Source organism: Dioscorea cayenensis, chromosome 3 (genome assembly GCF_009730915.1).
Source record: "Dioscorea cayenensis subsp. rotundata cultivar TDr96_F1 chromosome 3, TDr96_F1_v2_PseudoChromosome.rev07_lg8_w22 25.fasta, whole genome shotgun sequence".
Taxonomy (NCBI): domain Eukaryota; kingdom Viridiplantae; phylum Streptophyta; class Magnoliopsida; order Dioscoreales; family Dioscoreaceae; genus Dioscorea; species Dioscorea cayenensis.
Genome location: NC_052473.1, coordinates 11,981,403 through 12,053,491, shown reverse-complemented (window position 1 = coordinate 12,053,491; position 72,089 = coordinate 11,981,403). Strand labels below are relative to the sequence as shown.

At 35.9% G+C, this 72,089-nt stretch overlaps 1 protein-coding gene across 1 annotated transcript; it reads left to right on the top strand.

Moving 5' to 3' along the window:
- The first annotated feature begins 42,856 nt into the window (after window positions 1–42,856).
- Window positions 42,857–67,208, top strand: LOC120250347 (probable cadmium/zinc-transporting ATPase HMA1, chloroplastic). Its single transcript, XM_039259152.1, is given in 15 exon segments — window positions 42,857–42,955; window positions 43,038–43,144; window positions 43,146–43,223; window positions 44,525–44,538; window positions 44,540–44,666; window positions 44,769–44,794; window positions 48,007–48,062; window positions 50,856–50,917; window positions 55,516–55,757; window positions 62,158–62,263; window positions 62,946–63,110; window positions 65,181–65,397; window positions 65,606–65,793; window positions 65,880–65,966; window positions 66,911–67,208. Coding segments are annotated over 15 exon segments (1,743 nt in total). The 5' UTR covers window positions 42,857–42,867; the 3' UTR covers window positions 67,091–67,208.
- The last annotated feature ends 4,881 nt before the right edge of the window (window positions 67,209–72,089 follow it).

Below are 72,089 nucleotides of genomic sequence, written 5' to 3'. Positions count from 1 at the left end.
TTCTCTCTATTTCTCTAAATCATGACCTGAGAATTCTGTAGCCAGTTTCTCACATTACTGATATAAAGTTTTAAAAAAAACTTCCACTCTTGGAACTGGATGGCAAAGCTCTGTAAATTTGCAAGAACTACATATCGATAGTATTAACCAGATGACTGGAAAATTTACAAAATGACATAGTTCTAAAATTGGAACTGAATGACAAAGCTCTGTAAATGACAATCAAGACAATAAAGACAAGTTCTAAAATTTGCAAGAACTGCATATTCATAGTATTAAGCAGATGTCTACAAAATTTACAAAATGACATAGTTTGTTTGTTTCCTCCTTTTGAAACACCACAAAAAAGAAATAGTTTCCAAAATTTACATATCATAGATAGTTTGTTAAACACTAATTTTTTAAAAACTACTTAGCCCACTACATAATGCTTCAACTATCGTGCATCACCAGAAGTAGTAGATCCTTTTGAACCAAGTGGCACCCAAATCTTTTTCTTTTTGTTAGCAGCCCCATCTTTGTCATTGGCACGAGCCCGCATTGTAGGAATTCTTAGGACCGTTGGAGTTTTTTTCTGCCGAGCTTTATCTGTTTGAACCACATGCTCCTTTTCCTTTACAACATCCTTTGGTGGGCATTCTGTATTGGCAATATTTCTTCCACTTCTAGTTGGTAATTTAGTCATATTTAGCCTTCTCTCTCTGCCATAGTTGTTCTTTCAGTAGGAGGCTGCTCACAATTACAAATAACATAATATAAGATGGCATACTCAAATTTTACTCCAAAAGACAATCCAAATAAAAATACTAAAAGTTTTACACCATATTAATGCTCACATCTGATCCTATTGTGCATTGAACCTATTGTGAGAGTTGGCCAATATCAATTTGTTGTGAAAGTTGCCCAAGTTCACTAGTTCTGTTGATGAGGTGTTGTGAGAGCTTCCGAGATTCAGCATTTCTGTTGATGAGGAGATCAACCTGTTCATCAACCGCCTTAGGTTTAGCTCAAACAAACGGATCCAAAGGAGAGACATTAATTCAGAATACTTTAATTCCAAATCTAGACAAAATGCTCTTCAAGGACATGGGGATCAGTACCAGCCATAGGATCTATGCTATCATCCTATAAAGCATGAAAAATTTAATTAAAATGGACAAAGTCAGATGAAACTAAGTTGTTGAAACACTAAAAAAAACCCACATTACCCACATTCTCTGTTGCAGATGACTGACAACCTTCCCTGTCTCTCTCCCCCTACAACAAAGATATATTTATTTATGTCACATAAATGAAAAACCCAAGTAAATCTTAAATGAATGTAAATTAAACATACCTGCACACCATGAAATCTTTTATTGTGCCGTTTTCTGCAAATACTGCACTTCAGTGTGATGCCTTTCTTCCATACCTTCCCTTTATTGAAGCCCACATTTTGTTCATCTGTTTCCCTCCTTCGAAGTAAAGGTTTCTTGCCTCTCTTCTTATTTAATTGCTGAGGTGGACAAATGGTATCTGATCACTTTTGGGCCAACATTCTCTACCTTGTGTTGGGTATAAAATATGGGAATAGGTTTTAAGGTAAGTTGCAACTGTGTAACACTCATCCAAGTGATTTTAGGGTCTATCCTTATTATAGTATATGGCTGAGATTGCATGACTACAGGGTATTGATGTAAGTTGCCATCTTCTACAAGTGCAACCCCTTTCTTTCATGTCTACAACAAATTGGCCATATGGTCCCAAAACTTGATACTTAACTCCTCCAGACCAGGTTGACATGTATTTATTACTTATCTCCTTCAATTTCTTTAATTTTTTGAGAATTCTAGGGCAGTGAGTTGTGTTGCATTTCTCCATAGCATCTCTTCCTTTTTGTATTCTAACCATTAGTCTGGTTATAATCATTTCATTCATGGTGATGATGCCCTTTGTCCTAGCTGTCAATATCTGACTATTAAACCACTCACATAAGTTGTTTAGGAGCATGTCGCATTTGAATTGGATTTGGAAATGACTTCTAGACCAATGTTTTGCGTTTATATTTTTCAAATATTAATATGCACCTTTAGACATAACTTTTAAATCATCCGTTGCATTCTGAAATGCTGGAACATAGCTAGCCTTGGCACAATTCCATAATTGGTCCTTGAGGGCCTTACCCCTATAATTTTTTTTAAAGTTTGTATGTATGTGCCTCACACAAAATCTGTGTTCTGAGTATGGGAATAATTCTTCAATAGCGGGTATAAGGCCCTATATAATTATTCATGTCCACAAATCACAGCCAATAAACATAAGGGTCCAATAAAATAATGGAACAAAGAATGGCAAACACAAGAATTTCAACCAATGAGATCTTCAATTTAATTTATCTTAAAAAAAAACCATACAAGAAACAAATTACAATGATCTTACCTTCTGCCTATCTATCATGAATGCGAAGTGGTGGCTATTGTTTACGTCCAAATCCTCAGCCATCAAGCTCAAGAACCACTGCCAATTCTCATTGTTCTCCTTCTCAAAAACAGCCCATGTGAAAAGGGTATGTGCTATCATTGGCATCTATTCCCACAGCCGACAGCAACTGGCCACCATACAAGCCCTTGAGGAAGCACCCATCTAAAGAAATTATATGCCTGCAACCTTTTTAAAAAAATCTATTCCCCGAGTTGACCCAAACATACATACATACATCCCTGCAAAAACACCTTCAGAACACTTGAACTTCACTCTTGAATTGGCATGAGTTCATAATAATTCAAGCCTATAATCATAAAGGCTCCTTATCTGTGACTCCTCATCACCATCTAGCATCCTGTCAAATAAGGAAACAAATTACAAATTATATTAGGGTATCATAGTTTAGACTGAACATAATTAAACAGAACAAAATATAACAAAACAAAAATTAATCAGAGTTACTTGAGAGCAATACATTTGGCTCTCCATGCATTAAGTCTGCTTATATCAGCTTGATGGTTCAGCTTGACTGCTTGGATGATCCCTGCAATTTTCCAGGAAGGATCAACTCTAAACTGCTCTAGGTAGTTATTTGCTATCCAAGTTGCATTCACGTGTCTAATATTGTGATCTCTTGTGCACTCATGCTTTAGGTTCCCAGATTTAATTTGGATAGTTGCTTTGTCTTTGTACATCGGTGAAGCCCACAAATACTAAGGGCGACCAAAGACGTCTGCAGAAAGCCTTGCATCTTTTCTTGTTATTTGGCTTGAAATTTATGACGCATCTATTTCATATACCATAATTCCTAACAGCTTCTCTAAACTGCTGAAAACTTTTGAATTTCATGCCAATTTTGAATTTTGGTTCCCTCATATCAGTATCTTCATTGAAATCAGTATATTTGGGCCTTGCAGGGGCTGAGTTTTCTTCATCTATGCTAAAAACAAGATTGCATGTCGATAGAGTCGAGAATATCGAGTCTTCATTATCATTATCAAACTCTGCCTCAATAATTGGTTGCTGGTCTCATTTTTGAACACCTTCTTCCTCATGATCTTTCTCAACATGTTCTTCTGGATGTTCCTCAAGATCTTCCTCAAAATCTTCCTCAGGATCTTTCTCCTCTGGTTCTTCAAATTGATCTCTATTGAAGCTATAATCTGAGTCATGCAGGTCACTAGCATTTGACTTATTTTCATCCTCATCATCTCTCCCTGTGTCCCTAGATGCAGTTGCATCTTCACCCAATTGTACCCTTGTTGCATCAGCATCAACATCAGCATCATCCTTTCTATTATCTTCAGTGACACCAACAACAGACTTGCTACATCCTATAGTGCATAATTTAGCATAAACACTGATAGCTTTTCTCCTTTGGTCAATATTCCTTGCCATTGAGAGAGCATTCAAATCATTTCTTATCTGAACTAATGATTTCTATCCATTCTTCACTTCCATCCACCAGAAAGTAGTACCTTCCACTTCAGAGATCAAAAAAATAAATGCATAGAAAAGGAGGGATTGTTCGGGATATTCAAATGTCAGAAGGATTATCCCGTAAGTTTTGAAACTTATGGAGAACTATAATTAATTTTTCGTTATAATAATCATACAATAATTACGTATTAAATAAATATTTATTTCAAATAGAAGTTATCAATTTAATTATTAAATTATAATGATTACAATGATTAATAATTAACATAAATTACTTTATTTAGATATTTAATTATAATAGTTAAAGTGAAATGACATTTTTTACCCCTAGTGATATTTAACTAAATGAAAATAAGTAATTTAAATAATTAATTTTAATAATTAATATCAATAATGATATTTAAAGTATTTTATAAACAAATAAATTAATTCTTTATATTAAGAATATAGAAATAATTTTACCACGTATTCTTCCATTACATTTCTCATTTCCAATAAATTACCCTTCCAACCAAACAAAATTTTCATTCCCATTACCCTCATTTCTATTATCCTTTTCATTCACATTCCTGTTTTGTGAACTAAATGCACTATAAAGATGCCCTGAGTTTCCTTGGAAAGGTGAAGATGGAAAACGTAATTATCGATTTAGATAATAATACTTTTATTAATATATCTATATATACATATTTTTTATATCACCACCTTTATTAGACAGGAAATCAAGGTGAATGGATTAAAGAACCAATTCAACTTAAGTCTCTTTTTATTCCTAATATAAAAGACAGAAATAGAAAAATAAAGAAGGATGTTTGACTGATTGGATTAAAAAAAAATCTATTTTTATGTTGACATTTCTATCATTTATTAGGCATAAATCCAAAAATATTTATAATTAATATTTTTATTATCATTAATATAATTAAAGATTATTTATGTAATTATATATTAAGATTTTCAAGTAATTATGGATTCATGACTTCAAATAAAGGCAAGCCCTTAATGTTAATTGCACTCGACAACGTCACAAAAACCTTGATTAAAAAAATAAGTGTGAATGAGATGAAACATTGGAATGAAATAATTTATTTTATTGATTTCATGGAACACATATGATTTATTTATAAACACATATGCTTGATTATTTTCTTAAGATTTAAAAAATATTTAAAAGATAAGAAAATTTTCTTAGATGTCTTTGAATCTTGTTTAACTTTCCTCGACAAGGGGTAGGGGAGAAATGCTTTATTGATATGGTAACTTATTGCCTTTCTTAAAATCTTTTCCCGATGCTTTTTCTAAGAGTGTGTTGAATTTTTATGAAAGGTGAACTCTATCGGTTGATCTTAAAACTAAGTGTTTTGGTAGTATGATGGTCTGAAAGGAGATTCTAGTTTAAACATTTAGTGATGGAATGAAGACCTTTATTTGGGTGTGCATCAATAGGAATGGGAGGGGCATGGGCTAGAAACAGTATTCCCTAGAAGGGAAGAATGCCATTTCGGTGAAATATGCGTGAAATCCCACTCCTTGAAGATAAATGGCAGTTTTGTCCTTGTTATAAAACTCCTTTCACTCTTGTCTTCTCTCAATTTTACTCTTGCCTTGCATTCTTCGAACCTCAAGTGTGCTTAATGGATCTCTTCACTGTTTTGACTATCGTATAGGAGAAGAAGGATTATGTGTGCTCAATTGATGTTTTGCCCTATATATTGTTACCCTTGAGGAAAAAAGATGAAGAAGCGTGTCCCTCCCTCCCTCTCTCTCTCTCTCTCTCTCTCTCTCTCTCCCTCTCCCTCTCTCTTGATATTTTTGTACTCTTGATTTTTTTGTTGGTAATTTAATCTTGGCTTCTTTTATTCATTAGTATATGGCACTTTTTCCCTTTGATCTTCTAGTGTGCTTATTAATATATTTCTCATTCCTCTTATTAATTCACCCTGTTAACTGAGTTGTGTATGTTCTTTCTAGATTTGCATGGAAGTTTGGTTTTTATTTTTGTTTTGATTGTATTACTTTTATTCATTAGTTTGATATATGTCTCTTGTTCTTCGTGTGAAAGCATCCTCCTTGTATATAGTTCCATTAATTTGATAAAATCTATGTATTCCTCCACTTGGTTAAGAAATTATAGTTTCATTCATCTTGGTGTTCATCTTACAAGACATGATCTTATCTTTCATTCTCAAGAAGATAATGCCATGTCTCAATGAAAAGCCAGAAAATGATCAAATACAATATTGTACTATATTGTTTGAGCATTCAATCAAAGTTTTATTTAGGGTTAATTCATCATCAAATGCTTTCTTTGATTTAGTTTTATGGTTTCAATATATCATGCTTGGAGATTTATGCATATGGTTGTACGTGTCTTGAGCTACTATCATATTTAATTCATACCTTCATGATATATCGTTCAACATTTAAACCTATACAATAAATTTAATCTTTGTACATAATAACTGAATTTATAGGTTGATTTAGCATTCTCCATTTCTTTGTTGGTGGTCTAATCACTGTCATGTAGTTTTGCTTTATGTCAAATTTGAAATTAGAGCATTAATTCTGCAAACATTTTTTTATAGTTAATTTTTTGAAATTGACATGTCTAATTGCCATTTTAGATACTAATAACATGACCAAGTTTAAAAAAAAATTAGTTATTTCGCACAATGGTCATATGCTACTTTTACGTACTAAGTGTTATAATTACTACATGCTCAATGAAGTAACATAATAATAATGGAGTGACTCAACAAGAAATTGAGTCAAAGTTAGCTAGACAGCGTAAACAACATGAGTGCCTCCATTGCATAATTTATGAAAGTGAAATTAAATGCATTGATATTCTACACAAGGATTGACATTGTTTTCGTAACTTGTGCTAATTGTTGACTACCACTAGGAAAAATGCTAGGGTCAAGGAAATGACAACAATTTTTTTTTTAACATTATAGCATACCATGTCAAGAATAGGATGTGATTAAATTTGACTCTATTAGATTTGGCACGATAATTAGCCGATATTTCTATATTGTTTTGAAGTTAGTTATTTTGTATTATGGCATTTTACTGAGAAAACTAGAACTTGTTCCCAAAAATTCAAATGACACTAGGTGGAAGTGGTTTAAGGTAATAACTTATGTCTCTACACTTTTTCAAAATCCAAGATATTCTGTATGTAACAATTCATTTCTTACTCAATGTATAATTGTCTTAGGGTATTAGATGGGACACATATTCATGTGAATGTACCTAAAGATGTTCGACCAAGATATAAATCAGAAAAATCTAAAATAACTACTAATGTTCTCGATGTTTGTAGTCAAGATATACAATTTATATGTGCCTTGTTTGGCCGTGAAGATTTAGCTCATGATGGCAAGTGTCACAAGGCTAATCCACCTAGATCGACACCGTGCGGTGATTGGCTTCACCCGTTGACACCAACCTAGACTACACTCGAAATATCTCGAGAATCTGGTTATGGAAGAGACAAAAAGAAAAGGACACTAAGTATAAAGAGAGAAAATACTAACTCTCTTGAAGTGGAGAATGTTTACCCTGTCACGCCATATCTCTTAGTAAGTGTGCCATGACCAACCTTAGTAATGGATATATATTCTTGTCCCATGCCTTAGAATATATTTGGCCTTTCCCAGTCATTACGCGTGACTCTACCTACGTGCCTCGGTCAAGCCTCAAGCTAGGTTGTGCGGGAAGTCATACCTGCTTATGACCCAGTGTGGTGTTTGACCGTATGGTCCATGCTACCGATGATCTACCCTCGACCATCCTTTAGGCCAAGTAGACCGGTCACACTTGTGCCAAGGGCGGACGCTGCAAAGCCCCACAACAAACCATCCCCTACCTGAAGAGCCTAACACCCACATCGGTTGAGCTTGAAGGAACCCCTAAATCAACTCCTCAAACTGCCAAAGAATTGTGTCTTTCTCCCAGCTCTCCTTTGACTCAGTGAGATCTTTCCATTGGACTAGAAAATAAGTCCACCGGTTCTTCTTGCTCTATCCTTCTACCTTCAAATCAAGAATCTTCTCAGTCATCCGAGTAATTTCCTTTCGTACCGTCGGAGGTGCCCATCCTGACCTATTATGTTATTAGTGCTGTTGATCATCATAACAGGGCTTCAAGAAGCTCACATGAAAGGTTGGGTGTAATTTCAACCTTTTGGGTAGGTTTAGCCTGTAGGCTACAATCCCTACCTTCTGCACAATCTCGAATAGTCCATCATACCATGAGATTAATCTCTTGTGGACATTCTTTTGATGCAATTTCTTCCACACCTGCGGCGTCAACTTCAGCAATACCCGATCTCCTATCTTGAACTCCAAGGGCCTCCTCCCTTAGTCTGTACACATCTTTATTCACCTAACAGCTTTTGCCAAGCTATCTCTCACCTTCTCCATCATCTACTGTCACTTAATTATATAGTGAGAGGCTAAAATCCATATGCTAGCTCAAAGGGACTTTGACCGGTTACTAAGGACTGATGTAGGTTGTAAGCAAATTGTGCCATGTCCAATAGGTCCGGCCAATTCTTCTACGAAGCCGACATATAACTCCCTCCTCAACTTCTCATAATAGCTTCAGGTACTGAGCGTCTGTCTTCGTCGCCTCTCTGACCTGCTCCATCAGATCAGAGTCCACTTAAGCTAACGCAGCTACATACTCAGCCACTTGCTTCCTGCTAAGAGCATCCACAACCTGGTTATGCCTGTCGGGCTTATGTTGCCACTCAAAGTGGTACTCTTGAAGAACTCCTGTCATTGAGCCTGTCTTGGGGATAGATTATTATGGGTCATGAAGCAGGTGTTGGCGATATTGTCTGTTGACACACCCCTTGCGTGTGTGTACCACAAGTGCATGGGTTGTCGAAGAAATAAAGTACCCTAGTGAGTGGGTAGTCATATCCACAGGGAATAGTACTCAAAAATACAAGAATTGCTATTTAACTATAGTGAAGATAATTCAAGAGTGGTGTGAGTAATATCGATGTAAGTAAAAATAAAGAAAAGAAGAAGGAGACGCAATAGAATATAAGGAGAGACAATCGATAGAAGATGGGGCACCCGGACATTGCTCATCCTAGGACTATTGTTTCAAGTGCAAGACTAATCATTATGTCTCCAAATTGATGTTTAATGAGTCATGGAAATCTAAAAACACACTGTCCCAAACCTAAGGTCAACCGTGACTAACCCTACACTATGCCCCGGTGGAAAGGAGTACTCTCAACGCCTCACACTTTGTACGGTTGCTTAAAGCTCTAGGGACTCCAAGTGATAAACCCTATTTCCTAATATAGATCTAAATCTTTGGTCCAGGTGATAGACCCTTAGTCACAACTAAGCCCCAGCACTAAGGATTACTTCAACACTTCGCTTTGTTGCTCGTGCAACTAAGCCCCAGTGGAGTTTGTCTCTTAGCATTTCACTCTATTGTGACTACAAAGAACTCTTGGAATGTGGAGGTAGGATAAATCACACCTGAAGGGAAAGGGGACATTCCGCTACCTCTCAACTCACCCTCTCGACCCTCTCCAACCTGGCTTTATCTAATCCTAATGAAGTGTCACTCATTCACAATGATTACCTATATAGATTCTTGATAAGTGCTTGTGTATTAGTAATACGAAGTATTTTTTTCTTGTATTAATATACATTGGCTTCTTTCTTTCATATTTGGCTCCACAACCCTACATGCACAAAAATATATAAATACATATGTAGGGTTGTGGAGCCAAATATGAAAGAAAGAAGCCAATGTAGATCGTGAATGCACTATTTGATGAAATCTTAGAAGGAACAAATGTGAAGACACAAGTTGGGTTTAAAGATACGTGAATGTGTGCCAACCTCCATGTATTCAACCAATCAAATGGTTTGGAGGAGCGCAAAGTCAGTCACATTTGCGTATTCCAACTCGTGCAATGATAGCCAGATCTTCACCAATGAGTTTGTTTATTGAAGAAGCGACGGGATCTACGGCATAAACGTGTGCCCATTTATGTTGCCTCGATGAAAAACGTCAAATCGGGAGCATTTTGGCGGGATACTATAGCAAGTTACTGCTACAATTCATTGTAGCAGTTACTGTTCGCAACCCGCAGAAAATCAGAATTCCAAAGAATCCACACGCCAATGTTGAATTTCCACAGGGGCGTGTGGAACATCCACAGGACCGTGTGGATTCTCGATTCTAGCTTATATAAAGACGTGAACGGCCCTGATTTCAGCATCCTTTTCCCCATCTTTTCTCCAACTTTTGAGAGGCTGGAGGCTAGGGTTTAGAGAGGGATTGGCAAGGCTTTTGGAGTGTTTCTACGGCTTTGACACTGTATTTCTCTTGGAAGATAGCTATTGGGGGAGCTTTCGTTGGCACCGATCCGACGAGGTGTGTCCTAGGCTTGACGAGGAGACCTTTGGAGAGGATGAGGCTACTCCACAAGACTATCGACACGACTACCGAGGAGGTTTTCCTATGGATTACTTGTTTTCATTTTTGATTTTACTATTGATTGTATCTTGCTCCATGGGGAGCTAAACCCCTAGTGGGTACTTGGATTTGTGAACCTTATGATGCATTTGTTTCATTAACCTTTTATTATGCTTTCCTTAATTGATGTTTTAATTGAGTTCCAATCTTAAATGCTTGTTGAATGATTTCTCCCTTAGAGTGACACTAGGGTTGAGAGTTCATATTGGTAATCATTGTGAGTGAGTGACACACCATGAGGGTTAGATAAAACTAGATTGGAGAGGGTCGAGAGGTAGTGGAGCATCCCCTTTCCCTTCCAATGTGATTTATCCTACCTCCATTTCCTAGAGTTCTTTGCAGTCACAATAGAGTGAAGTGCTAAAGGATGAACTCCGCTGGGGCTTAGTTGCGCGAGCGACAGAGCAAAACATTGTAGTGAACTTTAGTTTTTGGGGCTTAATTGTGACTAGGGGCCTTTCGCATGAACCAAAGGGTTAGGTCTACAAATAGGAATAGGGTTTATCACTTGGAATCTCTAGAGCGTCTTGCAACTTTGCACAGTGTAAGGTGTTGAGACTGATAGATTTCTCCACCAGGGTATAGTGTAGAGTTAGTCATAGTTAACCTTAGGTTTGGGACTATGTATCTTAGGATGTCCATAACTCATTGAGCATTAGTTAGGAAGCATAATAGCTGGTTTTGCACTTGAAGCAATAATCCTAGGCGGAACAATATCCGAGTACCTCACTTCTTATCGATTGTCTTTCCTCTCACTTATTTGTGCCTCTCTTTCTTATTTATTTTATTTTGTCTATATTACATCTTATTAACACAATCATTGTTTCATTTTCGCTTGGTTAAGTAGTAATCTTGGTGTTTTTATTCCCTACTCCCTGTGGCTATGATACCTACTCACCTGGGATTTATTACTTCGATAAATCTGTGCACTTGCAGGTCACATGCAAGGGGTGTGTCAATTCTCAACCCTAGTGTCACTCTAAGGGAAAATTAATTCAACATGCATTCAAGGTTGGAACTCAATTAAAACATCAATTAAAAAACATAATAAAAGGTCAATAAAACAAAATCATCCTACGGTTTATAAGTCCAAGCACCCACTAGGGGTTTAGCTCTCCATGGAGCAATATATAATCAATAATGAAATTGAATGTAAAAGCATGCAATCCATAAGTAAGACCTCCTTGTAGTCCGTATCGATGGTCTTGTGGAGTCGCCTCGTCTTCTCCAAGGTTTCCCTCATCAAGCCTAGGACACACCTCGCCGAATCGATGCCGATGAAAGCTTCCCCAATAACTCTCTTCCGAAGGAACGTGATGTCAAAGGCCATAGAACCACTCCAAAGACCTAGCCAAAGCCTCTCCAAACCCTAACCGTGAGCACCTCCAAAGATGGGGAAAAGATGAGAAAAGGATAGGGGAAAGATTCTTCAAAATGTCTCAAGTCGCGGTATTTATAGGGTATGGAATCGGGCATCCACACGGGCGTGTGAAATTTCAACACGGCCGTGTGGAATTCCAGATTTTGGTTTTTTACAAACTGTGAACAGTAACTATTACAGTGCTTTTTCTACATTGATTTGCTATAGTAAACTACTACAGTACTTCACCAAAATGTTCCTGAATCCACTCTTATCATCGAGGCTGCATGAATAGGCACACACCCATGAGGTAGATCGTGTGGCGTCTTTAATGAAATCACATTAACGAAGATCTTGCTAGCATTGCACAAGTCGGAACACATAAGTGTGACTGCCTTTGTGCTCCTCCACTTTGTGTATTCGCTTGAGCACAATGGAGGTCGGCACATGCCCACATGTATTTGAGCATGACTCGTGTCTTCGTGTTTGTCCAATCCAAGAACTTCATCAACAATTACATCCATGATCTACTTTTGCTTTCTTTCATCCAACTTTGTCTCCACAATCCTACATGCACAAAAGAACACATATACACATAAATAAGCGATAAAATCTGAGAAAATTAATGCTCAATCTAAGAAAAGAGTACTTCATATTACTTATACACAAGCACTTATCATCCATCTTGATCACAAAATATGTTCCCAAAAGATAAACTCGTCACACCTGGGGATAGTGGATCACCGCTAACATCTTCTTCTCATGCGCTAAATATTTTAGCTCCGCATCCTTGAGGTTCTAGCTCTCAAAGGCCACCGGATATCCCTTCTATACTAGCACTCCGCCTACAGCCTTATAAGATGCATCCATGTGTACCTTAAAGGGCACCTCAAAGTCGGGAAGCTTCAATACGGGTTCGCTGGAAATGGATGCCTTTAATTTCTCAAAAATTCACTTATGATCTTCATCCTCGCCCCATGGCCGGTCCTTCTTTAGGAATCAGTCAAGGGTGTCGCCATCTTGGAGTATCCCTTGATGAACTTCTGGTAGTAATTGGCCAACCAAAGGAATGAGCGCAACTCTGAGACTTTGCCAGGCACTATTCGGCAAGGATTGCCTCCACTTTCCTCCTGTCCATGCGAACTTCTCCTTACGAGATCAAGTGCCCCAGGAACTTGATACTGTACTGAGCGAACTCGTATTTCTCTAACTTGATGTAGAGTTAGTATTCTCGCAACCTGTAAAACACCTTCCTCAAGTGACGTATATGGTTCTCCATAGACTTACTATACACAACTACATTATCAAGATACACAATCTCTTGGAAAAAGAGATAGTGATTTAAACTTGATTTACATAGTTGTTACAAACCAAAAAGTACACCCATAGGTACAAAAGAGAGAGTATAAACAAAAGTTAGGGAACTCACCCTCTCTCGGACAGCACACTTGTTCCCCTCGACTACACCAGGTCGCCTCCCTTAAGCTATGGGGCCCTCAGTACCTCCGTCCCCCTGTACATCATACAGGGACAAGTCCTCTAGCTTAGGATACTCCAGCACCTCGTGTGGTCCATCTCAATACTCACAAATGACACCATTGAGAGCCGCCTCCACCTCTGCAGGCGTGTCCCAGATCACAACTCCAGTAGGCCGGTGAGATACCACCACATCTCGCGCCTATAACTCTTGCCTTGGAAAACCTCTGATTCATGGGTTCGCATTTGGATTCTGCTGAGTTAATCGTGTCGAAGTGTTGGAACCGACCACATCCCGGATATGATGAGGCGGGGATGCCTATATCGCCTCGTCTGACAACTGCGGCAGAAAGTTAGGGGAACATCTTCCTTAAGGATAGTATCCAACATACCTTGAAGTCATTCCACACTGCTCTCTAGTCGGTCTAACCTTGTGTCGAACTAGTCCATCTGCCCAATATCGTAGTGTACTCTGAGTAGATCACCAAAAAGGCTTTTATGCCTCTGACAAAGGGACATAATGTATCCCCAATTTTTCGAAGGGAAACCCATTATCATATCCAGCCTATTGACCACAGTTTAGATAAGTCCCACCAAGTCTTCAAGGTGTTGGAGTCGCACTTGGTTCCTTCAGCCATCTCCGCCACTTCTTAACCGTCAGCTCTGATATCACTTGTCACGGGGATGATCCACCTAGATTGATACCGTGGGGCGATGGGCTATGCCTGTTCGCACCAACCTAGTCTACACTCGAAATATCTAGAGAATCTATTTAAGGAAAAGACAAAGAGCAAAGGACACCAAGTATAAAGAGAGAAATAACTAACTCTCTTGAAGTGGAGAATGCTTACAACCCACACATGAGGAAAAAAACTCACTTGCCCTCATCAAGGCCCTCTTTACCTTTATTTATAGGCAAATAACCCAAGGGAGAACCTCTCTTGGGTATGAACAGCCACACTTGACCATTCGTGGTGATTTCAGCCATCTCAGCCCCTTGGCGTCAGCTTGGGCATATAACTTGCATCACTCAGCCATGCAGCGGCAAGCTGCACCATGCCTTGGTGTCATGCCTTGCCAATCGGCTAGTCTGGCCATAACATGTGCCCTTGACAACACCCCTTGAGTGTGACTTACAAGTGCACGGATTTGTCAAAGTAATAAATTCCAGGTGAGTGGGGTATCGTATCCACAGGGAATAAGGAATAGAAACAACAAGATTGCTATTTAACTAAGTGGAGATGAAATAATGATGGTGTGGATAAAGATCGATGCAAACAAACTAAAGTAAATAAGAAAGAGAGGCACAATAAAATGAGAAGAAAGGCAATCGATAAAAGTGGGGTACTCGGATATTATTCCTCCTAGGATTATTGCTTCAAGTGCAAAACCAACTATTATGCTTCCTAACTAATGCTTAATGAGTTGTGGACATCCTTAAATATAAGGTCCCAAACCCAAGGTCAACAATGACTAAGTCTACACTATGCCCCGGTGGAGAAATCAACTAGTCTCAACACTTCACACTGTGTAAAGTTGTAAGAAGCTCTAGGGATTCCAAGTGATAAATCCTATTCCTATATGTAGATCTAACCATTTGGTCCAAGCAAAAGACCCCTAGTCACAATTAAGCCCCAGAAGTTAAAGTCACTTCAATTCTTCACTCTATTGCTCACGCAACTAAGCCCCAATGGAGTTCATCCCTTAACCCTTCACTCTATTGTGACCGCAAAGAACTCTTGGAATATGGAGGTAGGATAAATCACACCGGAGGGGAAAAGGGACGCTCCACTACCTCTCGACTCACTCTCTCGACCCTCTCCAATCTTGCTTTGTCTAACCCTCATGGTGTGTCACTTACTCACAAAGATTACCAAGATGGACTAGTGTCACTCTAAGGGAGAAATCATTCAACAAGAATTCAAGGTTGGAACTCAATTAAAGACATCAATTAAGGAAAACATAATAAAAGGTTAATGAATCAAATACATCCTAGGGTTCACAAATCCAAGTATCCACTAGAGGGTTTTAGCTCTCCATGGAGCAAGATACAATCAATAATGAAATTGAAAGTAAAAACATATAATCCATAGGAAAACCCCCTCGGTATTTGTGTCGATGGTCTTGTGGAGTAGTCTCGTCCTCTCCAAAGGTCCCCTTGTCAAGCCTAGGGCACACCTCGCCGGATCGGTGCCGACGAAAGCTCTGCCAATAACTATCTTTCAAGAGAAACGCGGTGTTGAAGTCGTAGAACCACTACAAAAGACTTGACAAAGCCTCTCTAAACCCTAGCCGCCGGCCTCCCAAAAGTTTGAGAAAAGACAGAAGAAAGAATGAAAGATGGATCCCCAAATCTGTAAAAGTCGCGTCTTTATAAAGGGCTGGAATCGGGCATCCACACAGGCGTGTGGAATTTCCCCACGCCTGTGTGGATTTTTGGAAATCTGCTTTTCTGCGGGCTGTGAACAATAACTGCTACAGTAAATTGTTGCTGTGATTTGCTAGAGTAACCTGTAACAGTACTCCACCAAAATACTCCAGAATCCACACTTTTTATCGAGGCAACATAAACAGGTACATGTTTATGACGTAGATCGCGTCGCTTCTTCAATAAAAGGTCTCATTGGTAAAGATCTTACTATCATTGTACAAGTCAGGATACGTAAATATGACTACCTTTGTGCCCTTCCAAACCATTATAATTGCTTGAGCGCATGGAGGTTGGCACATATTCACGTATCTTCAATCACAACTTGTGTCTTCATATTTGTTCTCTCCAAGACTTCATCAATAAAGTACAATCGTAATCCACTTTGGCTTCTTTCTTTCATATTTAGCTTCACAACCCTTCATGCACGAAAGTTCACAAATACACATGCATTAGCGCTAAAACTTGATAAAAGAAAGGCTCATCGTAAAAAAAGAATACTTCGTATTACTAATATACAAGCACTTATAAGCCCTACACCTGGCTAGACTGTGCCAATCACAGCACCATACCCTGCCAGCCTGCGTCAGCCAAGCCATGTCACCTGTGTCAGCCGACCTTACCAAGAATGGTTTGCCCTATCGCACCATATCTCTAGGTAAGTGTGCCATGACCAACCTTAGTCATGGGTATATATTCTTGGCCCATGACTTAGGATATATTTGGCCTCTCTGTCCTAGTATTGTCCTGTACTACCACGTCCGCTCGGTCATTGCGTGCGGCCCTACCTATGCACCTCAGTCACGCCTCAAGCCAGGTTGTATGGGAAGTCATACCTGCTTATGACCTAGTGTGGTGTCCAACCATACCGTCCATGCTACCGATGATCTGCCCTCGACCATCCGCTTGGCTAAGCGGCCCCATCATGCCCGTGCCAAGGACGAACGCCGCAAAGCCCCACTACGGCAAGTCCTTAGGAATACCCTAATGAAGCCCAATTGATTGAGGGTTGATAAATGCTTGATTGCAAATATTTTTGTATTAATGTTCTTTGCATTTTACTTATTTAATTCTTTTGATCAAAATTATAGATTATAGTACTTAGATTATTTAAATTTCATAACCAAGTCTAAAATCGTGCTCAAAGAGCAAAAGGAAGCATTCGGAGTTATTTCAGAGCAATTTGAAGGATAAATTGGTATTTTGAAGTTATCATGCCCATGACCACAATAGTGGTCTAAACACTACTGCTGCATCTAAAGAGTTGATCAAATCTGATGTTCATCATGGCCTAAAATAGGGCATGATTGGGGGGTAACCACTGCCGTGGTTACTTGGGTTGAGGCTGTGGTTACTAGTATAGGGACCATGGTCAGCTCTTTGAAGGAAATCTTGAGATATTTTTACATAGAAAACCACAATCATAACCATGGCTTTTGGCTTATACCTCAAACCTATTTTTTCATTCATTTAAACAATGCACTTAACAAACATGTTATATGCTAATTAATCATAAGAAATGAAGAATGAGTTAGAAATGAAGTTGAAGATCATAAATTACCTTTATTAAAATTGAACTAACAAAAACTAAGGTTGCCTCGTAAGAAGGGTTTGTTTTATATCACTAGCTTGATATACATATCGCAAACCTTAAGGAGGCTTGAAGAGTTTCAAGTGCTCCCTCTCATTACTACAACTTGCAAAGTCCCTTCTTAAAATTGATTCATAATTAACCTTACCTAGAATTGAGTTGAGAAGGGGTCATTCAAAGTTATAATAGGAGGTGCCTCTTTATTAGGTAGTCTTGTCTCTGTTTTTTTTCAATTGACCTCCTTCCAAGCTTTCTTTCACATGGGTGTCCCTTTTGCTCTAAGGTATGACACTCTCTCCACTTGTAGGGGGTTAAGTATAGCATCTTCCTCACCTAAGTATTCCTTTAACAGTTCCTTATATACCCAGTCCTTCACAAAGTTATCAACACAATGATCAGTGGCATAAATAAAATAACAAAAATCATTGTGATCTAATGCTACAAGAAAAATGTCAAATAGGCACGGTTAAATTGGCATGGAAATGAAATTGTGCTACTTTGTCACGGCATTTGACATGGAAATAGTAAATCGTGCCAATTATCATGACAAAATTCAATAAGAAACTTTCCATGCCTAAATGTAGTGCCAAATGTTGTGATAAATAATAAAATTTAATAATTTAATAATACGTGCCAAATGTCGTGCAATTTAGTATTACCGTGCCAAATACAATGCCAAATATGCAAATATAATAATTTAGTAATACCGTGGCAAATGCCGCACCAAAAATAAAAAAATAACTATTTATTTATACTGTGCTAAATATACAATTTTAATAATTAATTTATACCATGCCAAATATAGTGCCAAATATGCAAGTATAATAATTTAGTATGACCATGCCAATTGCGGTGTAAAAAATGCAAAGATAATGATTTATTAACATTATGCCAAATATGGTGCCAAAAATATAAAAATATTAATTTTCTAGTTTACTGATAAGTGCTTGAGTAAACATATTCTTCTATATGTTTTACATGTATTGAGCATCATTTTCATGATGGTTTATGTCTCATAAAGTGTATTTGGTGTTTTTTTGTGCAACTAGGTTGTGAATGTCTTGAAGGAAGAAAAAAAGCAAAGATAGGTTATAAAGACACATTTTGGGGAGTTTTTGTGCAACATAAGGATCAAGATACAAGAGAAGCTCATGTACATAGGGGTGTGTCCCAAGTTCCAAGAGAATTCAAGCCAATTTGTGAGTTGGAAGGGCATAAAGGCAGTCACACCCTCATGTCCCTACTTGTGTGAAGAATTCAAGAGCTGCCCAATAATGATTTGATGATGAAAAGTCTTATAACTTACCACGTTCACATGTGCCCGACCATGTGGGCTCAAGAGAAGAGTGTGTGAGCCACATTTATGAAAAGCACTGTAGAAAACATTGCAACAATTCACTGTAGCAGTATTATAGCAAAAACACCGTTCACGTAACCGCGTCTAAATTCTACGCGGTCGCATGGGAATTTTAGCAACTCACATGGGCACGTGAAATCTCACACGGTCGCGTGGAAACACGTTACAGACACAGTTTATGACTATAAATAGCACTTTTGCCCTATTCTTTGGAGACTTTTTGCTAGCGTTTGTAGGGCGAAGCGTCTAGGGTTTGAAGAGGAGGTCTTTGGCAAATTTGGATGGCGTTCTTCACCAAATTTGATAGATCTTTTCTCCGGCATAGCATCAAGGGAGCCTTCGGTGACCTAGCTTCGGAGAGGGATCCTTCAGACGTTAAGCGACCCATCAAGGGCATCATCACGAATTTAAGGGGGTTTATATTATGGTTTTCATTGCTTTTCATTGCATTATTCTTTGCTTTGTAATTTGCCCCATGGAGGGTTAAACCCTAGTAGGTATTTGGGTATGTGAACCCTAGGATCATGTCTTTATATTGATTTACTTTATGTTTTCTATTAAATCCGAGTTTAATTGAGTTTCAATCTTATTTTCTCATTGCATGCATGTCATATTAATCCTTGTGATTGATTTGCATTGGATGATTTATTGCCTTGGTGAGAGAGAGATCTCCATTAGGGTTAGAACTCCAAGATTGAAGAGAGTTGAGAGGGTGAGTCATGAGATAGTGGAGTGTACCCTTTCTCCTCCAATGAGTGCTTCCTATCTCCATATTTCATAGACTTTATGCAACCATATTTGGTGTGAGGCATGAGATTGAGAGATTTCTCCGCCGGGACCTTGTAGGGGGTTAGGGATCTTTCATCTAGAAGTAGGGTTAGATCTATCTTTAGAAATTGGTTGTACTCTTACGTATCCCCATTGTTTATTGCGGTCATATGTGGTGTGAGGAATTGAGATTGAGCAATTTTTCCACCGGGACCTCGTAGGGGACTAGTATCGGTGGCCTGGAGACAGGAACCAATTGTTCTTGTATTACCTCGACTCATTTAACTCTGTTTAGAAACATTTAGTAAATTTTGTGCTTCATGTTAGATCCTAGGGGGAGCATTGCCCGGGTACCTCATCTTTATTGATTGAGACTTTCCTTATCTTACTTTCCCTTTGCTTGCTTGCGATTTTCATATTCATGCGATTGAGTTCATTTCATCACAATCTTGATTCCGACTAGATAACTGAGAAGTGGTTACTACTAATACTTTCGTTCCCTGTGGATTCGACTACCCGACTCACCGGGTAATTTATTACTTTAACACCCGTGCATTTATGGTACACGCACGCAAATTGGTGTGTCATTTACTTATTGTATATCTTTTAATTCTACATAAAAAAAATCTAAAAATTATAATACTATTTTTCTTACATTATCTTATCCTAAATTTTTCATTAATGGAAATGATTTACTTTAAAAAACCATTATTATTTGCTAATTTACTTTAACTAATGATTTACTATAAAAAAGCTAACATATAGCCTCATCCTAAAGCCTCGTCCCAAAGCAACGGTCCCTTTTGTCAATGGAAATGATTTCATCGTCATCCCTTGCCCTACCCAAATGCCTTATTCTCCTGCTCACAAACCCTAATCCCCAGCCTCCATTAAAGCACGGCTTGGGTTTCATCGTTACCGAAAAGCACGGATTGGGTTGCTTTCCTCACCGTCACCACCGTCTCCAAGCTTCCAATTATAGATTTGGTTGCTTTCTTGACCTACGCCATCCTCCAAGATTCCAAGCACGATTGGGTTGCTTTCCTTGCCATCGGTGTCGTCTCTAAGCTTCCAAGCACAAATTGGGTTTCTTTTTTAATTTGTTTCCTACCTCATTTCAGAATCATTATTAGCACAGCTTTAATTTGTTCTTCATTGTTGATCTTGCTGAAATGGATTTCAAGTATATCTTGATTTATCCATAGTGTTGTGAAGTCTGCAACCATCTCTCTTTGTTACTTTGTATTGCTAATCATGACAAGCTTCTTCCAAGTTTGTGTTGTCCGTGTCTGTTTGTTATCATACTTTTGAGGTTTGAATTTAATATAGTCGGCATGATTTTCTCTCTTTTCAAATTTTATCAAATTGGAGTCATTTTGTACAATATACAATAGCTATGGTGAATCAAGAACCAAAGAAATCCAAATACTCTAGTAAGTTAAATTTAGCAAGTGTCATGTTGCTTGCTCTTACTATGACTTTAGTATTTCTTTTCTTGTAACTAGAAATAGAAACTAAGCCTTTATTGGATGCAAACAGATACCATGCATCAGTTTTGAGCATGACTCAGGATGGAAAAAGTTCATGGTATTGTCAAAGATGTCGGAGGGCTTAATTGCTGACGATACTCTAATGATCAACGCTTAAGTTCAAGTTATTAGGCATCTCCACACGACACCGTAACGGAGTTTTGGCGATGTTTTTCAAAAACACCACTAACTGTAGGATTTTAACGCCATTTTTTGCCAAAACGGCAATAAATTTGAACTTTAAGGGTGTTTTTGCTTCATTATTGGTCTTTAGCGGCATTTTCTAAAAAACGCCGCTATATTTTTAAATGAAAATTCAAAAATTATAAATTAGCGGTGTTTTTAGATAAAATGCCACCAAAATTTTCCCTTTGCAGAGTTTTTCAATATAAACAACACTAAATTATTATTATTTATGTAGAATTTGTAAAATTAAATTTTTGTAGTGTGTTTCCAAAAAACACAGCTAAATTATAGATTTTTTTAATTTCAAATTTATAAAATTAAAAAGTTAGTGCCGTTTATTAAAAAAAAGCCGCCAAATTATAAATTTTTTAATTAAAAGTTTATAAAATAAAAAAATGCCGCTATGTTATAGATTTTTTTTTAATTTAGAATTTATAAAATTAAAATTTTAGTGCCATTTATTCAAAAAAGCCGCCAAATTATATTTTTTTAATTTAAAATTTATAAAATTGAAAATTTCGTGACGTTTTGTTCCTCTAAATTATAGAATTTATAAATTTTAAATTGATATAATTAAAATTTTAGTGGCGCTTTTTCAGAAAAATGCCGCGAATTATGAAAATTCAAAATTAGGGCCATGTATTTGATAAAATTTAAATTTGACAACATTTATTTGAAAATTTTAAATCTGCTAAATGTTTAAATTTTTATTTTATATAAATACTCTATTCAATTGAAATTAGTTGGATGAAAAGTTAAGAGGAGGAAGAGGCGAGAAGAAAAGGAAGGGAAGAGTAGGGATGGCAACGGGTAGGGTATGGGTAGGGTATGCCAAAACCCTTACCCGTACCCGTAACCCCTACCCCATACCCGTACCCTTACCCGTACCCTTCAGGGTAAAAAAAATCATACCCTTACCCTTACCCGCAGGGTACGGGTATGCCCGCAGGGTACCCGCTTACCCGTTCAAATTATCGAATTAAATTTAAATAAAAATAAAAATAAATTAATTATACATTATATTACAATCTTTAAATACATGTCCATAAATTCAAAATTACAAGTTGATATATATTTGTTTATCTTAAATTATATAATCACATAAAAATAACGTCTATTTAGGACTCAATGGTAACTCTACCTTTTGTTTTGTTCATGTTTAACCATCTTGGTGTTTGTTTAAAATTTTTTCATATATCTATTATTTATATTTTATATAGCTTCATTTTTTATAAATATTTAGTAAGATTTTGAATATAAAAAACATTATAAGTAATTCTCATAAGTTATATCCAATTGATTTTTTATTAGTATCTTATTTTTCAGGATGTTCTTATAATTTATAGAATAAATTATTATAACATTATTTTTTATATTTTTTTGTTTTTTAATTTAATTATGATTCTTAATATATAATATTATCAAATATAAATATAGAAATTAAATAAAATTTAAAATAATATATTATGAGAAATTTTGAAGTATTATTTTCAAATTAATCACCATGAAAATAGATATTGAGTAAATTGTGGATAAATGTTTAGTTTAATAAAAAAATTATATATATATATATATATATATGAGAGGGTAAGGAATGCGAATGCGAGTGCAGGGTGAAAACCCATGCACCTCTTCAACAGGTAAGGGGTAAGGGGTAAGGGATGCGGGTGAGGCGGGGGCATACCCTTACCCGACCCGTATCCGCTCAAAAACTAACGGGTAATACCCTTACCGTACCCGGTCAAAGAGGGTAATACCCTCTTTGACCCAGGGTCAGTCTGAGTATCTCGTCGGAGTAAAGATCAAATTGTCATCTCTAGGGAAGAGAAGAAGAAGAAGAAAAAGAAAAAGATAAAGTAAGATGGTGATGGTGATGATGAAGCTAGAAGAAGAAAAGAAAAAAAATAAAAAAAAATAAAAATCTTAAAAGTGAACAAGAAAAAGAGAAAATTAATAACAATATAAATTGGAGGAGCTAATTTAGTTTTTTTAAAAGAAATCCGGTTAAATTATAGGTATTTTTTGAAAAAATTAATATATATATATATATTAAAAATAATATTTTAAAAAAAGGCTCTAAAAGTCATAAAAAAGCCGCTAAATTTATTATGTTTTTAAACAACAAATGTCGCTAAAAGTCATAAAAACACAGTTAAAATTGCAGCTTTTGTAGACACCGAGTTAGAGGAGTTTTTCAAAAAATGCTACGAATGGCTGGAACATTACTGATATGATCTTCGCCGTCATTTATGCTGGGATTTTTTTAAAACGTCATTTCCATATTTGGCGGCATTTTATAACCGCTAAAGACCAAAATAAAAGCAGCTATAGATCAATTTTTGTGTTGTGCCAATTTGCTATCTCAAACATGCTGTTTGTTTATACCATCATAATCATCAATTTGCGAATTTCATTTGTTAGCATATGTTATAATTTTTGCTGAAGAGCTTGGCAAGCATGTACCTAAAGTCTAGTGTTCCATTGTTGTACATGTTGGTGTCAATAAATCTGTAAATGAAAAGCAGTGCAGCTGGTTTTCATAAGAGATGCACTTATTTGAAATCTATGGGTTTAACCATGGGTGTTTAATCTTATGTGATTCCCTGAAGAGATTGATGTTCAAACATTTTTTTTGGACCAGACTGAGGCTAGTTATTCCTGTTGGTTGAAATTATGAGAGCTTGATAGGCCTTTTCTTTTTCAAGTGTTAAAACTACTGGTGTTGTCTTTTAGAAAAAATTATTTAGCTATTTAATTAATATATTGTGAGTTAAGTGATTATACCGTTTGTATATGTTACTATATATTTGTGTGTGTGTGTGTGCATGTTATTTTAACTAGTTTTGTTTTTTTGCTTTTGCTGTGTTCTTGTTCATGCATCCATTTATATTCTTTCAGATCTCTTCCAGCTCATTTCCAAACATATATATATATATATATATGTATGATGCTCTATCTCATAACAACACACAAATTAAAATTTAAAACTCAATGAAAAATGTGGTTATTTTGTACATTAGTGTATGCATTATGTATTTCCCGGGTTTTAAATCTATACTTATAGATGACAACAGACGCATGATATTAATATAAGGTATAATACATGATATCTTTTTAAAATCAATAAAAATTGTCACAAAAAATTGGAAATATAATTCTAATACGTGAGATTTACATGCACAAAAAAAATGTAGGAATATACTAGTAGAACTTGAACTTCATTATCTTATGTTCTTGTTTATGCATCCATTGCTACTCCAATCTAGGGATGGCAACGGGTCGGGTCGGGTGCGGGTATTACCATACCCGTACCGATCTGCACTCTACTAATATCTCTGAACCCGAACCCGACGGGTTTTAAAAGCCCAAACCCACACCCTTTGACCCGGCAGTGATCAGATGACCCGTGAGTATCCCGCCCGCCCTCAATATTAAAAAAATTAATAAAAATATATTATTTTTATATATAACTTAAAAAGTAATTATAATTTTTTTATAAAAATAAAATAAAAATAAAAATTATTATATAATTACAAGACCAAACAAAGAGGAAAAAAATAAAAAAACCCTAAATTGTGAAGTTGTAGAACATATTAGTATATATATATATATGTGTATATACGTATATATATATATCTATATATACATATATATGTATATATACATATATATATATATATATATATATATATTATATAAATATTTTAGTAATTTTAATTTCAGGGTCAGTGCGGGTTCGGGATGCGGGTCGGGGTATTAGAATTCTCATACCACTCTTTGCACCCGTTTCATCAAGTCGGGTTTTACCCGAACCCGACCAAACCCGGTCAGTCGGGTTTTACCCGTCAAACTCGGGTCGGGTCGGGTCGGGTCGGGTTGGGTCGGGTATGGGTATTATTGCCATCCCTACTTCAATCTCTTCCAGCTCATTTCCAAATAATGCTATCTGTATAGAATAATGGTACACAATTGTGAATAATGGTAGTATTATGAAAACTCGGCATACTTATTATTATTTTTGACCTATCCTCAGCTAATTTACCACAAGCTGGTTTTTTATTTGGGATGTTGACAGACTTCCTTTACTTCCTATCATTCTGGAACTTGTTGGAATTGGCTACACTGGGGTAAGTTCTAAAGCATATTACTTAAATATGTTAAAATTTATGTATTTATTTATTTTTACAAAAGAAGAGGTACAAACTCTCTTTTTCTACCACTTAATTCTTAGGTACTACCTCTTTCATATATTTAATGCCAAGAAGATCTGACGTAGAAGAAGAGTTTATGGGCAATTAGTCTACAAGACTTAGGCGAAAGGGAAGAGAATTGTAATTGGAAACAAGACAGATAACATAGTATTTTTAAGAAAACTTTTGTAACATTATGGAATAGAAAGATACAATGCCTATTTTTCTAACAAGAAGGCTATTAATAGTAGCCATTAGCCTTTTGCATAATATTAGACTTAATCAACAAATAACCTAAAAGAAACTTAAAAGACAAGTATCATATAATAGGTTAATACCTTATGAAACTTAAAGTAAAATGAAGGCAAAGAGAAATTGTAACGGATGTAACTAATGCTCCTGCATCATTCTTCCTAGGTCAGAAAAGAACTCGTCTCTAGCAAGTAAGCTTTGACATACTCCTTATAGATGTTAGGATCAATGCATTTCAGATCCTCTTTAGCTATCCATGTGCTCTCAGTTGGTGGTTTACCAAGCCACTTCACTAAAAATTTTCTCTAAGAATTACCTCGCCTAGATCTAGCCTCTTTCACATCTAACACATCTTCAATGACATTTGCCTTTGCAATTGGTAACTGCTAAACTTGAGCATCAATGGGGAATATAATGCCATCATATCCATCAAATAGATATAAGTGAGAAACATTGAATATTGTACTAATTTGCAACTCTGGTGGCAATTCAATTAAGTAAGCATTAGAACTAATTTTCTTCAACACTTTACATGCCCCAAACTTCTTAGACTTGAGCTTATGGTAAGTACCCTTTTGAAATCTTTCTCGCCTCAAGTGTGTTAGAAGAAGAGAGAGAAAGAGTGGAACAAGTCCTTGAACCTTGTACAAGTTACATGAGTGACCCTTTGGGCCTACATATAGAACATGATAAGTATACATATATGTCTATACATACATATACATGTATACATATAGATACAAGACAATAATACATCTAACACCATCCCTCAAACTCAAGGCGGATCGTGCGTCTTGAGTTTGGATAACATGAATAGATGCTGATCACGTGTCTACGCCTTGGTGAAAAAATCAACCACCTGGACCTCTATAGAAAGATAATGAAGTGACATAGCCTGAGCACGTACATGGCATCGTGTGAAGTGTGCATCCACACCAATGTGTTTGGTCAGCTCACGCTTGACCGGATCTGCAGCAATTTGAAGAGCTCCAGTACTGTCATAGTGAATAGGAATAGGAGAGATGATCGGTACACCAAAGTCTTGTAGAATTGAACGTAGCCAGAGCACCTCCTGGATGGTAGAAGCAAACACATGAACCTCAGCCTTAGCACTATACTTGGTAACGTTAGGTTGTTCTTGGTCTTCCAAACAACAAGAGAAGATCCAAGAAAGATACAGTAACCAATGACAGAAAACCGATCATCAGGAGAATTAGCCCAGGTAGCATCGGAATAGACCTGTAGCAAGAGAGTAGACTGGCATGGATAGAACAGACCACGAGATACAGTTCCATGAAAATATCATAGTACCCGAATAAGATGAGCATAATGAACAGAAGTGGGTGCCGCAATGAACTAACTGAGAATGTGAACTATATGTGATATGTTAGGACGGGTGACGGCTAAGTAGACCAAACTACCAACCAGATGTCGATAGCAAGAAAGATCAGATAAGGGAATCCCGTCGCGATTTCAGCCGTTTTGAGGGACCTTTGGCCTATCTTTTTCTCATTTTTGGAAGCGCTCGCGGCTATGGTTTGGAGAGGCTTTGGCAAGGTTTTTGGAGTGGTTCTACGACCTTTAACATCGCATTCCTTCGGAAGATAGTTATTGGGGGAGCTTTCGTCGGCGTCGATTCGAGGAAGTGTGCCCTAAGCTTGATGAGGGAACCTTTGGAGAAGATGAGGCTACTCCGCAAGACTATCGATACGGACTACAAGGGGGTTTTACTTATGGAATGCATGTTTTCACTTTCGATTTGATTATTGATTGTATCTTGCTCCATGGAGAGCTAAACCCCTAGTGGGTAATTAGACTTGTAAACCCTAGGATGATTTTATTTTATTGACCTTTTATTATATTTTTTTTAATTGATGTTTCAATTGAGTTCCAATCCTAAATGCTTGTTTAATTAATTTTCCTTTAGAGTGACACTAGGGTTGAGAATCCATCTTGGTAATCTTGTGGATGAGTGATACACCATGAGGGTTAGACAAAGTTAGATTGGAGAGGGTTACGAGGGTGAGTCGAGAGGTAGTGGTACGTCCCCTTTCTCTTTCGATGTGATTTATCCTACCTCCGTGTTCCAAAAGTTCTTTGCAGTCACAATAGAGTGAAGTGCTAAGAAAGGAACTCCGCTGGGGCTTAGTTGCGTAAGCGACAAAGTGAAGCATTGCAGCAATCCTTAGTATTGGAGCTTAATTGAGACTAGGGTCTTTCACTTGGACCAAAGAGTTAGATCTAGATTAGGGAATAAGGTTTACACTTGGAGTCCCTAGAGCTTTATGCAGTTTTGCACAGTGTGAGGTGTTGAGATTGAGCGATTTCTCCACCGGGGCATAGTATAGGGTTAGTCATGGTTGACCTTAGATTTGGAATCGTGTGTTTAAGGATTTCCACGACTCATTAGACATTAGTTGGGAGACATAATGATTGGTCTTGCACTTGAAGCAATAGTCCTAGGGTGAGCAATGTCCGAGTGCCCGACTTTCTATCGATTGCTTTTTCTCTCATTTTATTGCGTCTCTCTTTCTTGTTTTCTTTATTTCTTTTTCACATTGATATTGTTCACACCACCTTGGAATCATCGTCATTCTAGTTAAATAGCAATTATAGTATTTCTGATCACTATTCCCTGTGGATACAACTACTTACTCACCAGGGTAATTATTACTTTGACAACCCGTGCACTTGTGGTACACACGCAAGGGGTGTGTTATCTCCCAAGATATTCACCTCCAAGCCAAGACTCCTTATCATGTCACCATGCCTTGTCATGTCATCAATTATGCCACATCACACAGGTTGCCACGTCACCTTAACTATGTGTTAAATCATGCCAATTATAGTGCGGTTGCATAACAATCTCCCTTTTTGGCATAATTTGACACACCTGATTCCGTACCCAGACTGACTCCTATTACAACATCCAATTACAACACTGATTGGGACACAAACTAGACTGACATTGTTACAACTTCCAGTTACAACATCAACTAAAGAATAGAAACCAGAATAGAAACCAGAACTGACACAAGATTTCATCTCGTTGCTTACAAAGTACTGAGAGAATATTGCAAAGTGCAACTAGTGAGACAAAATACGATTAAACATAAAGAACTAACAAACATAAAAATGTTCAAAAATAATAAGACCAAAATGTCTAAATGCCCAAGAAATAATAAAAATCTAGTTAGTCTAGTGCTAGCAAACTTCTCCCCCTTTGTGACACAATTGATGTCGAAGTCTTCACAAGATGTTGCAAAGCTTGGTACAACTTTTGCTGCAACTTCCCCTATTATCAGGTCTCCTGGTCATCATCTCCCCCTCTCTCATTGGCATCAGTATCTTTCTTCTTCTCTTTCTCAAGGATTTCGAGGCGAGATAGAATCTTCTGCTTTTGTCGGGCTATGATAAATAACTCTGTAGAAAGTGACCGATGCCTCCTCTCCACATCTTCTAGCTGTTTCTTCAAAAGCTTTTCATACTCTTCTTCAATAAACAGATTTGCCTCTTCTGTATCTTCAGGCATTGGTGGTGGAGACACCCTTCCTATAGGTAAATCAATCTTCTTACCTGGGTAAACAGTTTCTGAGAGATCTTCAGCTTCTTTACTGCTGTGACTACTTCTCCCTTCCTGAGTTGTACTCTATGTTGCAAAAAATACTACGACAGCAATGCAGGATACTCAAGAGATGTTAAGGAGCTTGTACAATCTGCTTCTTTCACAATGTTCTGGAAGATCAGCCTTCCAAGATTAAACTTTTTCCCAGTTCCAACAACAAACAGTAACAGTGCGAGCTCCTTCACTATGCTTGAATTATGTGGGACAAGTAGCCAATTCAGCTCTAGCCCTTCTTCATAGTTTTCTTTCACTTCTAATTTGAAATCCAAAAATCTATTCAGACTAGTTGGGGTAAACAGAATCCATTTTCCTCGGATGAAGGCTCTAGAGATGCCTTTGTCGGATGATAACAGATTGTTGTAGAATTCTTGTACTAGAGAAAAGCTATAGCTTTTAGCAAATATTGCAGACTTGTAAAGACACCTTTCTTTGAGTAGCTCAGTTAGCCTGTACTTTTCAAAAGCTACTTCATCAATCACCCTTTTAGCAACAACTCCTCTCTCTGCTATTATCTTGAATTTCTTCTTTGAAGTTTTATCCAAAAACTTATCTTCATCATTGTCTTCAAGACGCTAAGTTGCCTTCTTCTTCTTTTCCTTTTTAGAGCTTGATGATGGTTTCTCCCCTGTTTTCCAGCTTTAATACACTTTCTCTTGGGCCTCGGGGAGACTTCTTCTTCTGGATCTAAGAAAGACTTTCTTTTGGACTTCTTTGCATCCTCTTTCTTCTATGACTTCTTTACTAACATTACCTTCTTTTCTTTAGCAATCTTGGAAACACAATCTTTGAGAGGAATATTTTCAAAACTATGTGAACTGTTAGATGTTGCAGGAGATATTGTAACTTGTTCTGCGATATGTTCAGTATTTGTAGGTACATTAGTATGTTGGTGGATGTTACTCAAGACTTCACTTAGAATAGCAGCAGCCTCTTCTTCAGCCCCAATGGGAGCATCTGTACTTCCTTCTCTGATAGCCTCTTTTGCTTGTGTTAGGGTTACTTCTTTTTGTGCAGTATCTTCTACATCAACCTGTTGTTCTTCTTATCCTTCTCTATATGAAATTGTAGTTGATCCTCCTGTTCATCTTCCTTGGTTCTCTGGACGTATGCTCCTGGAAAAGACTCACGCACCCATCTTAGGAGATTATCTCTGTCTTTGACACCTATGGGCACATCCTGTGAGTGAAGTTCCCAGCTTCCACAACATCACGAGAAGAAACAAAGGGGACGATCGCTTTCCTGGATCTTCCGATTCTTCTCCTCTTGCTGGGTTTCCCCCAGAATTAGTCCCTCTCAACCTTACTTCTTTAATTTAGGCAGCAATTTTTTGTGGGGTCACAAGAGCACGGCGGACCATCCTCTTCGTCCTCATCTTTTCTCAAACACTGTCTTCTTCTTCTTCTTCTTCTTCTTCTTCTTCTCCTGATTTCAAAAACACTTTGGAAATAAATTGGGATTTCAAAAACAATATCTCTTTTCAAAAATAATATCCCTCTTTTTTTGAATTTTTTTTAAAATTTCCCCTTATTTTAATCATTTCTTTTTTTTTGAATTGCTTTTTAAATTTTTGAGAGACATCAAGATATTTTTAGTTGTTGGAGTGTTTTGCTTGTTAACTTTATAGGTCCTCGATTAACACATTGCTGGTTGTAACATGATGTTGTACCTGTCTAATTTTTCACCATTTTCTAATCAGAACTGGAGACCTCTACATCTTCTCTTGGCTTTTTATCTTTTTAGATCCATAACTTCTTGATTACAATAGTCTTTTCTCCGATTTTCCTTTTAATGACTGCCTGCTCATGTCCAACTACTCTTCCACTTTTGAAGTCTTCTTTTAATTTGATGCACTTAGGTCTTATGTGGCCAGTCTCTCCACAATGAAAGCATGTTGGCACTTCTCTTTTTGGTTCTTCCCTTACTTTTGTGACTTGCTTCTCTTTATTGTTTTATTGAGTAGTTTACTTGACAAACACAAATCGTGAACCTCTTGTCCTAACACTTGAACTTTTCCCAATATACCCAATAGCATGTCAGGCTTTACTCATTCTTCCAACTAATAGAATCTCATCAACCTTGGCTTTACCCTTGTTTATGGAGTTCAAGGTCTTCTCAGCATGGCACAACTTTTGTTTGTATACACTCAACTCTTCCTCTAAACATTAGTTTTGCAACATCATCTCATTAAATTTGTTCATCATAACTTTATAACCTTTAAGAAGATCATTTTCTGTTACCTCATTATACTCATTGTCAATTTCAGTGGATGTTGTAACTGATGTTGCAACATATTTTGCAACAAGTTTGGATCCATTCATCACAGCAGGAAAGGATGTATGATGGTTGCTCAGACTTCCTTCATCGTCTTCTTCCATGTTACCATCTAAATCATCACTCCATCTAGCATTGAGTGACTTTCCTTTTTTCTTGAGAGTATTAGCACACTCGGCTTAGTAATGTCCAAATCCTCCACATTTTCTACACTTGACTTTCTTTTGATGATCTTCAACTTCTTCCTTTTCTTCACTAGGGGGATCTTTTCTCTGGAATTTCTTGCCTTCTGTCTTATATTTTCTGATTATATTGTGCAACTTTCTTGACAGATAAACAAATTCACTATCTTCTTCGTCTTCATCTTATGTTACAACAGCCTGTTGTAGCTCCTTCTGTTTTGTTACTTCTACCTTCAAAGCTATATCTTCTATTTTTCTTTCAGGATTTAGATTTATCTCATATGCTTGCAAAGATCCCATCAACTCGTCAAGTCTCATAGTTGTGATGTCTTTGGCCTTTTCTATTACAGAGACTTTACCATCAAATCTTTCTTGGTAGAGATCTCAGAGTCTTTCAGACTAGCTCTTTATTCGAGTACTTCTTGCCGAGCTGGAAGGCTTGATTTACAATATCCATTAACTTGGCATTGAATATGGCTATCGTCTCATCTTCTCCCATACTGAGATTCTCAAACATAGTTGTTAGAATTTGGAGTTTAGATGTTCTTACCAAGTTTATGCCTTCATGGATAGTTTGAAGAATCGTCCAAGTTTTTTTGGCGCACTCGCATGTTGCAACATATTTGAACTGGTTCTCATCAACTCCTCTAAAATATTGCATTGAGAGCCTTCCCATTGCCATTAGCTTTGCGCATGTCTTCAATACTCCAGTTACTTTTCTTCTTTATGATCTTGTTCTTATCTTCATCTCCTAGAGTAGGAGGATACTATCCTTCTTCTACGGTAATCCATGCACTCTCATCAATGGATTTGATGAAAGCCTTCATACGTGTCTTCTAATATGGATAGTTGGATCCATTTAGTAACAGTGGTCGTGTGATGGAAGCTCCTTCTTTTTTTGGCTATCAGTGGAACTAGTTAGGACCTCGCCGACTTTGAAACCAAAGTGAACACGGCGACCAAGGCTCTGATACCACTTGTTAGTTCTGCCAATGTGGTTTGTGGTTTAGAGGACACTCAAACACTTAAAAAAACTCACGCAAACCAAACAAGAAGGAGACACACAAGATTGGTAACCCAATTCGGCTTCTACTCACCTACGTCTGGGGTGTAAAGCCCGGAGATAAACAATCCACTGAAAGAGATAAAATAGATGAGTACAAATACTTGTCACCCACTCTCCCAACAATAAAGATCACTACCCTCTCTAGATTATCTAGTGCTCACACACTCTCCTCAATAAGTGACACACCCAATCTCAGAGCAAAGTAGCTTATATAGACTCCCCAACGTCTCAACTATAGCACATAAATCTTTTAGAATCTCCGCAGCTACTAATTTAAAACCTTCTAAAATTAGCTGTTGCAACTTCTATTGTAACATGAATTGTAACATGACCCTGACTGCTGACTTGACTGAGTTCTGGTTACGTTGTGGACCACCTCAAGACCCATCAATCTCCCGGTTATGCTTAGTCCAAGTCGAGTGCAGGCCCAAATCTCACGATCCCATTGCCAGACAGCAGCTTACTTCCTCAATTCCTCACCACACAGTTCCCTCGCAAGAGGCGCACGTCCTTATGCGTCTTCATGAAACTTACCAAATTTGATCTTCAATTCATCCAAGTTTACCCTTTAAATCTTCCCAAGAAAGATCTTCAAACAATCATCTCAATCATGCCAACAATAAGCATGTCTTCAAATCTTGCCCTTAATAGTCTTCATGTCACACCCACCCCTTCTACCGAGGTAAATGTGGCACCCATCAGTTAAAAATTTCTTTTTAACTGGAAACTGACACCTCTCGAGAAACCAAAATCAGGACTTACTAATTACTGATTTACAACTTTCACCAGCTGAGATTCGAAATACATAAATACAACAAATATAATAACTCAAATTTGTGGAGTACAATCGCTACTGAGATCACGATACCAACAAATATAAAGAAAAGTATGGGACCCTCTTTGCGGGTCTTGGACTTAACCCACGACTAGCTCTAAACTTGAGCAGGCGATCTAGGGGTCTTGCTCCCTGCTGATTCTGACGCATTCAGGGTTGGTCGGGTAGTGGCTTAATAATTTCAAATATTCAAATACGAGTATATATAAAAATATATAAATACCAACTTCTCGAAATAATTTTCCAACTTTTCCAAAATACCGAATTCTAGCAAAATACATTTTTAAAAGAACTTTTGAAACATAAATTCATCATAAATCAATATCAAATCAATTTTCTAAGAAAATCCAAATTGTTGTGAGAGCGCCTCCCTAAGAGCGACAGTGGGCTCCGTCCCCTCATCATGACCCAAAAATAACAAGTAATATAAAAACCATTCTCAAATCCACGACTGAAAGCTCTCCCCACTTAGCCGCAGTCGCGACTAGGGTTTGGGAGCCGCCAGAGGTCTTCATAACCTTGAGCGTTGGCCCAGCGGGTCCCATGTGGTGACCCGGGATCCCGATGTATCATCGATCGGGGCTCTACGCTCCCACGATGCGGACGAAATCAACATCTCGGGTCCATGCGCCACCTCTAAAGGTCGGCCCGTGGGGACCCACCTCTGCGAGTGAGTCGGGCCTTAGCCCGCCGTCGCCATCAAACCAACATGTAATCTGACCCATGATAAAAACAATGCAGTATAAATCACATCATAGGATCCTTATCCGGGAAAGCATTCACGTCACGAAAATAAACATCGTTTTCCACAAAGGCCCGATGTCGAAAAGTATAACGATGCATAAAAGCCGGTAAAAATCCGGATCCGTGATACCATTCCTATTCCGGGGAATGAAAACCAATTCCACAAATATTGTTGGTAAAACATTTTTAAAAGCACTACATGATTTCGCAAATCATTCCAAATCAAAGCATATATAACCATCAAAATAAATACGTGAATTAAATAATTAAATCACATATACATGTGTATTTTTCACTATTCACTAAATCACGTATAATTATACTGAAAGCGATGTATCAATACGATTATCGAGAACATCAACGGCAAGTAAATATACATATATTTTAACCTTATCGCAAATTAAACATGATAAAATGAAATACTTAAATAATTATTTTCAAAAATACTAGTTATTAAACAATTATTTCAAAATAATAATAATTAATCAATTAAATAATAGCCACTACCAACTCACCCGTGTCCTTGGGTTCCTTCCTAGACGCGAAACTCCCTCCCAAGGCCGAATAACACCCTACTGAGAATAATATAATAAAAATAAATAACATATTTAAACTCAAAGAAAATACAAAAATAATAATAGACTATCTATTGGACCCACTCACTCCAATCGGTTAAAATCCGACCTTGCATAATCCAACGGCTTTCAATTGTATTTAAACAAACTCGGTTTAGGCTTAAACATCTCTGAATCAATCTGAACCAATCTTAATTGCCTTTCGAACCAAAACTTAATTTCACTGAACCAGCAGAACCAAACTCAATTCTTATTCAAAAATCCATTGAACCAACTCAATTCTTATACAAAAATTTCCTGGACCAACTTGGTTCAACCGAACCCAAATTTTTCTTGAATTGGTTCAGCCAAAATCCTTAGCCCGACATCCAAACCAAGCCCGAAATCAATCTCAACCAACTCAAATTAACCAAACAATTCAAGTCCAACCACACTCAATTTGATTTGATCAAACCTAGACCAAAATTAATTCGATTAAACCCAACCACACCAATTCTCATTCAAACCCAAGTCCATCTCAACTTGATTTGATCGGCTCCAACTCAACTAAATCAACTCAACTCAACCAAATCAATTTTCAACTTGGTTTGATCTAATCAAATCAATTGGACTAACTCAACCCATTTCAATCCAACAATCATCATTAACACCTTAATCATCATAATCATCAATTTAATTAACTAAACCAAAATTTTTAATCTCGGTGCTACAGATAGCATGCTACGATGAAAACCGAAAAATCTCATCCTCCATTTTAAACAAAATTCAACTCAAAATACAAGATTTTTTTCCAAACAACTTCAAGTATTCATCATCGATCAACAATAAACCATGCTTTTTACCATTCAAAACCAAGCTAAACTCATAAAAAAACAAGTTTAAGATTTAGCATGGTTGCTCAAGTTCATTTCAACCAAAATATCATGCATTATTTCAACCAAATAAAAACTCTTACCAAGCAAGCAAAACACTCCAGAACTTTTCTCCCAAAGCGTTCTCCAAGCTCCAAACTCCTTCAAACCTCCCATTTTCCTTTTCATTTTCATTTTTCATTTTTTAATCTCTCCCGGGGTTCTCAGTAGCGGTATGAATGAGAAGGAGATGAGAAGACCCTCAACTCTAGATTTTTCTCCAACTTATGATTCACTGAAATTCAATTTCAGTTCCTAGAAATATAATTTCTTACAAAAAGAGTCCCCGAAAAACTCACAAATGGTCCCTGAATTATGAAATAGTATTCTCAAAAGGTCCTTTTCAAATTATCCAATGGTCCCTGAAGTATAACACAATATTTCAAAAAGGTCCCTTCATCTTACCTTTTCAGTCCTTAGTTTTCACAAGCATTTCATATCAATCCTTTTTCTATTACTCTTTAACCCAAAAATCTTTTAAAAACTTTTACACTTAAGTCCCTTGTCTAGTCCACTTGGGGTTTTCTCAACAAGATTACTCGTAGAAAAATTCTTCTCTGAATCGTAGTAATACCCTGAATATATTTTCCAACAGATATCTAAATGTTCAGGGTATTACACTTCAATCATTTTCATTAAGGTTTCTTCAAATCATACCATCAATAGTCTTCAATCGTACCATTGATAGGTATTTCTTCAATTAAGCTCTATCCATATTTAGTCTCCAACCAAATCTTTCTAAATATACTCTTGATATGATATTGTCTTCCAAGTTATAACACCTTACCAAAAATAGCCTCACTAAGATCTCCTAAGATATTTGCCTCCAAGCCAAGACTCCTGGCCATGTCACCATGCCTTGCCATGTCATTAATTATGCTACGTCACACAGGTTGCCACATCACCTTGACTATATGTCAAATCATGCCAATTATAGTGTGGTTGCACTAACACCTAGCATAATTAATAATCAAGATAACTATAGTACATACTCCCAACTTCTTCTAAATGTGCTTAACAACGTCTCCAATTGTATTGTTTAATAGTATTGTACAAATAAACTAAAGAAAGAGCATAACAGATTAGGCTATTGATTAAGTGAAAAAGAAGTAATAGGAGCCTCTCGCCGTTCCTGGGGAAATATGACCCTCGTGTTCACCCATGAGGTATTACTTGACAACCTGCACACTTGCGGTACCACGAACCAATTGTAGTATTAAATACATATTTGCATGATTATATAATTGCATAATTGACATACCCATAATGCGTCCGTCACACATACATGCTAACATTATGAAATAAACCAAGCTCACCACTGGTAGATGACGCCCCTCTTTGATCCAAGTGTTGAAAGAGTCCATTACGCTGGAGTACATCTCACACTAGCGCACACCTTTAAATAAATAGTTCAACTAGTGGTCACAATGTCGAACTTATAGAGCAGCTAATGGTGCGCATCTGCAGATGTAAACACAAGTTCACTAATTGTATTATGAAATTGTTTTGTTGTGTATGCAAATTATTTTTACCTAGAATGTATTTAAGTTGCCCTATTTCGATGAATGCACAGGACAACCACAGGCAATCCGATGCAACGCACTGGACAGTTACCCAGAGTTTTTATTTTTTATAAAGATAAAGTTAAAATTTTGTCTTATGGTGATGTTGCGGAGGGCATCTTCGAAGTGTTCAACACTCTAAAAATACTGCCCTAATTTTAATGTGGATCCCTCATATGGTTGCGAACAACCAATAATGGTTTGGGCCCTACTAGAGGATGTTGTGATAGGAAAGTCTCCAGGTTATTCGTCATGCTTTTTAAGAATGACTCCCTACATGATAATGTAAAACATAGTGAGAATAACAAGTTACAAATGACGTACACTACAAAGAAAACGCAAAAAACTAAGCGAAAACATCTCATAATACATAGAAATCAAGTATTTTAAACTCAAACTAATTATAATACATGGAAACTATCAATAATACTCAGGACATCAAAGTAATACACATGAACACACAAAAATAATTAGCACCAGCATTCGTTGGTGTATTACGATGGGAATAAGGTGTTCGAGTCTCCATCCACTACCCCACTCACACTCATCTATATGTGGCACTGCATTGAAAGTCTGTCTCCAATTCAATTGCGAAAATCGTTCTATATGAGCCCGATGTCATGAACTTTACTCTTACTTGACAAACGTGTAAGGCCTAACGCTCACATACCTCACTCATGACGCTCTCCCAGAGCTCAACATAATGAATTGAAGCACATGTCCTTTTTTGTAACATGCCACAACATAGAAAGTTTTCATTAATGATCAACACCTGCATGACATTTAGAAAAGCACATGAGAAGTGTGACATGAATGAGCACCTTCATAGTTATACAGTTCTCGACTGTTAGTACCACATTTACACCTGAACTCCATTGCTAATGGTTGAGATAAAGGAAAAATCTAAGAAAGGGCTTCCCCCGCCTCTAAAAGAAGAAGAATAAAAAAAATGAACAATAAGAAAGAAGAAGAATAATATGAAGAACAAGAAGAATAATAACAAAAAAGAATAAGAAAAAGAAGAGAGAAGAATATGGAGGACTTACACACGAACAAAAAAGAATATAGCAAAAAAACTACCTTTATTTTCTTTAAATTTGGTTATACAACTCATTAAAAGAGGTGATGTGATTTGGTGAGAATTTAAAAAACTTTTTTTTGGTGAGAATTTGAAAACAAAAAGTTTTCATTTCATCTAGCAACGACATTTGTGAAAAATGCACGGTGAAGTAGGGATGGCAACGGGTAGGGTATGGGTAGGGTATGCCAAAATCCTTACCGTGCATCTGTAACCCCTACCCATACACTCATCCAATACCGCATGCCCTGAGGTATCATACTCCCTTACTCTTACGCAGTGCGGGTATACCGCATGAGTACCCCTTACCCGTTGTTCAACTTATCGAATTAAATTTAAATAATAATAAAAATAAATTAATTATACATTATATTACAATCTTTAAACACATGTCCATAAATTCAAAATTACAAGTTGATATATATTTGTTTATCTTAAATTATATAATCACATAAATAATAATAATAATAATCATAATAATAATATATATATATATATATATTTGTTTTGTTCATGTTTAACCATCTTGGTTTTTGTTTAAATTTTTTTAATATATCTACTATTTATATTTTATATAGCTTCAAATTTTATAAATATCTAGTAATATTTTGAATATAAAAAACATTATAAGTAATTCTCATAAGTTATATCCAATTGATTTTTTTATTAGTATCTTATTTTTCATGATGTTGTATAATTTTTATATTTGTTTATTTTTTAATTTAATTATGATTCTTAATATATATCTAAAATTCAATTTTGATAATATTATCAAATATAAATATAGAAATTAAATAAAATTTAAAATAATATATTAAGAGAAAATTTGAAGTATTATTTTCAAATTAATCACTATGAAAATAGATATCGAGTAAATTGTGAGTAAATGTTTAGTTTTATAAAAAAATTATATATATATATATATATATATATATATATATATATATATATATATATATATATATATATATATATATATATATATATATATATATATATATATATATATATAGAGAGGGTAAGTACGAACCCGTGACACTCTTCAACAGGTAGGGGTAAGGAGTAAGGGTAAGGATACGGGTGGGAGTAGGGCGTACCCTGCATCCAATCCCGTGCACCGCTAAAAATTAACGGCAATACCCTCTTTGACCCTAGATGCAGTGCGGGTATACCCGCGTCAGATAAAGTACAAGTGCCATCTTTACGGTGAAGATAATGCCGAGACTAAAAAATATATAGTTTAATAAAGGTATAATTGCCATATAAGTCCCTGTAATTGTGTCTTTCTACTCTTTTTAGTCCCTACAATACTTTTAGGTACATTTAAGTCCTCATATGATCGAGTTGGGGACTTTTCCAGTGCGAGGCGTAGATGGCGTTATCTTGGCCGCTTTCTAGTTGGCGTGGTTTTAAATATTTCTCGTTGCAGTCTGATTAAGTCGCTTGTATTTGATCGAGTTGGGACTTTTTAGTCCCTGTTTCAGTAATAAAAAGTCGCGTTTGCAGGTTAGGTCTAATTAAGTCCCTCATATTCGATCGATCGAACTTTTTAGTCCCCAATTCGTAATAAAAAGTCACGTCTAGTAGTGACGACAGAAATTTAGATCCATCTATCATGCGATTAGAAAGTCTCAACTCGATCAAATATGAGGGACTTAAACGTATCTAAAAATATTACTGATGACTAATGCTCGAGAAAGACAGTAATTACTAGAGGACGCAGTATGGCAGAATTAAGCCCTTTAATAAAACAGGGATTGTTTGGAATTTCATAATATCAAAGGGGCTCTTCAGAAAAAATGAAACTTTTCAATTTTTTTTTTTCCATTTTCTTGTTTTAAATTATTTGTTTATATTTATAAAACTTATTCACACTTTGGAAGGCTCAATTCTTGCAGCGAATATTAATTTGCAGTAATGACCAATAACAAGAGGGGCAGAAATGCAAAAATGGTGTGACCATGGATGTGATGGATCTGACACCAGCATGTGGACAGTACCCGATGAACACCATCCCTGAATTTCACTTCAACAAGACTCGCGAGGAGGCCATGCTCTTTTGCCCTCCGTTTCCTTCTAATCCCCGCATCTCCATCACCATGATCTCACCTGCTGGCAGAACTACGATGGATTCCCTTCCTTTCGCTACCACACCCTCCGCTTCCTTGCCTCCTGCCGAGGAACTCCCTCACTGATCAACATCACCTCCTACCCATCGCCAATTGTTGCCTCCCTCCCTCCTCTTCGGCTGAAACCCTTCCCTTCTCCCTCTCCCTCTCCCTCCAGGTCGTTGCTGATCTTACCTCCCCGGCGGACTGGTTGTCGCTCTCATGGATGCCTTCATGATCATTCTCATCACGATCATCATGATCAACACCATCATCATCACCATCACCACCATGGGCATGAAGGAGGTGGGGGGGAGTTGACCCGGGCTCAAGAAGTAGTCTTGAGGTTCGCTAAGATGGTGGGCTGGGTTAATCTCGCGAACTTCCTGAGGGAACATCTCCCAGCTTTGCTGCTGTTCCATGGGTCTGCTCCTCTTCATGCTGCTTGCCCTTATGCCCTTCCTACCCGGGTTGTAAGGGGCTTCTCAGTAACGCTCTCATTGCTGTCGCATTCCCTCTTGTTGGGGTACTCCCTTTCTCCTCGTCTCTTTGTTTGTGATTTGTTTTTTGTTCTTTTTGTTTTTATGTATCTTTATTTTGTGATTGAATGAAAATTTTTTCAAACATTCACTAAGGTTATTTAAGGATCAGTTGCATAAGGTGAGTGAGAATTTAGATAAATATTTCTTTGTTCCTCCTAATTATTAGGCAATTTTTCTATATTGATTTGTGAATGTTATCCTTGTTTTCCCCTAACCTAATTTAATGTGTTTTTAGTTTTAGTATTCTGATGTTTTCTTAAAAGAAAATTTTGATAGTATCCTAATGGAGGAAAAGGAAGATTTGGTATTTGTGGTACTTGTACAATGAATCTACTATAATGATGGGTCACTATTTGATACAAAATGAAATTAACATTTCTGTGCACCTAGTTCTCTATTTTATTTGGTTTTCCTATTGGATAGAGGGACAGGAAGACCTAAACTTGGTTTACATACCTCATGCCCAGGAGTAAATTTATAAAACTCTGTGCATTGAGTGAAATTAATCAAGTGAAGGTAGTGTATTCCTTGGACTTTTTACACTTCTAATGTGTGATGGAGGTGAATTAGTTATTAAGGCATCTGCTTGAGTAACTAGGTGTCCCAGGATGGTTTTGTGCATGCCAGCATGTATGTATTAACTGATTAATTACTTAGTACCTGAGTACCATTTGGTGGCCTACACCACTAGCTACTGTTAGGGCATTGACTTATCAAGTAATGCATGCCTAATGTTGTGGACAGTTGATTAGTTCAATATTGCAATTTGGTCTATTCGACCCAATTTAACTCAACTTAGTCCAGTTGAAATTTGTTACTTAACGAAATTGAAACAAAAACCCATTGCTTAATTAATATTACAGATTGTCAAAATGAGGGAAAATGAAAGAAAAACCTATATGATTTAATGAAATTTAGTAGGCCTCATTTTTAAATAAATGGCATGCATTTCAAGTTTTCTAGTATGTTATGTTTTTCGACTTTGATTGACTTTGTTGGGTATATTTTTATTAATTTTTATTCAGCATGGTTTAAAAACTTGTATATACTATTTTTAAAATTTTTTTCATGCTCTATATCACTTGGTGGATTTTCTAGGTGCGTTAGCTGTTAAGGATTTTACCACATGGGTTTCCTATCTGCTTTGACAAACTTGGTTATTACTTATTATTAGTTGACCAAAAGTGGCTTTCTTATTTGCACATGCTTAATTTTCCATTTGACCTAATTTGAAGAGTGATGAGTTTCACATGCTTTTGCAAAATTACTCTTGAGTTAATAATGTAATTGTTGATTATTCTTATTATATAAGCATGATTAAGTCTATCATCGGCAAATTATGAAGTCCAAGCTACTTATTGGATTGAGTATTTACTACACTATTTTTGTATATTTTTGAGTGTGGTTCTCCATTCTGGATCACTTGTAATTTACCATCAATCATGTATGATCCAAATATGGCCACAAAGTGATGATGAGAGTTATAATGAAGTTCTGTGTGTGAGACTTGGGTACTCGGTGGTATACTAATTTTTCATTGATTCAAACATCCCTGTATGTTCTTTGTGTAGTCCTAAATACGATTGAGATGCTAATCTTAGTTTGAGGCTTTTGAAAAAAGGTTTCTTCTACTTTCAGATCTTGGAAGCACTTGATGCTCTTGTTAGTTTAGGTTGTGGAAAAATAAACATACATGTCATCAGGGGCTTCATTCTAATTTTCTATATCTCTTCTATTTTCTCCAGATCTCATCAGCACTTGATGCTGTTGTAAACATATAGCTAATTGGAAAAAGTAAACATACATGTCCTCATGGCTCTTGCTGCATATGCGTCAATTTTCATGGGCAATGCCTTGGAAGGAGGCTTGCTTCTTGCAATGTTTAATCTTGCCCACATTGGTAGAATGTATTCATCAAAATATATAATTTTTGCCATCCTGGTTTTAAATGATGTAATATCAAATGATGTTTTACTTTTCAGCTGAAGAATATTTTACAAGCCGGTCAATGATTGATGTCAAAGAATTGAAGGACAATTATCCCGATCATGCACTAGTGTTGGAAGTCAATGATGATCAGCCGGTTCAATTTTTCGGAAATGAATTACAAAAAGATTCCTGTTAGTGACCTTGAAGTTGGATCTTTTATTCTGGTCAGAGCTGGTGAGGTCCGTTTTCAAGTTCTCAACATTGTGCAGTTGGATTGACTATCTTGTTACTTGCTCTGTCAGCTTATAAATGCTTGCTGTTAGATTGTGAATAGCTTTTTAAAGTAAAAATTGCAGTAACCACTTGTAGTGAGCAATATTGTTTAGATTAGATTTCTTTTACTTTTTGTTGACTAGGAAGTTTCGTGTGGATATAAAGAAACAAACTAGCCAATGTCCAACAAACAAATTTCTTTTTAATGTTCTCCTGATTGTAACTTCTGATTTTCTTTATTCTGTAGCCATCATTCTTTTCTTTGTTGCAATAAAAGTTTTTATGCATTTCATTATTTTCTTTTGTTTTTCTATCGCAATCTTTTACGGTTTTGCTCTGAGTCATGAGATTACCAAGGTTCTTCCTCCGATAATGTCAACATTAAGATGGTCTACGTCTAATTTAAGTTATCCTGTTTTTGGAATAAGCCCTGAATGCCCAACTTTTTGTTATGGGAACTCTGCATCAATTTTTCTTAAACAAATCCCCTCCAATCCCCTCAATCCCCTCCAACTTCTTGTTGACACTGTCTTATTGAATTTGTGATTTTTGAGTTAAAGTTCAACTGTTGAGTTCTATGCTCATTCATCTTAGTTTCATAAGAATGGCATGGGCTTAATTATGCTATTAATTGCTTAAGAGGAAAGTTCAAGCTATAAGAAAGAGAACAAGTTCCATACACATGGAGCGGGTACATACGCTCATTTGACTGTTTCATTAGATTTGAGCCTAACACAACGGGTAGATGTGTTCCGCGAAATATCCCCTTGAAAGTAAGTTTTTGTTCCATTGCGCATGATTTGAAGAGATTTCTAGATGATCATAAAGAATTAATGGGTGACACAAGGCGTGGAAAGAGAGAGAGCAGCATACAGAGCTTGATTGTCTAATTTTCTCGAACATATAGGTGTGGTTTGGTGATCGAAATCATTGTTGTGGACCCATGGATGGTGAGTCATTTTTCATAGGGTTCTCTGTTGTTATCCCATTGTGTATTTTACAGCAAGATGCCATAATGTAATAAATGAAGAGGCATCCTTCCGCATCTGTTAACTAGTTATTTATTTTGCATGGTATCATATTTAATCAGAAGAGTAGAGTTTCTTTGGCTTCTCTTGCCACTGACAATTTTTAAATAAATGAAATGGACTCCATTTCATATATGTTTGTCTCATTTTGAAGCATGCTTTTCTCTCATTAATGCTCTTTTCATTACTAGATGTTGGCAAGTGCTTTTACTTTATTCCTGCTGATATTAAGCGCCTAGGCTGTGCCAGTGGATGAGTGAGAGTCAAGGAGCATCTACTGTTACTATTGAGCATTTGACTCGAAGCAAAGCCACTGAGAGGAAAGTGGGGGATGCTATCCCTGGTGGTGCGAGGAACTTGGAAGGAATGATGACTATAAAGGTATGCATCACACATCTTCATCTTGAGAGTGTATATCACTTTTATATGAGAGTGGAACCTTTTGGTTTGTTCTTTCTCATTTCTGCTTATTATTTTACTCAGTGGTTTCCAGCTTGTTTTATTGATAAGTACATTTAGCTTCTAGGCCACTTGATTACTGACTATTAAATCTGGCTTTCATGCCACTTTAGAATTTCTTGGCGCTCGTTTATATTTCTTTTATTTCTCTGAAGTGAAAGTTGTGGAAAATAAAATGTTACCAGCTTCCTCTGGCTGCAATTGCATTAGAACTTCTTCACAGATTTGATTAATTAGAGTTGGATCACATGATAACTCCTCATAATATTTCTCGAATCAGTGGACTCCAGAAATGTTGCAAACTGATCAATGTTTTTATCCAATGATTAGTTTATCATCTGTTCTTTTGAAACCATGAAATGTATGAATTTAGTTTACTCATACTTTAAAAATTTCAAAATAGAGATAGTGCTGTCTTTGAATCAACAATAAACAAGCTGTCATGTTGGAGCACTTATGGAAATATAGTGATAAATAAGAAGATATTCTTGTTTTCTGTTACTTTTGTGATATAGAAGTTTTTGACCTTAGTTTGGGATTCACTTATATTCATCTCTTTACTTTGTAAAGTGCTTGTTTCCAAGTGCTTAACTCATACTTTTTATGCTTTTGACATCAAAATGTGTTAAATGCTTCTTATGGTAAATTAAGCACTTATGATTTTTCTATGTGTGTTTGGGTGTAAAATAACATCAAAGGATTCTTGTTTCTAAGTGCATGCTCCATACTTCTATGCTTGGACATCTAATGCATTAAATACTTCTAATGGTAAATTAAGCACTTATGGGTTTTTTATATTTGTTAAGTGTTTCTGTGAAGTTTAGGGAGTGAATGCCATCAAGGGCATGTCAAAGCATTTTGGGATCTCGCTTTGATGCTGAAGCACTTAATTTACAAATAAGTAGAGCATTTTTGAATCAAACCTATCTTAAGATAATATCTTCACATACCTTTTTAATTGATATTGGGCTTATATATTAAAACCATAGACCTTTGTTGTTGTGTAGGTAATTGCAACATTTAGATAAATTTAGCAACAAGAAACAAAGAATCATTACAAATTAAAGGAACATAAACGAGTACATTAGCGATACAACACAAATGCTAAGTTGCAATGGCATGCAAAACTAAGTTCAAATAAATTATTTTTCATCCTGCTTTCTAGTCTAACTCCTTGTAGGCAATTGTAAGGCCCAGAGGCAAAAGACCTTTCATTGTGGGTACCTGGAATCAAACAAGGTAATATTTGCTTATATATATGGAAAAGTACTTGTTAAGCAATGGACAAAAATTTTTAGTTTTAAAAAATAGCTGTAATATATAAAACATGTTATTAAACCTTTGGGGAAGAAGGAAAACTGATAGATTCTAACCTCAGGGCCTCCCAGGGAATCCTCGTGATGATTACTTGCACTTTTTTTTTTTTCCTCTGACTTCAAGCAATGCAGTCTCCTCTGCTTGTTAGCTTTTGTGTTAATTGTTCTATACTTGGTTTCAGCACTTGGAAGTTTGTTGTAAAGTAAAGGTCTACTGGTAACTTCTCTTTTCCATGGAGAGCAATGATGTTGCCTTGTTATGGAATCACCAATTAACGGAAGCTTTTCTTTGGTTAATCTGAGCATGAATGTTCTATATTGAAACAAGAATAAGGTTATCTGTGTAGCTTCCTTTATTATCTGGTTATAATTATCTGCAGACAAAACCCAGAGTTTAAATGAAATGTCAAAATCAAACAGATCAGTTTCAATTTTAAAGTTAAACTAAAGTAGAGGTTCATATCAGCATTTGATGCATAGCTTGCAGCAAGAATGTACCACGTACTAGCCACCGCTAGAATGGGAGGTTAATGCAATACATGCATTTTACACAGGCTCAACAAGTTTTTAAGCAAACTAACCAAATTTATGCATAAGTAGAAATGACATTTGCAATCATTAGTCAAATTTAATTATTTAAATACAAAATGTATCTGTATTTTCTTTTTCTTGGTAAAGCATGAAAAGTCTCAAGAGGTGTTAATTTTGGCATTTTCCTTCAAAATAGAAGAAAATAACATTTGGAAAAAATGATAATTATTAGTGAAAAATTTGCAAGTCTATAAACACATTTCATTTGGGGCCATACAAGATATCTATTCAAACTGAACACGGGACTTCTAGAGGTCAAATCAGTATAGTATTTGCATCCAGAGCCTCACTAAGGTGATAAGGGTCAGGTAGATGAAACCTGGAACCACTGAAACACTAGAGAATCACTAACTTTGGATGTTTCCAATCAAAAGCACTAAATCCATGAATTCAAAGAGAGGGCCATGACAATCTAAAATGTTAAATGTCTCTCTTCAAATGATAGATTTATTTAAAAATCATCTATTTAATGTTGACTTTCTTGTCTATCCTCTTTTATTTTTAATTTTCAAATAATATAAATTTACATCTTCTGGGCTGCTGTAAACATTATCCTTTAGTAGATTTGATGTTTACCTCAGTCTACTGAGAAAAAAGATGGGGAGTTTGAACTTTTCTTCATGAACAAAATTTATTTGAGACAGAAGACACGATAGACATGAGATTTGATGACTTTAACCTAACTGTACGACAATTAGAAGAAGCAACTTCAACCTAAAAGAGTTGAAAAACCAAATAACTTATCAGGCATTATCATTTCAAAGAGGTCCTTTAAGAAGAAAACTTCTTTGCATTATACAGAATTCTTTTGACATTGTTGTGCTTCCTTTATATTATGGAGTTGATTGAGATACTGGTGATTTAGAAATTTGATAAACAAGACAAGCAAGAGCACAACAAACAGTGTGTAGTAGTAAAGATCAGAAATTTACTGTCAACAAATGTTAGAGGATGACATGTCAAGAGATCTTGATGTCGCATCACAGGACATTGGAGATGGCGTGGCTGGGGAGAAGTGGAGAGGAGGTTTTGTATGGAAGAGAAGAAAAGTAAGGTTAACTTTGTGATGGATATATAAAGAGACATTAGTTTCCTCTCTCTTTATTATCATCTTATCTTCTTTTGTTTATCCTTTATTTCCTTCTTTCTATCTCTGTCTCCATTGTTCCTTTGCCATCACTACACCTCCTTTTTCCCTTCTTTCTTTTTTTTCCTTTTCCTTTGTTGCTCCATTGAATTTTTATTATCCTTCTTCATTATTCTCTTAATTCTACTATGGCCCTATACTTCTTTGTCATTGTTTCGGTCATTACCCTCTATTTATCTCTAATTCTCTGTTTTCTTTCTCATTTCAGTTCTCCACTCATTCTTTCTAGTTATTTTCATTCTCTCTTCCCTGCTTCTTCCAAAGGTTTGTAAAGCAAACCCCACTTGCTTTGACTTCCACAATGGAACTGATGGGTTCAGAAGAACTACAAAAAGAGGAAGATCATGACAAGTTGGTAGAGCACCTGAATGGGAAGGAGGAGAAAGTTTAGACTGAAGTATAAGCTGTTATTCTTATGATATGAATGTTTAAGTTTCAGAAATGGACTGTTCTCCTTGTGGATGTTTAGTTTGTAGTTGTTTTTTATGTTTAATTGTACTTATGGCATGTGCAAGTTTTGCTCATGAATTGTTATTCTTATTAGATGACATTTTTCATGAAGGAACTATAAAGTTATGGAATGAAATACTTTAAAATGTTCTTTACTATTCTTAATAAATGAAATATTAATTAATTAATTAAGTGTCAAAATTAATAAGAAAAAACTTAACCCATCTCCTCTCGCCCAAATTTTGATATGCGACAGGAAAATCATAATAAATGAGCAAGAAGGGAAAATGAAAGTAAAGAGGTTTCGTAGCCAATTTTCTTATACTATCCTGACAAATATAAATAAATGAATAAATAAACAATTTCTTTGATAAGGGTTGCATTAATTGATTAAATGAAAAATAAATTGGAAGGTTATACTCAGTTTGGTTTCTTCTAATTTTTACACAAGAAATGAAAACCTATATCAAGCAGGCAAAACTTAAATACTCAAAAAAACATCTAAAACTTGTGAATTGCCTTACTATCTTGACTTTAGTAAAAGAATAAATTTCTCAACCAATTCAAGTCATACTAAGGAGATAAATGTAGATTTGTAAATTGAACTAAAATAGGTCAGTGCATTGGGAGTATAAAAATTATTTTGTTAGAGAATATTTGTAAAAAGTTATTGTTTGGCCTCTTGGCTTTTTACAAATTAGTATATAGTACAAAAATTATTGTTTTGGAAATCTATTGTTTTTTTCATCCTGGTGTGGAGTAAATCATGTTCTCATTATGTATTTGATTTGCTATTAAATTCTGTACTCTCACTTTGTTTCATGCACATGTCATCCTTTTCTGAATTGTCAAATGTTGTTTCCTAAGTAAAAGTGTTATAATATTTCTGCATCTAAGATTTCTTTTTTCATTATGTTTAAGCAGCAAGTAAGTCGTGGAAAGATTCAACATTGAGCAAAATTGTTCAATTGACTGGAAAGGCCGAAGGGCATGCCAAAACAAAGCGAAACCAAAGGTGGCTGACAACTTAAATATTATAGCAGTAGTTGTAGCTCATCTTTTGGGAGTTGCTCTTTAGCCATTTCTTTCAAGTGGCCCTTTATTGGTCTCCTCCAGGTGTTTGATGAAATTTCAGAGCTCTAAAGTCTTGAATTATCGCAACTTTTGCTTGAGCATTTTAAACCAGAATTTTTATGTATGCATATATGTATGTAAGCAGGTATGCTCGCTTTTGGCTCCATTATGATTTATTAAGGCAAAGGACAGTATTGCGTGCATGAAAATGTTTTGAAAAAGTTCAGTGAAAGCACCTCTACATTAATATTTGTTGTCTTCAGTTGAAACTAATCCTTGTGGCATCTGCAGATCAAATCCTTTGTTAGTTTGCATTCTTATAATCCTGTTGTAAATTTGGAGCAATAAGATTCTAAATGACCTCTTGACTAGACCCTAGACCAACCCCTTGAAAATATTCCCAGAGTTCAATTAATTGCTGAAAAATGCCTGAAATTAGAACTCATCTAGCTATGTTGTCCTCTTGAGATAGGGTATTTGTTCTCACATGATAAGGTAAAGCTTCAGTATTAAGAGAACACAAAATTCAAGGCCAGTCTCGCTTTGAGCAAGGAGTCCTATAAGTGGCTGCTAACTTGAAATCAAATCCTTGTTTCTCCTTTTTCATATTTTTGGTCAGCTGGGACAGAGAGCTTGATCCAAATATTAATATGCCTATGATTGTTAATTCAACTTACCTTATTGCATGGCCTAAGATAATGAAATAATAAATGTCATAGCTAATTAGTGTATCCGTTCAAAAGAAAAGAAATTGTGGTGGTTAGTTGGGGTATACTACATTAAGAAGAGTTTTTGTAAAATCCCTAAAAATTTATCCCAAAATGTCATTGTTTTCGCTTGATGACTTTTTGCAGAAGTGAATATAGTTCAGCATTCAATTCTTCATAGTTTCCAGATTTGATACAGAATATTCTTGAACAAAAGTTCTTGTTATCCACATACATGTAATGTCAGAAATATACTACTATTAAAAATTCATTAAACTGACGAATTCTCTTTATATTTTCTATCAAAAGATTGCTCTGACTGCAATTCTGTAGAGAAAAGACAGAAAGGATGGATCTTATATATACTGTTATAATAATACTTAATAGAGGTTTCACCACTCCCATGCCCCAAAATGCTGTTTACCACACTTTCTATTTTTAATAAACAGCTGGCAATAATTTTAATAAATAGGAAACTTGGGCAACATTCTTTGAAGTTTTAGACTGTTGGTATTATATTTGCAGGAACTTCAATCTTGTACCACAACACTAGCCTGCAAGAACCACTTGTACTAACATTATAATTTTGAAAACAACAGTGTTGGAGAAGATATTGTTGTAAATCTTGCTTTCAGAAAAAACTTTTATTCATCATTATATTGAGATTTTGCTCTTCCTAAACAATTTATTGTTATCTATGTTCTCCCTTTTTCTGATCTTTGAATAAGCTTTCATCATATTTTTACCAACTTACTAGCCCCTTACCTTGTAGTTTTAGGGCTCCTGCCTCTATCGTGCTCTTGGGGATGATGGTTGCGCAATTCAGTATTGGTTGGGGTTGTCTTTCCAGCTTATGCTGCTATCGCAATAAGTTCATGTGCAAGTAAGGTAATGGCTGTGGAGTAATCTGTTATTAATTATAAATGTATTACAGACTGATTTTCACCCTCTTGATTCATGTATGGCTTTAATTGAAAATCCTGAGTCAAAACATAATTTTGGGTGAGAGCACATGTTATCTTATTTGTTGCCTGCCTGAGGAGCTTTTAGGAATTAGGATTATTATGTGATTACTTAATCAATTCAAGCTTAATTGGGAAATATAAAATAACACTACCTCCTGCAGTGTCTTAGGGTTATTAATATTAGATGCTACCTGTCCCAAGGTTGTTAGTCTAAACCTGCATCAACTATTATTTGTGTATGAATGGTCTTTGAGGTCACTATATTACGAGAATGACCAATTGCTGTTAAACTCTCTCCTTATGATGCGTTTTTGACTTCTTTAGAGTCGTATTTTGCTCTTTTGACCAGCAGCCGATCTAGCAATATTTTGTGATGCCTACTAACATTTTCACAGTAGTTTCCTTCATATGTGGTTTATTTTTGCAGTTATAGGATATTTCTCTTGGTTTTGTCAAAATACCAGGATTAGTTTTAATGATGCACAAGATTTTGCGTTTGACTTTGAAAATTTTTGAGCCATTTTGTCTCAGCAATCTGGGTTTTACAAACCATATTGCGATTTTTGCATGATACTGCTTGCTAGTCGTTTCTACAGGACCGACTCCATCTATATGTTAGTTTGCAAATGGGCTAATGCCACTCAGTGTGCTCAAGCTTGGGTCATTATTCATTTCTTGGTCTCTAAAGTAAAGTAGTATAATGTTCATCTTGGCTTTTGATGCAGGACAGTTGGTCTTTAGGCCCTTTTGTCCTTGGCCATGGACATAGGCCAATGCGCCACGTGATTAGCCACATATCAGCTGCCATTCTAGATGGTAGGCCAAATGGTCAATTTTGCAGTTGAGAGTACAAATTTACATCCATTGGTGGCCTAAATAAACAAGGAACCAAAATTTACGGACTGCAGTGAAGCTATTTAACCCTTCACAAATCAACATCTTGATCGGTTATGTCCCTTATATATCTAGCTCAAATACAAGCGTCAAGGACCTTTAAGTTTCTCTAAGGCAAGAAAGATCCATATGGAGAAGGCGGGGACTCAAGGGCTCATAAGTGTAGACTTTTCTCTAAGGATACTTGTCACCGCTAGACATACTTCCTGTTCTTGTTGTTTGGTCATTCTATCCTCTATTTCTTTGCATTGTGCAGAGTGCAAGTAGCGACCTTTATTTTCACATTTAGAAGCTAACCGACTCTCTTTTCTACTCTTAGCACATCTAGGAATCTGGCAATGTTTTTACATCTACTTCTCATTATCATGTTGACTTGCTTCTCGACGCAGTTGAAATTCTATTGTTATTATGATTAAAACGCACTCATCGGTCCTCTTAATTTGGTGTATTGTTCATTTAGGTTTTTGCACAATGCATTTTGTTTATTTTGGTCTGCAGGTGCTGAATTGACCTCCTAAATGGAATGTACCCTTGAATTTCTTACCTTTGGTTTAATGGCTCATTATGTATGACATTGTTGTGGGCGCACCCGCATCAAGGCATATGCGAGCGGTGCGCCCACTGCCTGGGTTGGATTTTTATAATATCATGATATTTTGCTGAAGCTGAAATTCTTTTTGCTGCTGTGCCAAGGTATGATATGGTAACATGCCAGGGCAAACCAAAAATAATAATAATACACATAATAGCTAATAATAATAATAATAATAATTCAAAATATCAGACATCATTGAATCCAACAGGATAGAAGTTAATGTTGTGGACAGTGTGTGCCATACGCACGGAGCCATATATTTTGAAATGGGAATTGTCAACTCAGCAATATGGACTCAGCATGAATTATGGACTGTGCACGGATCATATTCTGCACTCTAAAGTGCAAGTACTGAAAATGCAGATACACCAAAGTGCTTGGAACAAAATGCACTTGACTCATTCTCTATTGTTGTATAAGGACCTTCCCGATTAGTAAGCATCAGGCGGAATCTCCGTTCCTTCGCTGGGCCAGCCCGACGGGGCGGGATTCCCGAACATCACTGCAAGTGAAGCGCTGGAAGCGGAATGGTCTCCGCGCCCACGGATCCCACCACTCCCTTCGCTGATTCTAAAAGTTAATATATTATATATAATATATTTATTAAAAGATTATTTCTAACATTAACATAATATTATATATATATAATCAATAAATATTTATTTGTTAATATTTTTAGTTATTATTATGGAACTCACAATTATTTCATACAACTTATTAATTATTTAAATTTATACATTTCTATTAAAACATATTTATTTAATAAAATCTTAAATTTATCCCATTACGAAAATTATTATATAATATATCTACAAAATTAAAATCAAACTTCTAATTTTCTAAATTTCTAATATCTCATAAAAACTATAATTATTTATTTAATTTTAAAATGAATTGGGACAATTAGGTACTGTAATTTAGCAGATATTCAAATATCCATGTGTTAAGCTAAGCATATAAGCATTATATATTTAAATATCCATTTCGATTTAGATATCATCATACATTATATATATTTTCTAATCAGAGTATAAAAGCATCTTGGGATGCAGTAACATAAACGATTATTATAATATTGATAGCTATTTATAGAAAATATATTAATCAGCTTTTGGTAGTGGGCGGATTCGCATGCTGGGAAGGATCCACGGGAGCTGGGAGTGAGCTGGGAGCACTTTTCGGTGCCGAATTTCCAACCGGGAACTCCCCGCCTGCAAGTGAGAAGCGGGATGGGGACGATCCGCATCTCCGCCCGCCCCGCCTCCCACCTCCATTCCCACTCGACTAGCTGTGTCAAAATAAGGACTCAAATTGAACACGTGTTGCCAAAATACAGGGACCAGTCATGCATTGAACCGCCACTAGTATTGTTACACGATAGAAGTTCTATGCAACCCTAAGGCCATTTACATAAGCTTGTCTTGTCCCCTTCTTTGGCGCCCTCTTTAGTTTTTCTTTGTAGACATTTTCCCTTCACTTTCTATTTGCTTCCAATGGACGGCGCCAAGATCAATTCAGTGACCACCGAATGTGGTGGCAAAAATGCTTAAAACATCAATGTTTTAAGGCATATATAATTATTAGGGACTTGTGAATATTATTGGAGTCATACTGTTTAGAGTTTGCTGTTGGGTAACGGGATTATTCATATTTATCTCTTGCTTTGTTATTCTTCTCATTTTAATTTTTAATTATTTTTTCCTTTCAAACTAATGAAGCAATCAATTTATGAATTGCCATTTTCTCAGAAAATTTATTCTTTATTTTCTGGTTTCTGTTAGTTAATAACTCATGGGCCTAACCTTTAAGCTTTGATGTGGTATTAGGGATAACAACCTTCCCAGTATAATTTTTCCATCCATAATTATTCTGTATTTGGATAAATGATGAGAATTTTGTATTTTTTAACTCAACCTGTGTTTCAGAAATAGCCCCCAAGATCTCAACGCAACTCTCTTGATTCCAAAGGTTACCATGATAGTTCATCTGGGAAAGAAAGGGATGCTATTGCCAAGTTTTGATGTGGTATTAAGGGGATAACAACCTCCTAGACATAATTCTTTTTCATCCATAATTATTCTGTATTTGACAAATGATGAGAATTTTGATTATAACTCAACCTAGTTCCTAGAAATAGCCCCCAAGATCTCAACGCAACTCCTCTTTGATTCCAGTGCTTACCATGATAGTTCATCTGGGAAAGAAACGGATGCTATTGCCAAGTTTTGATGTGGTATTAAGGGGATAACAACCTTCCTAGCATAATTTTTCCATCCATAATTCTGTATTTGGATAAATGATGAGAATTTTTTATTTTTTAACTCAACCTGTGTCTCAGAAATAGCCCCCAAGATCTCAACACACTCTCTTGATTCCAGTGCTTACCATGATAGTTCATCTGGGAAAGAAAGGGATGCTTTTGCCTTGAACATTGACGCTCTTGAAATAAAATGAGCCTCTATTGTTGTAATAAAAGTTTGATGCTGAGCACCCCTTGTGAAATTATTTTTCTGAAATTTATATCTTAACCTTATGGTTTTGCTTTGGCCTTACTTTTTATGGTTCATGACTAGTATGCTGAAGCTTCTCCAATTCCTGATTAACTTTTCAAGACATGCTGATTTGTGGTTTATGTTTTGTTTTTAAATTTTATATATACCATTTTTGTGGCTGTTTATTTCCAATTGGCATCACTTCCTTGGAAATGTTGTTTTACTGTACTTTCTCAATGCATGTTTTTGGTTAGTTGTTTATACATCCAAGGAAATAATGCACAATAGTTGCAAGATTGATTATTCAGTAGTTATGATTAAATTTTTGGTCTTTGGTTGAATCTGTTATTATAACCTTTCACTGAGCTTCTATTATCCACTGATGTTAAGTCTCAACCTTCTGGTATGAGTTTGTTGATTTATGAGTACTATTGTTGTTGTTTTCTCTTTTATGTTTGCATATCTTTCCACTGGAACTTTTGTATTCTATGGCATAGTTTCTTAGTGATTTTACCTGATTTCTTTCCTTTTAATTACAAGGGAATACTGCTAAAGGGAGGGCGTGTATTAGATGCCCTTGCAGCTTGCCAGATTATTGCATTTGATAAAACTGGGACGCTTACAACAGGAAAGCTTATGTGCAAGGCCATTGAACCCATTCATGGGCATTTTGTTGGACTGAACAAGTCTCATTTTTCTTCTTGTTGTGTTCCTAGCTGTGAAAAAGAAGCTCTAGCTGTAGCTGCAGCCATGGAAAAGGGTACCACACATCCGATTGGAAGGTCAGTGTAAATAATCATGAATGCTGCATATTCCTTTTTCTTTTGGTTCACTTGCTTGTATAAGGAAAAAAAAATGGAGCACCTGTTTCTTTGAGTAATGCTCTGTTTTGATTTGTGGTGAAAGTTTGTTCATACATACTTTAACCTAGCAAGTTTCTCAATGTAATACCCTTGCCAGAACAAACAAGCTACACAAATAGATCCTTTATGCTACGACATGCGATATGCACTGTAGTACATGGACTAACGACTCAATTATTGATTTGTGAGATAGCTACTTACACTAAGATGAATTAAGTCCATGCGTATACACGTGAGTAACTAAGCAGGACAGATAGATCTGAAAATGTTCTGGGATCAGTTGAATTCCAAAGATTCTGAACTTGTTGAGTTATTTGTTCTCTAAATAATTGGACTGTGCTATTATGCAGGTAAATATTGAGAGATAAATGTGGCCTTCTGTGGCCCACCTAGTTGTAGGTATACGCATAGTATCAGATGTCAGATAATACAAAAAAAATATGCAAATGAAGATCCTCCATGTTGTTTGAAGATACAACATAGTTAAGTCATATGGATATGGTCTGAAATTACTCCTTGTTTGTGCTGTACTTTTGTTTGGGAACTGGATCTCTTATTTCACTGGAAATTCTTGAGGGAGTCATGTCTTTATATACCCTTTGTAGTATTTAGGGAATGCTTGGTTTGAAGTAAATGGACTTACTGTGTGAGTGGGTTCATATGTAAATAGTTCTTTTAGTATAATTTGTCTATTTGTTTGGTTAGATACGAGTGGAGATGCTGCATCCCTCTTTCTTTTGTTTGGTTGACTTTCAACTATTACAATGTAAGTTAATTACACTTGTCTTAGATCCTAAGGCTCAGCAAAGGGCTAGAAAGGTTAACTGAAATCACTTTCTATTTGTGCTCTATTTGTGGCCTTTCGACTGAAAGGATAACTAATCATGCTTAATCTTGAGTCACATTTTAATGCCACATTTGGTTACAAATACAAAATTTTGACAAAAGGCTAAATTGGCCATAAGTCAAACCTTGGAATATGGGCCGAAGTTCACTCACATGCAAGTGGGGCACTTTATTGGAGGAAACATAGAAAGTGCTATGTAAGTGGACCATGCTTGGATTGACTTACATATCATCAAACACTCTTGGAATGTGTTAGGCAGTATGATTTTTAAGAAACAGATTAAAACCATTTCGTTATGAGCAAATCTAAGATAATAATTGCAAATATGGATTAGCAGGCTCTATGACTGGGAAATTGATCGTATGTAGGCTTCGTAATTATGATTTCAAAGTAAGATTGGAAGAGACCAATGCAAATTCTATCTTTGCTGAAAAGATCTTATGGTAATGAAAAGTGCATTTAGGAATTATGTTTTGGCAATCAAGGTTTTTTGGCCTAAGGTTTTGAAGTTGGTGTGACAATCCTTGTCTTTGGAAAGGAAGCTGTAGAAGAGTTGAATGGAATTTTGTGAGCTACTTTTATTAGAATTGTTATCATGTTATGCTTGAACTCAAGTTTAATATAATTTCACATTGACTAAAATTAGAATGAATTTCATATAGAATGAAATTCAAGTTAAAGTGGACCATCTTGCTTTTAATTAACATAAAAAACTTGAAATGTATTAAGGCATTGAGCATCTGTGGAGAAATGAGCATACTTGAAATAGTTGTTTTTTATAACCTATTTAAGGATGTTGCATAAATATTTATTTTTGAAGTGAACGGTTCTGATACTTCCTGAGAGAAACTTTGAGACTTGCAAATGTTGCTTTACTGATAAATATGTTTGCAAAAATATAGTATGTCCAATATGCCCATTGCTAATTTAACATTCTTATTTAAAAAAAGAAACAAAAATCATAGAATATGACAAGAGAACTGGATGAAGAGTGATGGGGGGCGTATTGAGGAGCAAGCCTGTGTCTTTCTGGACAAATGGGACATGGCCTAAGAAGGGTATTCTAGTAATTTCAAGCGGTGGAGTTTTGGTTTTTAAGTGTCTCACTTGAAGGAAAACAGGTCAACGAGCACAAGTCATTAGCTTTGCTTGTGAGCCATGCCAGTTTTTGGCCGAATTCTATCATCTTGGCCTCGAAAACAGCAATTTTGCCATTTTAGGAAAGATTTGATTTGATTATATCTTAGGCTAGAAATCGTTGATTTGTAAGCCGTTTGTGGCAGTAGTCTTTATTTGTTAAGTCTTTTTATTTCTTGCTGAAATTTGAGAATTTACCATTTTTGGTATATTTTCAAATTATCTCCTTTTTAGGGTTAGTTTCATATTTTTAGTTCGCCTATTTATTGTAAGCCTACGGGTAAGAGAGTAACAGTTTTGTGATCATCATTTATTTGCGTAATAAGATTTTACTCTTTCCCAATCCTGGTTATCGTTGATCAACAGGTGTTGGAAGGCTTTTTATCGGGTATTCATGCGCGAATCAACGGTCTCAAGTATACCGCTGCACCAGTTTGGTACCAGAGCTGAATCGATCATGCCACCCCATGGACGAGGACGCCCTACTCGGTAGATGGAGGAGATCTACGAGCGTGATGATGATGCCCGTTTTAAACAACGGGTTGGTCATCTCTTGGACCTTCGAATGGAGCGGATGATGGAGGAATCGACCGAAAGGTTTACACATATGATGGGAAGCACCAATCTAGGCCGTGCCTTGGAGAGGGGACGAAGACTTGTTGGACGAGGATAACAGTTACTTTGCAGACATCGTGTAAGCATGGCGGCGCGAAGGGCAAAATCGTGGGGAATGTGCTAGAAATCCCCGCGATGAAGATAGACGGTGGGAATTTGGCATGTGGATTGAGATTCCAAAATTTCATGGTGGTCTGCAAGCGGAACAATTCCTTGACTGGTTGACTACAGTTGAGGAAGTTTTGGAGTTCAAGGTGGTCCCCGAGGACAGGAGGGGTTCCGTTGGTAGCAACAAGGCTTCGTGGTCGCGCAATTGCATAGTGGCAACAACTGAAATTGAACCGTAGTAGGTTGGGCAAGGACAAGATTAATTCTTGGGAGAAGATGAAGAAGCACATGCGCTCAAATTTCTTGCCCCATAACTACCAGTGTTTGATTTTCAGCTGTTTGCACAATCTTCGCCAAGGCACACGCTCCGTGGAAGAGCATTCAATGGAGTTCTATCAGTTGCTGGCTCGGAACGAGATTCAAGAGTCAACAGACCAGTTAGTGGCGCGATACATCGGAGGGTTGCGAGTCCAGATTCAGGAGACTGTCAACTTGTTTGACCCGATCTTTGTCTCGTCCGCCCACCAGCAAGCATTAATTTATCAAACGTCAACATCGGCGCTCAGCCCCTACAAGCTTACCCTACAAGCTTAGGGGCGACATTGGGCGATAATCCATCGATTGGCTTCAGTCCGACTGGCGTAACTCAAGGAGGGGTTACAATGGACCGACTTGCAGGTTCCACAACCGTGAGGGGAGCCAATAGCACTATCAAGTGTTTTAGCTGTGGAGAAAAGGGGTATCGTCAAGCGGACTGTAAGAAGGTGGGTAAGAGAATTATGTTGGTAGAGGAGGAAGAAGACAACCGATATAGGCCCGCTGGTGTTTGACGAAGGTCACCTCGATGAGGAGATAGTTGAGGAAGACATCGGTAGTGCCCTAGTTGCACGCAAATCTTGTTTGACACCACGGGCTACCGAAGATGACTGGTTGAGAACTAACATCTTCCAGACCACCTGCACCTCCTAGGTAAGGTGTGTCGCTTTGTGATTGATGCAGGTAGTTATGCAACTAAAGAGGCAATCCCAGAGATTGTGAAGCCAATTATAGCTGAATTCAAAGACGGAAGTCCCGAAGAACTACTTGATAAGCTACCATCATTAAGTGATGTTCAACATTAGATTGGTGTGGGCCTTCCAAATCAAGGGCGAATTCTATTCAACGTAAGGAGAATGATGTGGGGCGTATTGAAGAGCAAGCTTGTGTCTTTCTGGACAAATGGGACATGGCCTAACAAGGGCATTCTGGTAATTTCAAACAATGGAGTTTTGGTTTTTAAGTGTCTCACTTGAAGGAAAACGGGTCAACGAGCACAAGTCATTAGCTTTGCTTGTGAGCCATGCCAGTTTTTGGCCGAATTCTATCATCTTGGCCTCGAAAACAGCAATTTTGCCATTTTAGGAAAGATTTGATTTGATTATATCTTAGGCTAGAAATCGTTGATTTGTAAGCCGTTTGTGGCAGTAGTCTTTATTTGTTAAGTCTTTTTATTTCTTGCTGAAATTTGAGAATTTACCATTTTTGGTATATTTTCAAATTATCTCCTTTTTAGGGTTATTTTCATATTTTTAGTTCACCTATTTATTGTAAGCCTACGGGTAAGAGAGTAACAGTTTTGTGATCATCATTTATTTGCGTAATAAGATTTTACTCTTTCCCAATCCTGGTTATCGTTGATCAACAGGTGTTGGAAGGCTTTTTATCGGGTATTCATGCGCGAATCAACGGTCTCAAGTATACCGCTGCATCAAAGAGTGTGGAATGTATTTTGCCCATGGATGATTATTCATTTTCTCTTCATTGCTCATGTCAGTTTGAACCTAAAACAGCACCTATGCTACTGAACTTTGCCTATTTCTTTCATATAGATCCTCAAACTGAAAAAAGGGTCAATTGGTTCTGTAAGCTTTCATTTTAATCTCTTTTTTAAGTCTTTCTGTCTGATACCACAATGTTCTTTGTTCAAAACAATGTTATTATTACTGATATGACTACAACAAATGACATGACATGTTTCATTGCATAGCCTTCAACTTTTCTGCCACCTTAAAGGGCATACAGTTTTTTGAGAAATTTTCAGGAAATAAATTGGTTGTGGCTCAGTTGCAATAGTAGTAAACATGTTAAACTTAGTTTATATTGCATTTATACCTTACAGATATTCAATGTTATGTATATACCTCTAATATCTGACTACAGGGAAAGCCTCACCACATTTATTGTTGTATCAACCAAACACTTTGTGTAAAGTTAGTTTTTGAAGATTTTTACATATATTGCCTAAATCTTTCATATTTATACATATATTCCTTAAAATATTAAATATATGCGTACCTAGTCTCCTTTATTAGTTTAATTTAAGCCTTGAAGTTGCATTTTCCATCATGAACCATTAACTTTTTTATAATTCTAAAATTACTTTATTATAATGTTTAGATATACTTAGATTAAAACAAACAAACAAACAAACAAAGTTCTTCAGCATGCATAAATATGAATATTATATATATGTACAATTGTTTGGGTATATTCACTTTTACAGATATTTAATGAATTCTCTCCATTTAGATGATGGGGTATCTACATGTGAATATGAATCTCTATAGGGATTTATACATTTGAAGCCTTATTACTTTCTGAAGTGTTGACAACTTGATGACTTCAGCAATTTCTTCTAAAGAAGAGTTTTTTATTAATATGTGATCATCTGTAGTTGTGAAGGACCTGATGTGGCACTGCTGCATGAGATGCTGCATAAATTATTATAGCCATTCCAGACAAAAATAATATTTTTTTTTAATTCAATTTAATGTTATCGCTAACAAAGGCTAAAATTCACAACAAGTGAAAGTCCATACATAGCCTAGGTGACCACGCTGAATATTTAGATTTGATCCGTACTCATGGTTTCATAGATTCTATTTGGACTATGGTAGTATGTTCTGTTTCCTTGTTATAAGAGAGGAGGGTCTAGAAATGTTGGCAGAGAGATATATTTACATCTTGGCTCCTTAGTGATGGCAAAAAGTATTTTACAAAACTGGTATGAAGATGGTTTTTACTGCATGTAGTGCAATAGTTAAAATTTTCTTTATAGGTCTGAAAATGACTTCAAAGCTTGTTAAGATATGCTAAGGGATAAACAGCCCTTCTGTGTGACTGCACCTATGACCTTGATTTCTTGAACTAGATCAGAGGTGATTTATTCAATTGATGCATCATAATTCTTAACAGACTCTTCATTTTACTTGGAAGTATATCTTTCCTATAATTGGTGGGTCATGTGTTTCTGATTCTTGTTTTCAATTTGAATTTCTCCTATGCTGTTGTAGAGTACATGTTTCTTCCTATGTGTATGATTGATCTAAAACTCTCTAGATTGTGATCTTGTGCAAGTTTCTGCATATTCTCTACTGGTGTATGGTTGGACTTCCTATGTATGACTGATTGAAACTTATAAGTTTATACGAGTTCCTTGAAATAAATTGCTTATGAAAATGTTCAGCATGCATTTAGATCTTTGCGGTTGATTTTTCTTCAACATCGATTGTATGGCTAGCAAGTTAGCGTGTTCTTGAAATCTTATTTTTTTCCCTTCCTGCAAGTTTGCAGAGCAGTTGTTGATCACAGTATGGGGAAAGATCTTCCGAACGTCTCCATTGAGAGCTTTGAGTGTCTTCCTGGTAGAGGTCTTCTTGCAACTCTATCTGGTATTGAGGTAGGCAATCATAATTTATTGAGTTTTCTGCTTTTTAAGCATAACTTTAGCATATGATACTCACTCATTCTCTATATTAATTTTGTTTCATTCAAAATTCGGTGTTTTTACCCTGAATACCATGAAATGTTTGAAAATTCATCGTTCCTTAAGGTAGCCTTGTGGAGGATTCTAGCAATTTAACCACAAACATGTAAACACTTTATTTTGATAAAAATTTATGTAACCAATTTTTCTTTTTCTTTTTCGGCATGATAATTTTTCTCTCAAACAACGTAATTGGCAAAATCTTAATTACTAGACTTCTGACACCCTTTTGATGCATAATTTCCATTAATATAAAGATAATACTAATCTTGGAATTTTCAGAGAGGGTGCTCCTCTATTTTGGACCATAAAGTATCGACACTATAAGAAAACCAACATTAGGAATGCATTGCTATTTTCTCACAATAATTGGTTGCAATTACATCTAGATCACATTTATGCACAGTAAAATGTTAAGGTTTGATCTCAGTATCTATATTTTTGTGTATTTCTTTCAATTGGCAAATCAAATAATCGAATGGCTTGTCTTTCCTCTTGTGGCAACGTTGACTTTAATATAATTGTGATTCACATCTAGGATACACCATGACAGATTTTGGTTAAAGTTAAGCACAATTTTTTGTCTATATTATAGAGAGGACCTGGAGGTGATGAGCTCCTAAAGGCATCAATTGGCTCTGTGGAATACATTGCATCTTTGTGTAAATCTAATGATGAATCAGAAAAGATCAGGGAAGCAGTAAGGATGTCTGCCTATGGTAGTGAATTTGTTCAAGCAGCATTATCTGTCAATAAGAAGGTAAATCATTTCAGATTTTAGATGTTCTCTGCAGTTTATTTTCTGATGATTCAATGCTTAATAAGGGATGGGATCATGGAATTATTATTTTCTTGTTGAATTTATGTAGTCTACAGATTCTGATTGGCAGTATGTGCAAGTCTAAGAAAAATGCATGTGTTCCTCTTCAGACAAACCAAGATTGAATACTCTTATGTTACATATTCCCTTATCAAAGCATCATATATTGCTGACACAGGCTGCAAGTATGCCACATTTAACTTTTGAACTTTATGTGGTTAACTGTTAAAGAAATTTTTAATATTTAATTCTACTACTTCAGTGTGCTTATGCTTTGTACTATTTCAAAACAGATTAGTGTGAGATAGGTTGAGTGCCTGCTCACACGATATGTGAATATCAATAACAGTGGGAACAACAACAATTTTATGCACCATTTCTTTCCAATAAAAATATCAATTTTCTCTCTATTTACAACAACAATCCATTAGTCCTAACCATTGTTGTTAGAATCGTATTGGCTGATTTGGTTTGAGTCACCTCCCCCCTTACCTCACCCTTTACAATACGTATCAGGCCTGAATCGGTCACCCTTTGAATCGTTGTGAACCGTCTGATATAGGGACGATTCAATTTGATTTGTCTGATTTACAATTCACACCGATTCGGAAAATACACTAAATTTAGATTGTTTTTGTGTTGGGTTCCCAAAAGTTTTTAAAAAATTGAAAGCTCATCTAATTTATAATTTAAAAGCCAAAGCCTATAACTCAAGTCATTAAAAAAACCCTAAAACCATCGACACTTTCTTTTTTCAAAAGAAAGGAACCAGACCAACAGACTCTTCCTCTCCTCCCCTCATTTTACCCTTCACTATAGAAACAAATAAGCTAACCCTCTTTAAGCTAACCCTCTTTTTTATTTTAACTAGGCCTTAGAAATTTGAATGCGGATAGAAAAGGAAAAGCTCAAGTTGTAGAAGTAGAAGTTGAAGATGATTTTAATAATGATGAGGATGAGGAGGAAGATTAGGAATTGGCTTTGTTGGATGAAGATGGAGATGAGGAAGAAGATCCCGATGACTTTGACTTAATTGAATTTTGATTGCAACAAATTATTTTTGTTGTTTTTTGTGATCATTGATCAAGATTATGTAAATATCATTGACATATATTTGTTCTTAGGGTAATTATAGGTGAATGATCATCCTTTAATAGCAGAACTTCAATTTTTTTGGGTTAGAAATATGTGGAATCTATTTTACATGAAATTTTAGGACTTATTACTAAAACGTTCAATTTACAATTTGATTCAATTCACGATTTGAGTCATTTGACAACCGTGGTCCTAACTATTTGGGGTTGTTTACAAATCAAGAGTCAAAAGATTAGATAAACCAAGATAAGACATCATTTCGTAATGTTTTTGCTAAACACTTTTAGATCTATTTTTTTTTTCTTTTCTATGACCCTTTACTTGAAGAGCTTCCATCCTTCTTATAGGAACATCTATCAGTTGTTTAAGGAGATATCCATGCCATCTCGATCAATTCTTTCTTAGTTTGTTAGTAGTAGGTATTACTTCAAATCTATTTATGATAAATTCATTCATTAATCAGTCATTCCTAGTAACCCTTTGACATCTACCTCTACATTCTTATCGCAACATGTCCACCTTTGAGCATGTTGTTTCTTACATTTTGACCCATACATCATAGTTGGCCTAACTACCGTTTTGTAAAACTTACATTTCAATCTAAGAGGTATTTTATGATCATATAAAACTTCGAGAAGCTCTTCTCCATTCTACCCAACTTGCCTTAATCTTATTTGTGACATCTTCAATAAGTTCTCCGTCATCTTGGTTACAGAGCCTAGATACCAAAACTTCTACTTACCAATCTCAATATCAGCCATCTTTAACACCTCTCATTTCTACTCATCTTAGTTGATTTGAATTCCTGAAAGGTCCTTATATTAAAGGTTCTCTTATACTAAGGTTGATGACAATAAAAATGTTTCAGAAATAGATTTCTCAACTTTGCTAAGCATAATATTTTTTTTTTGTCAGGTCACACTTTTTCATTTTGAGGATGAGCCTCGACCAAGTGTTGCAAAAGTGCTAACTACACTAAAGGATCAAGCAAAATTGCGAACAATTATGTTAACTGGCGATCATGAATTAAGTGCAAAGAGAGTTGCTAAAGCAGTGGGTATTGATGAAGTTTATCACAGCCTTAAGCCTGAGGATAAGCTCAATCATGTGAAATCGACATCTAGAGAAACAGGTGACTATTTAGTTCACTTTCACCAGTGCTGTTTTATGCTTCTATGGTTACCAGATATACCAGGCATTAATTAGTGTCTTTATGTTAATACTCTATGGATGTAATTTCTTCCAAAGAGAGGTAAATGCTTTATGGAAAATTTACATGACCTTTCCCTGGTTAAGAACTGTTAGGTTGGTGCCTAATTTCATTTTTATCTTCTGCCTAGGTGGAGGCTTGATAATGGTTGGTGATGGTATTAATGATGCTCCTGCTCTAGCTGCAGCGACTGTTGGAATGGTGTTGGCTCAGCGTGCTAGTGCGACTGCTATAGCAGTTGCAGATGTGCTTTTACTGCAAGATAATATTTCTGGTGTTCCTTTCTGCATTGCAAAAGCTCGCCAAACTACTTCACTGGTACTATCTAATGATGGATATGATGGTTTCACATTTCCTCTAGTTTGTCCAAGCACTTGATTGGTTCGCATAATGAATGGTTGCAGGTGAAGCAAAGTGTAGCACTTGCTTTAACTTGTATAATTGCGGCTTCTCTTCCCTCAGTGTTGGGTTTTCTTCCTCTATGGTTGACGGTATGTACACATGAATATTTTTCGAGGATAATATCAAATACACAATGTATATATTATGGAAAAGGATGCAATATGATGTCAAGTGGTAGGATGAAATCCATCACCTATAAATTGTCATTCTCCATTTAAGCACAACAGGACACCAGCTAGTGAATGTCCATGTGCACATAATTGACTTTTGACTCCCCTTATCTTTAGTAGTTTAATGATGTAAATTCCTCTTAAGCCTAACTCATTTTAAGGATCATAATTTAAGTGTCTTTGGTTAGACCTTGACTTATATTTAACTTTTGGCATACTTCATGACTAGGACTAAGACATGTATAAGTTTTGATGTGTATGCAGACATTGTTCTGAAGTACCACAGATGTTAGAAACCAGGTTGCTAGAGGCTTTTTTGTAGGACCATCCTTAACTGTTCCTTCCCTGGCAAATGCAGTAGCATCATAGTCTTCCAGGGGTCAGTCTGCACCATAATTTTGTAGTTTTGCCCAATAAGAACCTGAATGCCGATGGCGCACCTTAGAAGTAGGAGCCTGAAAAATAATTAAAACATACTAAATATGATTCAGCGTTCAATGTTCAACTGATTCTCTCAAGTGGTGTAATGGCCAACATACGGTATTGAGTATTAAATAAAAATTACATAGTGCTACTGATGTCGAATAAGGTGAACTGATGAATCACTTCAGTAGCCAGCAATGCTCATGGCCAAGCCATTCCATTATATGATAAGCCTAAGTTATATCTAGTTGGCATTTTTCCTCTCCATGCAACTACTATTTTTTTCCCCACTTTTTAATGCACTAAAAGTTTGGTTTTGGCATTACCTTTTGTGCTGTGATAGGTTGATATTAGATTTTGGCAGGGTACTTCAAATATACAGTTTTATGCATTTTACAAGTCTGAAATTTCAGGCGTCTCCCATCTTGTTCATTTTACAGGTTCTGCTGCATGAAGGGGGGACGCTTCTAGTCTGCTTGAATTCAGTTCGTGCTCTTAATGAACCCACATGGTCTTGGGTTCAGGATCTTGAGCACCTAATAAGTCAAGTCAGAGAATTCGCAGCTCACCTTTTGAAGAGACAGCCTCCTTCCAGCACCATCCAGGCTGCACCCTTGTAAACTTGAGAGTATGTGATTTTTAGATGGCAAACCAAGACAATCTTATTGCACATTGTTGATACAAGTTCTTTGTATTTTTGTCTAGAAATCAAAATAAATTTCACCTTGGTTTGTCTTCCTTTGAAATTGCCAATTACTTGAACATAAGCTGACAGGCTAATCTTCAACACTTGGTAAATACAAAAAGGCAAAATTGTGCAATGGCAACCCTGTTTGTTTCCTTGCTCAATGTGTGGGAACTGGCATTATTGTTGGATATCATATGAGAGCTGTTTAGTTGTTATAAACAATGAGGTCTTTTATTTTCTTCAATCTTAGACCAGTTAAAAATAATAAATAATAAATTAATTTTGTAATTATTTATATTTTTATGTGATGGTGGGTTTATGATTTTTATTATTGTCTTCAATGTAAATTTATCTCAGATTTTGTCAAGAGAATCTCTAATTAAAAGTAAATGCGATTGAAAAGTAAAGACAAAAAGATTACAATAAATTAATTTTATTAGTTCTATGAACTAACAAATGGATTTGTCCAGAGCTATTTAAGGTTAGGAACTCTAATTTAAATGAATCTCTAATTGTGATAATTTTCAATTTATATAAGTCACAAATTTCATCTTCGTTGGCTTTAATATTTAAAAACTTTGATTTTTTATATTGTGAAGTCTTTTAAGATTTTGATTTTTTCTTTTTATGTTTGTGAAGTTTTCCGGGGTCAGTTGTTTTGGAACTTCAGCCGTCCTAATATATTTCCAAATCATGCAAAATTCTTCCATGCTTCCCATGATTCACACCACGCGCTACATGCTTCTCTCATAATAATAACAGCTGCCTTTCCTTCATTTCCATTCTTCCGATCCCATTGTTATTAAAGTAAAGCATGGGCTGAACCAGGATGGTTCAAGCCCAGCGGACTTATGACCAATCCTATTTGGGTGGCCTTTATTTCGAGCATTTAAACATCACTGTTGTTTTTCATGTAGCCAATGGAAAGTCAAGTCAATTGGTTCACTATAAGCAAAATCAACTCTCAAATAAGGAGCTGTTAGAAAGGGATGTATACATAACAAAATTAAGAAAAATCATTTCAATCGAATTAGGGTTATAATTGATATTTAAAGATTGATCATGAACTCATGAATATATGTGATTGATCAGGGTTACCTTATAAAGATTTCACAAGTATAAAATTTGCCAACGCACACACACAATGCTCTTGAACTTTACACTCTTGATTCGGAAGAAGTGATAGTTTTCTTTTGCTTGAAGTAACTAATGTGAATATCAGGGTTTACATCAAAACCCTAATCTCAAATCACATATTAAATATTAGGGAGTAATTAGATAAAATTAGACCATCTAGTCTCGGGTTTGGATCTTTACGCGAATTAGTCCATGTTAATTTTAATAATCAAAATTATGTCCATCAACAAATTGCAATAAATCCAGCGATTAGATTTGATATATTCATATGTGAGACCCTAAAATATTATGTATAAATGGGTTTGATTAGACCCCCAATGGCACTATTGATCTCCACTTATATGTGTGTTTCCATATACTATTGGGCATAAAACAATTTTAAAAAACATGTATAATAATATATAATAAAATATTTTAAAAAAAATTAACCAACTAGATTTTCATCCAACACATAAGAAACACAATATTCTCTCATACAAGAGTGATTTATCTTTATCTTGAATGACTACAAACCTTCATGTATTCATTATATAACCCAACGTGTTCGTATATAGTCTTCAATTAGGTATCACCGATTGACCCTATTAAATTTTTATAATTTATACATAAGATTTAATAACACCCTTAGATTTATCTTTCTAATTGAATAACTCGTTTTTCCTATGATAGTGTTAGTTTGGTTTATTTTAGTGGTCCAATTCAATATTTGTCGAGTACAAATAGCCACAATATAATAAAAACACACACAAAAAAAAAGATAAAAATTACAACCAGTGGATGAGACATAAAAATTCTCTCAAAAAAAAAAAAAAAAGGTTTGTTTAATGTTTTCTAAAGTTGTTAAAAAGATAAAACCACAACAAAAAATTATGGGTCTTAAAATTTGGGTATAATTGTATAATGACCAACATGCTTCTCATAGTTTTTTTTTTAATATCGCATATTGGCTCCATAATTTACTTATTTAATGGGGTCAATTTAATAGTTTTTCCAATATATGTACACGCTATATTATATTATAAATATTTCTAATAACTTTGGTGGGGGTCATTTGACTCCACAATTGCCTACTTTGCTCCACCCTTACTATCACATATATTAGTACAATATGTGGCAACTAATAATAAATACAAAATCTTATTTTAATTATAGATTCTGAACTATTTTGGGTTGCAAAGAACATTAATAATCATATTTCACTTTAATGATCTCTATTATTAATTTAATTTCTGTACAATGCAGCCCTAGAATTAAATATATTATCAAACATGAATAATATAATAACCATAATTATGCATGTAACAAAATAAAACTATTTTATTATTAAATAATAAATAAAATTAGTTTTGTAGGCATACACATAATTTTCAATTTTTTTTTTAAAAAAGTGGATAAACCACAATCATTAAAAGAAAACAGAACAGTCCAACGAGCACAAACCAAACAAACAAACCCACAAAACAAAGCAAGAAAGAACTAGAACCACCAAAGGTGGCCCAATAAACACAAGCGACAATACCCCCTAGGGAAAGAAACCCCTAAGGAAAGAACTACAACAACATCAACTACATCTCGCCAGAAAAAGGGGGGGGGGCGTTCTCAGGGGGGGACACATAGGGCTGTGTCCCTAGCGGAGAGAAACTTAAGGCTGCGCTTGACTTTGGCTATTGGTTCCTCCAACCTTACTTTCTTCAAATCTGGGACAAAATTTTCAATTCACACATAAAATTATGATTCCTTTGGTAAATAGATAAACATAACAAGAAAAAAATAAAAATTATTATGGTTATTATTTTTTCAATTATATATACTTTTTGTCAACGTGGGATCTAATCCATGTTCGAATCCTTCTCTCGCAGCACTTGCATTATTGTTCGATGGTCCTCTTGCAACAATATTGTCTTACTGACCCGGTGGTCTCAGAGTCAATTCAGTGCAAGGGTCTTCAAAGGGCATTGTACTCATTATCGAACTCGGCGGTTCATCATCACTGTTGGTCACTCCAAGACGGTCAATCAACGGCAGAGTCCTCGGTTCTTCATACCAACTGTTCATCATCATCAGAATCCTCTGTTGTTCCTCATAGTTTAAATTCGCCGGAATCACAATCTTTAAAGGTAATATAACCTCTGGCAGATCTCTTCTACTCTTATTATCATCATCATCGTCATCATCACACTGATGAATTCTTGAGAACTTTGTGCCGCTTGAGTTTTGAATGCCAGTGATTTTTCACAGCATTATCCGTGCGGCCGAGTAACATCCTTGCTATGTCTGCCCACTTGTTTCCGAGCTCACCGTGTGCTTTAACAATGATCTCATCCTCTTGCAGCGTGAACGGCTTGTGTTCAATATCCGGTGAGAGGTGGTTATTCCACCGCACCCTGCAAGACTTTCGGGACCGGCCTGGGATTGATCCACTTATTAATGTCCAGTTATGCAGTCCATGCTCTTCAACCATCTTTCTCAATGTTTCGTCCTCGATCTTGCTCCATAACACCTTCTTCATGTTTGGCTCGATCTACGCAATAGATCAGATTGATGTTTCATTCTTGGAACTTGAAAGTGCATGGCTATTTATGGGAGTGGTGGTTAGTTTGAGTTGGACTTGGACTAGGACTAGGACTAGGAGGGGGTGTTTTATCCCTCTTTAAATATTGAATTCAAGCGCAAGAAGAATAGGATATGTTTGATTTATATATTTATATGCTTCGGTAAATATATAATTTGATTGATTGAAATTATATATTTTTATTCAATTTGGTCCCTCTGACAATGAATATTATTTTCATGATGGTTGATTCTATTTTTCAAATTAATTTTGTGTTTGATACATATTATTTAGTTTGTTATCAGATATTGCAAGATGTGTGGGATTTATCTTTCGTATTTTCTTTTAATTGATTGTAAAATTTATTTTAATAAAAGCGTGGTATATATTCATCAATTGACATATATTTAACCCATTTAAACTGTTATATATATATATATATATATATATATATATATAATTTATATATCTATAATATTGTTTTTAACAGTAATGCAATAAAGAAACATAGGGTAGTTGGCAGGTGCTTGAGTGGTTTTCAAAATGGCTGTAGATATCGGTTATAATCCATTACATTCAAACTCATTTTTAATTTAATAAAAAAATTAAAAATAGCTTAAAAATATTTAGAATAATAAAAATATTTAAAAAACCGCTAGATAGATTGTTAGCACATAGGGATGGGCATGGGGGGAATCTCCGTCCCCTACGGGGATCCACTCTGTTTGGGGCCGGGAATCCCCGGTTTCCTCCCCCGCGGGGGCGGGGGTGGGGGAATAAAATTCCCTGATCATTGAAGCGGGGTGGGGGTGGGGTGTGATCTCTCCGTCCCGCGGAGTCCCCGACCCGAAATGTATATATATATATATATATATATATATATATATAACAATATATTTGTTGAAATAAAAAATAATATAATATAACGTTTGCTATTAGTAATGATTAGTCTCAATTAATATCTAATTTAATGGATTTTTTTCTTAGATTATTGGTTTTTTTTAAGAAATGTGTTAAAATAAAAATTAGAAAATATATAATATAATATCATGTTTGTTATTAATAAAGATGAGTCTTAATTGGTATTTAAGATTCTAAGTTCATGAATTTAAACATTAGATTAGTGGATTTTTTTTTTAAAAAAAAATCATGTTTGGAGGTCGGGGTGGGGATCCCCGTGGGGCGGGGAGTGGGGGCTTTTTCCTCCCTGATTTACCAACTGAGGCGGGGACGGGAAATCCCC